At 43.7% G+C, this 71705-nt stretch overlaps 6 protein-coding genes across 7 annotated transcripts in view; all 6 read left to right on the plus strand.

Annotated features, from left to right (window-relative positions):
* Positions 1 to 1297, plus strand: part of LOC140065345 (N-formyl peptide receptor 3-like) — a 1391-nt gene extending 94 nt beyond the window's left edge. The window contains exon 1 of the mRNA XM_072112935.1: positions 1 to 1297. This exon is cut by the window's left edge and continues 94 nt beyond it. Coding sequence (XP_071969036.1) covers positions 1 to 979 — 979 coding nt within the window. The 3' untranslated portion in view covers positions 980 to 1297.
* A 10770-nt stretch (positions 1298 to 12067) lies between these two features.
* On the plus strand, positions 12068 to 18954 carry LOC140065346 (C3a anaphylatoxin chemotactic receptor-like). Of its 2 annotated transcripts, none has more exons than XM_072112936.1 (3): positions 12068 to 12176; positions 12629 to 12697; positions 17048 to 18954. In XM_072112936.1, exons 2-3 carry the CDS (start codon positions 12642 to 12644, stop codon positions 18045 to 18047), a joined length of 1056 nt encoding a protein of 351 aa, XP_071969037.1. In that variant the 5' UTR covers positions 12068 to 12176; positions 12629 to 12641; the 3' UTR covers positions 18048 to 18954. The 2 variants fall into 2 exon arrangements, with proteins under 2 accessions (XP_071969037.1, XP_071969038.1); XM_072112937.1 differs by lacking the exon at positions 12068 to 12176 and adding an exon at positions 12197 to 12267.
* Positions 18955 to 20659: 1705 nt separating this feature from the next.
* Positions 20660 to 27546, plus strand: LOC140065275 (chemerin-like receptor 1). The gene is made up of 4 exons (XM_072112872.1): positions 20660 to 20774; positions 21496 to 21629; positions 25136 to 25218; positions 26583 to 27546. The coding sequence occupies exons 1-4, from the start codon at positions 20660 to 20662 to the stop codon at positions 27523 to 27525; spliced, it is 1275 nt and encodes a 424-aa protein (XP_071968973.1). The 3' UTR covers positions 27526 to 27546.
* Positions 27547 to 32346: 4800 nt separating this feature from the next.
* On the plus strand, positions 32347 to 53005 carry LOC140065276 (formyl peptide receptor 2-like). The gene is made up of 5 exons (XM_072112873.1): positions 32347 to 32422; positions 39031 to 39102; positions 45621 to 46672; positions 48060 to 48128; positions 52965 to 53005. The coding sequence occupies exons 2-5, from the start codon at positions 39044 to 39046 to the stop codon at positions 53003 to 53005; spliced, it is 1221 nt and encodes a 406-aa protein (XP_071968974.1). The 5' UTR covers positions 32347 to 32422; positions 39031 to 39043.
* Positions 52739 to 57402, plus strand: LOC140065347 (C5a anaphylatoxin chemotactic receptor 1-like). The gene is made up of 3 exons (XM_072112938.1): positions 52739 to 52875; positions 54229 to 54306; positions 55411 to 57402. Exons 2-3 carry the CDS (start codon positions 54242 to 54244, stop codon positions 56384 to 56386), a joined length of 1041 nt encoding a protein of 346 aa, XP_071969039.1. The 5' UTR covers positions 52739 to 52875; positions 54229 to 54241; the 3' UTR covers positions 56387 to 57402.
* Positions 57403 to 67065: 9663 nt separating this feature from the next.
* On the plus strand, positions 67066 to 67947 carry LOC140065277 (C3a anaphylatoxin chemotactic receptor-like). The gene has a single exon (XM_072112874.1). The coding sequence runs from the start codon at positions 67066 to 67068 to the stop codon at positions 67945 to 67947; it is 882 nt and encodes a 293-aa protein (XP_071968975.1).
* Positions 67948 to 71705: the final 3758 nt, after the last annotated feature.

Raw genomic sequence — 71705 nt, forward strand, 5'->3', positions numbered from 1 at the left:
TCACATTGGGTCAACCTCCTTCTCCACCATCTATTCTTCCATAAAGATTTTCTCCATTGCCTGCAACAGTATCACCATTCTCTTAGGATTAGCCGGCAATGGTCTCGTCATCTGGATTTCTGGATTTAAGATGAAGAGCATCAGTGCTGTTTGGTTCCTCAACCTGGCCATTGCTGATTTTATCACTTCGGTATTTCTTATTTTCCGCATCATGCAAATGTTTTTAGCCTTCCCTTCGAAATATTATTCCAACCTTTGTAATATCAGTATAACATCACTTTTTACAAACATGGTGACAAGCGTCCACTTCCTGATCCTCATAAGTCTTGACCGTTGTGTATCGATCATGTGGCCATTCTGGTCCAAGATACACAGAACCAAAAAATTGGCCTGGACCCTCTCAGCAGTCATGTGGACGGTGAATATCATCTTCTTCTGCTTCCAGTTTGCTATTGCAGATTTAGATTTTTTAACCTTTTCTGAATGTTCTTTGATTCATTACACACCGTACAGAATAATCCGGTACAAAGCATCGGAAAACGTAATGCTCATCATGCTGAACATCTGCTTATTCACCGTCCCATTCCTCACTATTTTCATTTCCTATGGATTTATCCTACTAAAGCTGAGGACCCTTAGGAGACGTCGGTCAGCTCGACCTTTCGTGACCATAGCGGCCATATTGACAAGTTTCTTTGTTTGCTGGTTTCCATATCAAACTTGGTCACTGGTCTCCCTGAGATACAATGAATGGAGAATTGACCTTATCATAAATGAAATCGCCACCATTTTGGCGTATTTCAACTGTGCCATCAACCCCATACTCTACGTCCTCCTGAGCAGAGGTTTCAAAAATAACTTTGTTAAATCCATTCCGCAGAAGGTAGAGATTATCCTTAGTGATCCTGATGACTTGGATGATAGGAACGATGAAAACAACATAAATCAAAGAACTAATGCCTTGGATACAGAGGTCTAGAACGCACAACCCAATAAAACTTCTGAACATCTCCGATGCGGGAGACATTTCCTTACACTTTTGACCCCTCTTTAATTATTGGTTCTTGCCAAACAACTATTCTGTGCTACCTTTGAATCCAATGTATGAATATGTCTTCATCTCGACTCGGCCACACATTGACTGTTTCCTGGGATGTAGGAAGTTCTCATACATGCAATGTACATTTTTGGAAAATAAAATACAAAAATTGACCATTTAAAGACAAGAGACCCTGAGCTAAATATACAATGGGAACAATGATCTCGTAAATCTATAAGAACTATAGGGATCATCTTGTAGGGTGTGTTTGACAAGATTTGGATTATTTTAATAAAAATATTGTTGATATCTTTAAAATGGTCATATGTTGGGTTATCTACATCTAAGCTGTTGGCAACGGAATTGAACAGTCAACTTTTAGAGTTGTCAAAATAATCAAACCCGGTTGTCATATGTTGTGTCTGTAACTCAAAATTACTTCTGTGGGAGTCACAAATCAGCTCAATTTTGTTAGTTTCTGGTACTCCCCCCAATTTTTAAAAAGATTGCATTTACACAACCTCCTTTGCAGTGCTACTGAGTCTTATGGGCTTTGCTTCCTCCACTAAAAATTCTTGGAAAGGGAATATGCAAATAGGTTTTCCTGGATGGGAAACTGTATCTCTGGTGCTACCTTTTTGATGGCAGTTACTTATGAGTCCATGCCAGAGTTTCCACGAGGCTTGTGACATGATTTTGGATTGAGTCAAACTAGTCCCATCTGCAGTAACTGTATTTGGGTTTTTGCTCCTCATCAGTGCAGAACAGGGAACTGGTTTGGCTAAGGTTAAAAGTCACCTTAAGGATATTGCTTTTTCCGGTCACCTTTGTAGGCATCTGGACTTCCAGACCACGTTTGTTCCGTCAGGTCCTGAATTTTTGCATCTGTCAAGTTGAGACTTGTCTGCCATTTAGAGATGCCGTCCAAATCTAAAATGTTACAACAAAGAATCTAGAGAATGAATCTTTTCATTTTTAAGATATTTTAGGATCTGGTTTTGTGTGTGTGTGTGTGTGGGGGGGTGTTGTGAACATTTTTCTTTAATAATTTATTAAAGGGAACCTGTCACCAGAGACCCTTTCTTAGCCTCCCCTGCAGACAATTAATAGCATATTCCTAAACTGTTATTGATCAAAATGCTGTCATTTGTGGATCAAATTATAACTTAAATTTACCTGGCTCCCTGCCAGATTTGTCTCCCGTGTCTCCTGGGTGTGTTCATCACAGAGCAGGACTCCCCAGCCACTCCTGTCTAAAATGTTCCTCTTCCTCCCAGTCACTGCTTGCCCCACCTCCCAGTCACTGATTGCCCCACCTCCCAGTCACTGGCTGCCCCACCTCCCAGTCACTGATTGCCCCACCTCCCAGTCACTGGCTGCCCCACCTCCCGATCTCTGCTTGCTCCACCTCCAAATCACTGCTTGCCCCAACTCCCAGTCACTGCTTGCCCCACCTCCCAGTCACTGATTGCCCCAACTCCCAGTCACTTCTTGCCCCACCTCCCAGTCACTGATTGCACCACCTCCCAGTCACTGGCTGCCCCACCTCCTGGTCTCTGCTTGCTCCACCTCCAAATCACTGCTTGCCCCACCTCCCAGCCATTGCTTTCCCAGCCATCTGCTTTATTTTCTGGCAATCTGCTGTGACTGGTAGGAGGTTTTTTTTCAAAGTAATGGAAGAGAAACAATTTACACAGTAGGGACTGGGAAGCCACTCTGTGATGGACATGCCCTGGGGACACAGCTTGCAGGAAGCCAGGTAAACTTTAATATACACTCACCGGCCACTTTATTAGGTACACCATGCTAGTAACGGGTTGGACCCCCTTTTGCCTTCAGAACTGCCTCAATTCTTCGTGGCATAGATTCAACAAGGTGCTGGAAGCTCCTCCGAGATTTTGGTCCATATTGACATGATGGCATCACACAGTTGCCGCAGATTTGTCAGCTGCACATCCATGATGCAAATCTCCCGTTCCACCACATCCCAAAGATGCTCTATTGGATTGAGATCTGGTGACTGTGGAGGCCATTTGTGTCCAGTGACCTCATTGTCATGTTCAAGAAACCAGTCTGAGATGATTCCAGCTTTATGACATGGCGCATTATCCTGTTGAAAGTAGCCATCAGATGTTGGGTACATTGTGGTCATAAAGGGATGGACATGGTCAGGAACAATACTCAGGTAGGCTGTGGCGTTGCAACGATGCTCAATTGGTACCAATGGGCCCAAAGAGTACCAAGAAAATATTCCCCACACCATGACACCACCACCACCAGCCTGAACCGTTGATACAAGGCAGGATGGATCCATGCTTTCATGTTGTTGACGCCAAATTCTGACCCTACCATCCGAATGTCGGAGCAGAAATTCGAGACTCATCAGACCAGGCAACGTTTTTCCAATCTTCTACTGTCCAATTTCGATGAGCTTGTGTAAATTGTAGCCTCAGTTTCCTGTTCTTAGCTGAAAGGAGTGGCACCCGGTGTGGTCTTCTGCTGCTGTAGCCCATCTGCCTCAAAGTTCGACGTACTGTGCGTTCAGAGATGCTCTTCTGCCTACCTTGGTTGTAACGGGTGGCGATTTGAGTCACTGTTGCCTTTCTATCAGCTTGAACCAGTCTGCCCATTCTCCTCTGACCTCTGGCATCAACAAGGCATTTCCGCCAACAGAACTGCCGCTCACTCTTTTTCGGACCATTCTCTGTAAACCCTAGAGATGGTTGTGCGTGAAAATCCCAGTAGATCAGCAGTTTCTGAAATACTCAGACCAGCCCTTCTGGCACCAACAACCATGCCACGTTCAAAGACATCAAATCACCTTTCTTCCCCATACTGATGCTCGGTTTGAACTGCAGGAGATTGTCTTGACCATGTCTACATGCCTAGTTGCCGCCATGTGATTGGCTGATTAGAAATTAAGTGTTAACGAGCAGTTGGACAGGTGTACCTAATAAAGTGGCCGGTGATTGTAAGTTATCATTTGATCCGGAAATGACAGCATTTTAATAAAAACTGTTCGGAAATATGCTATTATTTGTCTGTGGAGGGATGGGAAAGGCTAAATAGGGTCTCTGGTGACAGACTCCCTTTAAGAAATTCTGCTCAATTTGTAAAAAATTAGGTTACAAAGCTCCTGTCTTTAGAGATTTGCATTGCAGTCTGTATATTATGTGGCTATAGATCTATCTATAAGCTTACATCTGCTCTGTCAGTGTTTTATTACACAGCTCGGAGCAGTGAGAAGTAACCCCTTTCATTTTCAGCTCCATGTTTGAAAATATTGCTCATTGCAGAAAGCGCTAACACTCACTACTCAGAGCAGTGTAAACAAACAGGAGAGGAGAGCGAGTCATGTCTCCAATCTATGAAGAAGCATGCAGCTTGTAGGTAGTGTAGTAGGCAATGAGGTTAAAACGTCCGGTGGTGGCCACAGCATCTTCTGATGCCTAAGGACACGAGTGGGCAAGGAAATTCAATAAAAATGGTGTAAGGGTGAAATATACTGTATATATAAAAGCAGAACTTCTTAATGTTCACACCTTTCCTTCCTCGGTGCTGCCACAGCTTTGACTCTATTTAGGAGCTGCAGCTGTGACATCTTCCTTTTTGTGGTCATATTAAGCTTCCCTGCTAAACTTCCAGAGTAAGCTAAATCTGGATAAGTACAGCACAGTCAGCAAAACAGCACAGTCAGCAAGAGTCTAACTAGAAAGAATAAAATTGAAATGAAGTCACTTTCCAGGTTTCTTTATCATGAAGAGCATCTGAGGACATCACCAGACGGTTCATACAACGCTCCGGACCTCAGGCATACATTGGCCAAACCAATGGTGGGACCATAGAGCTAGGTATTTTTGCCCCTGTCCAGGTCTCTCCAGACGTTTTTCAGTTATTTATCACTGGTTTTCCTGAGTATTTTTTGGCATAAAAAAAAAATCTCAAATCTGGCGTTAACATAGAACTACTGCTAAAGCAACACTGTGCAAAGCCAGAGTCATGACTTGGGACTTTTGCAAAAAGTCCCATAAAAAATCTCATAGTTCCTCCAGTCCCTGCTGGTCTATGTGCTGGGACTTTTTAAGCATTTTGAAACTTTATAAGGACTTTGAAAAAAAGATCACACACAGCGATTAGAGCAAACAGACACTTACAAAGGGGGGTATTTATCAGGGCGTTGGTGCCAAACCAGTGGCATAAAAGCCCTGAAATAATCATAAATGATGGTTTATTGCTAGCACTTGCGATTATGTCCCCCCTTTCCGCCACCTCTATGCTAGGTACCAGAACCCAGATTAGTACATAGATTGCACCAGAACCAAGATTACTACATAGACAGTACTAGAGCCCAGATTACTACATAGATAGTACCAGAATCAAGATTACTACATAGATAGTACCAGAACCCAGATTACTACATAGATTGTACCAGAAACTATATTACTAAATAGATAGTACCAGAACCCAGATTACTACATATATAGTACCAGAATCAAGATTACTACATTGATAGTACCAGAGCCCAGATTACTACATTGATAGTACCAGAAACTATATTACTACATAGATAGTACCAGAAACTATATTACTACATATATAGTACCAGAATCAAGATTACTACATTGATAGTACCAGAAACTATATTACTACATAGATAGTACCAGAACCCAGATTACTACATAGATAGTACCAGAACCCAGATTACTACATAGATAGTACCAGAACCCAGATTACTACATAGATAGTACCAGAAACTATATTACTACATAGATAGTACCAGAACCCAGATTACTACATAGATAGTACCAGAACCCAGATTACTACATAGATAGTACCAGAAACTATATTACTACATAGATAGTACCAGAATCAAGATTACTACATAGATAGTACCAGAAACTATATTACTACATAGATAGTACCAGAATCAAGATTACTACATAGATAGTACCAGAACCCAAATTACTACATAGATAGTACTTGAACCCAGATTACTACATAGATAGTACCAGAACCCAGATTACTACATAGATAGTACTTGAACCCAGATTACTACATATATAGTACCAGAACACAGATTACTACATATATAGTAGCAGAACCCATATTACTACATAGATAGTACCATAGCCAAGATTACTACATAGATGGTACCAGAACCTAGATTACTACATAGATAGTACCAGAGCCCAGATTACTACATAGATAGTACCAGAACCCAGATTACTACATAGATAGTACCAGAACCCATATTACTACATAGATAGTAACAGAGCCAAAATTACTACATAGATGGTACCAGAACCAAGATTACTACATAGATAGTACCAGAGCCCAGATTACTACATAGATAGTACCAGAACCCATATTACTACATAGATAGTAACAGAGCCAAAATTACTACATAGATGGTACCAGAACCAAGATTACTACATAGATAGTACCAGGACACAGATTTCTACATATATAGTACCAGAACCAAGATTACTATATAGATAGTACCAGAACCAATATTACTACATAGATAGTACCAGGACACAGATTACTAATTATATAGTACCAGAACCAAGATTACTACATAGATAGTACCAGAACCAAGATTACTACATAGATAGTACCAGGACACAGATTTCTACATATATAGTACCAGAACCAAGATTACTATATAGATAGTACCAGAACCAATATTACTACATAGATAGTACCAGGACACAGATTACTACTTATATAGTGCCAGAACCAAGATTACTTCAGAGATACTGCAAGAACCCAGATTACTACATTGATAGTACCAGAACCAAGATTACTGCATAAATAGCACCAATACCCTGATTACTTTTTATATTTTTTTGTAAAATGATGAACATCAGCAGACAGAGTCAGAAGACAAAGGAACCCATGAGGCTCATTTGCATGTTTATTTGCAAAATTTGAAATCAAGCACACACCAGCGTGGGTTAAAACCACAACATCTAGGTGGTTGATCTCCTTTAACCAACTACAGGGCCTCATGAACCAGTGGTTTAAGATCAAACTTTTTTTTTTTAAATGTAATGAAATACTTACCTGGATGTGAGTCAGAGAACAATCTGGAGATTTGATGCTTGAATTGTTTTATAGAAAATTTAGTTTAGTTATTTGGTATCTTTTATGCCTCTTAGTCTCTTTAGGATCAACCAATTGTTGAATATCAGTCACGTATTCTGGGTCCTAAACCCCATAGATAAGGACCAAGGACTACTGCGCCAACCAAACCAGACCAGAAATATGAATCAAGGTACTTAATATAACATAACCTTTAAAGGATATCCATTAAAATATAGGTCAAACTCCAAATCAAGTAATCAATTAGTAATGCAAGGTCATAACAGCCATGCAATACGAGGGTAAACAACCATACAGACCATACGTATACAATTTGGTTCATTCTTACCCAGTAGAGTCATGGCAGCAAGGAAGGAGAGTATGGACAAACCGGAGCTATATCATAGCTGTCAGGGTTCGGGGTCAGTAAACCCCCTGCACCACCGCGGGAGATGGTACTGGCCGACACCTGGCACTTGGTCTTCAGCAGAGCCCGCCGCAAAGAGGGATGGTCTTGCTGCAGCCGGGTGCCATCAGGTCGCTACACAGGTGCAACTAGCCCACGGTGGCAGCCAAGGACGTCAAGAACAGGCACGGAGTCAGGGCAGGCGGCAGAGATGCAGAGGTCAGGTCCGAGGTCACAACAGAACAGGGAACAAGCGCAGGGAACAGAAAGCTTTATCTAAGGCAGGGAATCCTGGGAACAGCCAGCCTTTAAGGAAACCCAAGAGCACCAGCGCCATTCAGCGGTCCGCTGGTCCTTTAAATCCTCAAGTGCTGGAGCGCCCGCCCCTAGGGAGCGGAGACGCACGCGCGGACAAGGCCAACGGGAGCAGGAGCATGGAGAGGTGAGTTTGGTGCTGGGGCCGGGGGCTGCTGCCCAACGGAGAGGGACACGGGTCTGCCCACGATCCGAGCCATGGATTGCAGGGGCACCCTTGACATGTGATAGATGAATCCATTAAGACAATCAGGGTGGACTGTCCCTATTCAGCCCTAAAGTCCTAATGTGCTGGGCCTTGCAGTGTCATGTGTGTGCCGGTGATGGCCGGCAATGCCCCCAATGCTCCAGCCAGCGGAAACCATAACCAATCAAGGCTAGTTGATCCGACAGGTGAGTTGTTACACAATCCTTAGCGGGTTCCGTCTACCATGGACACCATCCTACAATACCGCACCTCGGGTCATATTTCTGCTCTTAGTCTCTTTACACAGTGATTGACATTTTCATAGAACTAATGAAAGTAGAAAACAGGCGCACAAGCTCCACCCCCTCCATCCGCCGGGTAGTTGGCATTAGAAAGTAAATCAGAATTTTCTCTAACATAAGGGATTATCAGGTTAGTGACCTACACGAGGCTTCTACAACGGTTTTGCTTGAGGGATGGTGCAGTAGACTTTATCTGTATACAGGCAGTCCCTGGGTTACGTACAAGATAGGTTTCATAGGTTTGTTCTTAAGTTGAATTTGTATGTAAGTCGAAACTGTATATTTTATAATTGTAGATCCAGACAAAAAAAAAATTTGCCCCAGTGACAATCCGAGTTTCACATTTTTTTGCTGTAATGGGACCAAGGATTATCAGTAAAGCTTCATTACAGACACCTTACAGCTGATCATTGCAGCTGGGGACTATAGTAACATTCAGAGAGGTCACCAGAGGTCACAGGGGGCAGAGGGGTCCGTCTTTAACTAGGGGTCGTCTGTAAGTCGAGTGTCCTTCAGTAGGGGACCGCCTGTACTATACATATTAACTAGTTTTGTTTTGTTTGATAGACAGAGAGATAAACCACTGTGTGTAGCAACGCCGATATCAACACCTAGAATAAGGAAATAACGGAAAGAAGAAGTGGACAGAGGTGATAAAGATCTGTACTAAAGATGTACAGATACAGAACATAGAAGAGTGGGCAGAACCGCCGGGTCACACCGGAGAATACGTCAAGGTGAAAAAATGCAAGTCAAAAAATATTAAACTAACTAGCGAAATACAATAGTGGGGAGAGGCAAACCACGCTAAGGGAGAACAGGAGACCAGGAATCCAGCGGCTGTGAGTTCGAGAAAGACCAACACTGGCACAGGTGGAGGTCCAGATCCAATTTATGCAGCCTGAGATCCGCCCCCAGAATCCCATAGGAGCAGGAACCCAGGCTGATTTAACAGACAGACAGCATTAAAGGACACCTACCACCCCGATTCTATCTATAAAGGTAGAAGGGGTGGTAGGTGGATGGATTGGACGTGAGGATAGCCCTTTTTTGGGCTAATCCTCACGTCCCGGGTGTCTTTTACAAAACTTTATTACATGTATATGCTAATTTTTTAATGCGGCTACTGGGGCGTGGAGTAGCCGAACATGAGGCTACTGGTCGTGGCTACTCCATGCCGCAGTAGCCGCGTTACTCCACCTACCAGGTAATCTTCGGCGCGCAGCTCCTGGTAGCTGTGCACCCTCGTCCGGGTCCCCTGCGTTTGGCTGCGCGGCCGCGGCACCGGGCCAGAATTACTGCGCATGCGCAGTAGCCGGGGGACTCGGACGAGGGCGCGCAGCTACCAGGAGCTGCGCGCCGAAGATTACCTGGTAGGCGGAGTAACGCGGCTACTGGGGCGTGGAGTAGCCACGACCAGTAGCCTCATGTCCTGCTACTCCACGCCCCAATTAAAAAATTAGCATATACATGTAATAAAGTTTTGTAAAAGACACCCGGGACGTGAGGATTAGCCCAAAAAAGGCTATCCTCACGTCCCATCCATCCACCTACCACCCCTTCTACCTTATAGGTAGAATCGGGGTGGTAGGTGCCCTTTAACTTCCCTAAAGAGCACGCGTCCTGGATGTCCTTTGTCCCGAGTGTGTAGTAGGGATAACTCGCTGCGGAGAGGAGGCGGAGCTCAAGCGGAGACGTGCAAAAACTCGAGGAAGATCGCTAGCATTGTCAGAATGGAGGGTGGAAGGACGAGCAGACAAAGTGTCCCTTCCAGCGGATCTGACATTACTACATAGATAGTACCAGAACCCAAATTACTACATAGATAGTACCAGAACCCAGATTAATAAATAGATAGTACCAGAACCCAAATTACTACATAGATAGTACCAGAACCCAGATTAATAAATAGATAGTACCAGAACCCAAATTACTACATAGATAGTACCAGAACCCAGATTAATACATAGATAGTACCAGAACCCAGATTAATAAATAGATAGTACCAGAACCCAGATTACTACATAGATAGTACCAGAACCCAGATTACTACATAGATAGTACCAGAACCCAAATTACTACATAGATAGTACCAGAACCCAGATTACTACATAGATAGTACCAGAACCCAGACTACTACATAGATAGTACCAGAATCCAGATTACTACATAGATTGTACCAGAACCCAGATTACTACATAGATAGTACCAGAACCCAGATTACTACATAGATAGTACCAGAACCCAGATTACTACATAGATAGCACCAGGACCCAGATTACTACACAGAAAGTGCCAGAACCCAGATTACTACATAGATAGTACCAGAACCAAGATTGCTACATATATAGTACCAGAACCAAGATTACAACATAGATAGTACCAGAACCCAAATTACTACATAGATAGTACCAGAACCCAGATTACTACATAGATAGTACCAGAACCCAGATTACTACATAGATAGTACCAGAACTAAGATTGCTACATAGATAGTAAAAGAACCCAGATTTGCATGTTTTTAAATTTTATTTTTCATAAAAAATAAGCCATTAAAATCTAAATTAGGATACGAGGGTAAACAACCATATAGACCATACGTATAAAAGTTGGTTCATCCTTACCCAGTAGCATCATGGCAGCAAGGAAGGAGAGTACGGACAAACCGGAGCCATATCATAGCTGTCAGGGTTTGGGGTCAGTGGACCCCCTGCACCACCGCGGGAGATGGTACTGGCCGACACCTGGGACCGGAGTCTAAGTGGCACCTGTTCTTCACCAGAGCAATCCGGGTTGGTCTTGCTGGGGCAAGACCGTCAGAGGTCAGGTCCTAGGTCACAACAGGAATTCAGGCAGTACAGAACCGGGAACAAGCGCAGGGAACAGAAATCTTTATCTAAGGCAATAGAGCTCTGGCAGGGAATCCTGGGAACAGCTGAGAGCGCCAGCACCATTCAGAGGTCCGCTGGTCCTTTAAATCCTTAGGTGCTGGAGCGCCTGCCCTAGGGAGCAGAGATGCACGCGCAGACCAGGCCGGACGGGAGCAGGAGCATGGAGAGGTGAGTTTAGTGCTGGTGCAGGCGGTGCGCCACGGAGAGGGGCACGGGTCTGCCCGCGATCTGAGCCATGGATCACAGGGGCACCCGTGACATGTGATAGATGAATCCATTAAGACAATCAGGGTGGACTGTCCCTATTCAGCCCTAAAGTCCTAATGTGCTGGGCCTTGCAGTGTCATGTATGTGCCGGTGATGGCCGGCAATGCCCCCAATGCTCCAGCCAGCGGAAACCATAACCAATCAAGGCTAGTTGATTCGGCAAGTGAGTTGTTACACAATCCATAGCGGGTTCCGTCTACCATGGCCACCATCCTACAATACCGCACCTCGGGTCATATTTCTGCTCTTAGTCTCTTTACACAGTGATTGACATTTTCATAGAACTGATGAAAGTAGAAAACAGGCACACGAGCTCCACCCCCTCCATCCCCCGGGCAGTTTGCATTAAAAAGTAAATCAGAATTTTCTCTAACATAAGGGATCATTGCAGCCTGGGTCTATAGTAACATCCAGAGAGGTCACCAGTGGTCACAGGGGGCAGAGGGGTCCGTCTGTAACTAGAGGTCGTCTGTAAGTCGCGTGTCCTTCAGTATGGGACCGCCTGTACTGCATATATTCACTGGTTTTGTTGTGTTTGATATACAGAGAGATATGATAAACCACTGTGTGTAGCAACGCCGATATCCACACCTAGAAGAAGGAAATAACGGAAAGGAGAAGTGGGCGGAGATGATAAAGATTTGGTCACTAGAATCAAGAACACAAAGGATTGTGTAGACGTTGGGTGAGTATCGTACAAGACGATGGGAGACACTTACTGTAGGATGCGAGGACTCCTCCACCTCCTACAGCGGCAGAATATTCCATATCGCAGAGTAATAGGGGGCGGTCATTGCTATAGCACTAAATAATAATGATAAAAAACAGTAACTAGATTTTTAAAGAACAGTAACATAATTATGATCATAATTCATAAAGATTAATAAGAATAATTAATGATAATAACAATAATAACTATAAAAATAATAATAATAACAATAATAATAATAATAATAATAATAATAATAATAATGACCTCCAATTGACAGGTTCCATTAAATATTTAGATAATTAGTTTTTTATAGATGTGGTTAATTGATACATAAACAAATAGATACAATGGATATAAATAAATGATAAGTATTTAATAAATACATAGATAAATCGATAGTTATGATTTATTTATTTTTCTTTCAGGTAAACATTCAGGATGGATGCAGCAGATTATCAGAATCCGAATGTTACCTCGCTGGAATATGACGACCCGTATGTTCTTATTTCTTATTCTGCTTAACACCTTAATGACACAACCTAAAATGACCTAAAATGACCTTCAGGACAGGGCACTTTTTTTTTTAGTTTTTCCTTGCTTAACTCCGAACAGATAGAACTTTTCGATTTTTTTTTTTTTTTTTGACATGGGCACCTGGGGTCTTGTATTATGTGGTAAAAGTTCTACTTTCCAGAAGGTGTACTATGAGTGTAAAAAAAAAGCATAATGACAAAAATGTATTAACTCTTCACTGTGTCGGAGGAGAAAAAAAAACAGGCATTCCACCGCTTGTACGTGTACAGGTTTCATTATTTTTGACTACTTTAGCAAAAAATACCCTTTTTTTTTTAAATTCCTTAATGAAACATAACCTTTTAGGGTTTTTTTGTGGGGTAAGATATTGGGGCAGATTTACTTACCCGGTGCATTCGCGATCCAGCGGCGCGTTCTCTGCGGTGGATTTGGGTCCGGCCGGGATTCACTAAGGCAGTTCCTCCACCGTCCACCAGGTGGCGCTGCTGCGCTGAAGAGCATCGGAACGCACTCAAGTTCACCGGCCTTTTCCTGGATGAAGGTAAGTGCAAGCTCCGCAACACATTTCTGTTTTTTAAATGCAGCGGTTTTTCCGAATCCGTCGGGTTTTCGTTCGGCCACGCACCCCGATTTCCGTGGCGTGCATGCCGGCGCCGATGCGGCACAATCCGAACGCGGGCGTCAAAATCCCGGGACAATACAGGGAAAATTGCCGCAAATTGGAAATATTCGGGTAACACGACGGAAAAACGCGAATCGGGCCCTTAGTAACTGACCCCCAATGGCTTTATCGGCACTATTTTGGTCAATTTTTATTAACACATTTTTTGATTGGTAGGAAGCATTAAAATTGTAATTTAAAATTAACAAAATACCTGTTAAGCAACGGAAGTGGGGCAGTTGTTTTAATTATTTTTTTTTTATCTCTATGTGGAAAAAGGCGATTTTTGGCATGTTTTTTGTTTTTTCTTGTTTTTTTTTTTCAAAAACTTTATTTTGATTTTTTTTAATTGTCCCACAAGGGGAGTTACACTGGTGATACCTTGATCCCTTATACAGTACATCGCAGGACTTCTGCACCATAGTGTATTGTATCTGTTAATGTTTGACTGACAGTTTACACATTAGACCCAGTCCTGGACTTGGCCTAATAGACCACCATACACTGCAGACACAGAGGTCTTGTTCAGACCTCCTGGAGCCCTGTAATAGATGTTTCTATCTTGCTATCCAAGCCCTATATTTAGACTAACTGATAGCTGTCTCACCCTGGATATTATTGTCTAGATCACCCTATATCGAGTTCACTGTATACGTAAGGACTGCTGTATAGTTCTAAGGCAAGATAGAATCAGAGTCTCATTTCTATAGCTGTTGCACCACCATAGTGTCCCCGTACTGGGGACCATGGTGGCAGCCTCCTATAGGGCAGATAAGCCCAGAGACCTTCCATAGCAATAACATCGGTGCTTGCACATCAATTTACGTGACTGGTTACTCCCAGTGAGGGTTATGGAATGTGACCTACATGCGATAAATATAATCGCTGATTGACATCTCTACTCCCTATATACTACAAATACTATATACATTTGTCCCCTGGCGATCTATTTCTAATCACCCTGAGCAATAGTGACTGTGACTACCAAAGTATATAAGCTAGCTGATTAGGTTCGGCAGTAATGTCACACACTGGGGGTCATTTACTAAGGGCCTGATTCGCGTTTTCCCGACGTGTTACCCGAATATTTCCGATTTACGCCGATTTCCCCTGAATTGCTCCGGGATTTTGGCGCACACGATTGGATTGTGGCGCATCGGCGCCGGCATGCGCGCGACAGAAATCGGGGGGCGTGGCCGAACGAAAACCCGACGTAATCGGAAAAACCGCCGCATTTAAAAACGGAAAATGTGTCGCGGAGCTTGCGCTTACCTTCACTCAGCCGACCTCGGTGTATTCCAGTGCGTTCCGATGCTCTTCAGCGCAGCAGCGCCACCTGGTGGACGGTGGAGGAACTGCCTTAGTGAATCCCGGCCAGACCCGAATCCACCGCAGAGAATAAGTAAGTAAATCTGCCCCACTGTGTTTTTAAGTCTATTTCCTTTCTGAGCACTTGATGGTGAAACCACCCTCTTTTAAGGATTTTTTGACAAATAAAAGTGAAGTTTTATAACATCATTTTGTCCGGATATGGGAAGTTTTTGTCTGCCTTTGGCAGTTTTGTAAATAAATTTAAGCATTCACAGTCCCAGCACGATCACCATGATGAGTATGTTTGTCCTGATGCACTATGCCTACGCTTATTAGGACGAGCATACTAGTCCTCCATCATTAAGCGGTTAATGGATTAAGATCAAAATAATGAATCAAAACATAACTGTAAATTGCCTCTTTATACAGAAGGACATAAGAGCTTTACCTTGTACAAATTCTCCACCTAATAATCATAGTATCATAGGTGGTGTTGAGCAGACCCGAACTGCAAAGGTCGGGTTCGTTCCAAACGTTGCGGGTTTCAGTCCCCTGGACCGGACACCTATCTTCATTAATGGAAATCTACCACTAGCTGGTAGACATATTAAACTACAAATACTTACCTACAACACTCCTCTTGATGTTGATCTTGGCGGTGTCCTTCTCAAAGCTTAACATGCCAGGATCACTTAGAGAATTAGCAGGCCAGAGCTCTGGGACGAGATATCCAATGCTTCGGGCTGCTAATTATGCATGCCCTTGCCATGCTGGGAGAGGGAGGTGACGTTCTGCCATAGCCTTGAATTCATGCCTCCTTCTCCCATGTTGGAGAGGGAGGTGGCGTCACACAGGAGGCTCTGGTCTGCTAATTATTAGTTTACTTTTTAGGTCATCCCGGCTTAGAAAAGGGCACCAGGATCAACATCAAGATTAAAGTAGGTTAGTATTTGTAGTTTAATATGTGTACCAGATTTCCTTTAATAGTTTGTGTCAGGTTTTGGCTTAACCTCACCGCCTCCCAATCTCTGCTGTTAAAGGCAGGTGTTTGCCGCCGGAAAATTGCCACCATTTTGGCGTCATCTGTAGTGTAAACATCTACTATCAGATATACTGATGGAAGACTTCTATAATGTACCCATTACGATGGCTTCTTTCTGATATGCTAATGAGTTGGAGGCGTTCAGGCTTACGACACCTGAGTGCCTCCTGGGCTGATAATTTATGCACGGCCCCAATATTGTCAATACAGCTGGGATCCACGTTTTGATCAATCAGACTGGTGGTGATGTCAGTCGGCGGTGTGAATTATCAGAAGGCGGGACCAGGCCATATTAACAATAATGAAGGTGTGCATAAATTATCAGCCCCTGAGGTGTTGTAAGCCTGAGCGCCTCCGAACTATCAGAAAGAAGCAATTGTTATGAGTAGGTACATTATAGAAGTCTACCATCAGGATATGGTCCACTCCATCACCAATCATTGCAGATAAGAACAAATTAAGACAAAAGTACATTAAAGGGAACCGGTCACCAGGTGTTACTCCATTAAAGTACTTACCCCATCAGGTAGGGGAATGTCCTTGAAAAGGATATGTCCTTTCTAAAATTCCCTTATTTATATTAAATCTCCCCATTTACCTATAGAAATCTCCTTCAAAAGTAACACAAATATGACTCTTCTCACCTAATTTGCATATTACATGGGTCACATATCAAATTGGTATCAATGAAAACATTGCAAAAAAAATTGACTTTAAAGAGCTCTATTCACTGGAGTATTAAAACCCTAAGTATCATAGCCCTAAAAACCAAGTCTGGAAAAAAAAGTTAGAATTTTTTTTCCAGCCGCCTAATGTGTAGCCCAAAATATTAAATGTTGCAAGTACAAAGTCAATTTTATTTAATAGAAAACAAACAAAAATATTAGGAAATTAAAAAATGTTGTGGTTTTTGGTGGAGTTAAACACCGAGACGCCAAAACCAACATGGGTCGTCTCATTAAAAAATGTATCTGTCCAAATCTTGCCAAAAATATACCATATTTATCTGGGATTTCCACACCACTCTTGGAACCCATCGCCCCATCATGATCGTGGTAGACCATGTGCCCAAACTAGTCATGAAAGGGGGATTGGGTGCCATATTGGGGGGAATTTATTATGCCCCATCTTTGCTAGTTTTCAGGATTTTCAGCATGGCACAGCGCTGTGGGCATTGGGCAGATGTTAATCTCATGAATAAAATCTGGACATGTCCAGTCAAGAGGAAAGGTAGGGGAAGATATATATGTAGGAAGTTCTTACGATCCTAACTTCTTCCCTGTCTCATTTTTGAAGATCCACTTATAACAGCTTATCTGGTGACTACGAGATGAACGATACAGATTATGGTCTTGACGATGGAGATATTTTACAGAGGATGTCAATTACATTATACAGCATCATCTTCATTCTCGGGATTATCGGGAATGGATTAGTCATCTGGATTGCCGGATTCAGGATGAAGAAGACAATCAGTGCCGTGTGGTTCCTCAACTTGGCCATCGCCGACTTCCTGTGCTGCACTTCTACTTCTCTGCAAATTGTACAGTGGGCGTTTTATTTTTCAAACTTAAGAGATATAATTTGCATATTAATTGTTATTCTGTTCCATCTAAACATGAGTGCCAGTGTCCTCCTCCTGACGGCCATGAGTGTTGATCGTTGGGTATCGGTCATGTGGCCATTTTGGGCAAAATTTCATAGAACACAGAAAGTAGTGAGAATCACTGCAGGAATTATCTGGGGGCTGAGTTTGCTTTTAACTTGTTTATTATACTCCTTACACGAATTCTATTCACTCCCAGTTGATGAATGGTGTTTATTCTATAGTAAAAATGTTTTATATTTTGTTGATACAAAACAGACCATTCATCTGATCAGGTTAGTTGTGATGTTTGTGATCCCTTTCCTCATCATCGTCACCAGTTATGTCTCCATTTTCCTCAAAATTAGAAAAAGTAAGAGACCCCAGAGATCTCAGAGATCCTACAGGATCATCACCGCTGTTATATTGTGTTTTGTTATCTGCTGGGCTCCATATTACATCTGCCCACTAACACCCATTTATGATTATAATGATGTCCTGGAATTCTATAAAGTTAATACTATTGTTATTATTCTGGCTTGCCTTAACAGTTGTGTCAACCCAATCATTTATGTTTTCATGGGTCAAGATTTTAAACACAGTTTCCTCAGATCCATCCCCTTTAGGCGTGAAGGAGCCTTTAGTGAACATCCTGATGACCCCTGCAAAAAACAGTATGATCATGAACCTGACCCTACTAAAAATGTTTAACCACTTCCTTACTGCTGCGCTACTATAGACATGATACAACGATACATGATACGAGTTGTGTGAGCGGAGACCTCTATATATACAGTGGATATAGAAAGTATTCAGACCCCTCTAAATTTTTCACTGTTTGTTTCATTGCAGCCAATTGGTCAGATCAGAAGAAATTCTTTTTTGCTCATTACTATGAACTCTGCCCCTATCTTGTTAGAAAAAAGATGTAGATATTTTTGCAAAAACAAGAAAAACTTAAGGTCATAAGTTTTCAGATCCTTCACTGTGACACTATATAAGAACTCACATCTCACAGTGCATGTCAGATCACTTGAGAATCATAAGGTCTAAGGAACTGCCCAAGGAGCTCAGAGACAAAATTGTGGCAAGGCTCAAATCTTGCCAAGGTTACAACATAATTATTGTCACAAGATGGAGGCAGAGTGGATAATAATGTGAAAAAACTTATTTTTCTGATCTTACTAATTGCTTGCAATTAAAGAGTGAAAAATTTAAAGGAATGTAAATACTTTTTGTGCCCACTGTAACCTGGTGGGGCAGTTCTACACCTAACATAGAATTGTGCTATAGTCTGTACATGAACAGTGGAGTAAATGGTGGTATATGAGGGGGTGTCCAGTGGGCCTCCACACTACCCAAAGCCTGCACAAGCCAGGCTGGCCCTGACATAGAACTACCTGCAGAACAGAGGCCAGAGCATCCAGTTAGATCCGGCAGGTGGTGGGGTCGGGGATTGGATTATACCCTGGTGCACTGTGTGCCTGCATATCATAAAATACTTATTATAAAGGTCCCCAGTTGACTTCAATGTAAAGAAAATTCAAAATCACTAATAATTTTTACAAAAGTTCAGTTTGATCTGATTTTGTCCATCACATATCTTATTATCATTAAAAAGGCTATTTTTCAGCACCGAGAGAGTGTATGTGTGTTTCCATCACTGCTACTGGGGGGCCTCTGGACTAACAGCCACTGGGGGGGGGGGGGGCTACTGTCTTCGGATAGGTCACACCCGCTACCCAGCTAAATACCAATAGAATGCCTTCAATGGCCCAAATTTATCAATACTGAAGCAAACTGCTCTCTGTGCATTTTACCTGACTAATGTGCAAAGTGTGCCAGATTATTAAAGACCCTTGCACAGTCTTAAGTAATCTCCATGCACCCAATATGCTTAATCTGGGTGCACACATTCAGTTTAAAGGGTTTACGCCATAATTATGTTGAGACTGCCGGCATAAATGTGGTGTCCAGTGCGAATCCATGCCAGATTGTACCATTCAGGCTCACAGTTTTGTGTCTCAGTGCATACAGTGCAGACTCTACACAAAACTGGTACAAAAACTTCATAAAAGTGCAAGCAGTTTGCACATGAATCTGTTTACAAACCATAGCAGAAAACTAGAGGAGCCAGTTTGATAAAGTGGGGCCAATGTCCTCTTTACTACCCGCCGTTGGCACAGCGCCATAAATTACTGCTAACCATTGGCAGCTGATATGTGATACCTGTCATATGCTGTACCCCTTTGAGGAGGCACCTTATTTTATGTCAATAGGATAACTGGGCAGCACGGTGGCTCGGTGTTTAGCACTACAGCCTGGCAGCACTGGAGTCCTGGGTTCAAATCCAGCCCAGGTCATCATCTGCAAATAGTTTGTATTGTGGTTAGAAACCCTCCATGTTCGGTGAGTTTCTTCCAGGTCCTTTGGTTTCCTTCCACACTCCAAAACATACTGGTAAGTTGATTAGATTGTGAGACCCACGGGGACTAGGACTAATTTGTCAATTTCTGTGGAGCGCTGCGTAATCTGTGTGCACTATATAAGCCGACACATGAAACGGGTTAGGACAGGTATTTCTCATAGAACAGCTTGTTACATCCACCCAAGTGGCTGAGGCGATGATGGATGAGAAGGTGCCTCTGTGCTTACTTGTACATGTCCGGTGCCAATTGGGCCTTGGTATTCTTATTTCTGTTGGTTAAAATCCCCAAAAGACATCAGATATTTCCTGGTGCCCAAGTGATGCTGCTTTATACACAGAATGACCATCTCTTTATACTTTACTTTGGGGAAGGCGTGTCACATTTCCCAGCAGAACAATCGATTTGCTGGTTATCGAGATTGTAGATGAAGATAAACTGGAAATCAGAAAATTACATTAAACATGAAATATAAAACAAACATAATAAGACCATAAAAGATGGTAAACATATCCGCAATCTCACGAGACATCATAATCCTTATCCCGCAACCAACTGCTAAGGCATAATGTTCCTTTCAGTGACCAAGGGAAGAAAACGGGCATTTGCAGCCTGGACGGCTGACCCTCTGGTTGGTTTACAGAGCTCCAGCAAGTCCAGGATAGAAGTCTTCTGGTGGAGGCTTGATGCAGGGAATGCAAGCGCAACTGGGCCCATAGGTGCCCACACCTGCAGCTGCTCACTGATGATCATCTTCATGGCAGCTTTGGATGCTGATTATCTTCATGGCGGCTTTGGATGCTGAACATCTTTATGGTGGCTTTGGATGCTGATCATCTTCATGGTGGCTTTGGGTGCTGATCATCTTCATGGTGGCTTTGGATGCTGAACATCAACATGGTGGCTTTGGATGCTGATCATCTTCATGGTGTCTTTGGATGTCGATCATCTTCATGGTGGCTTTGGATGCCGATCATCTTCATGGTGGCTTTGGATGCTGATCATCTTCATGGTGGCTTTGGATGCTGAACATCTTTATGGGGGCTTTGGATGCTGATCATCTTCATGGTGGCTTTGGATGCTAATCATCTTTATGGTGGCTTTGGATGCTGATCATCTTCATGTCGGCTTTGGATGCTGATCATCTTCATGGTGGCTTTGGATGCTGATCATCTTCATGTCGGCTTTGGATGCTGATCATCTTTATGGTGGGTTTGGATGCTGATCATCTTTATGGTGGGTTTGGATGCTGATCATCTTTATGGTGGGTTTGGATGCTGATCATCTTCATGTCGGCTTTGGATGCTGATCATCTTCATGGTGGCTTTGGTGGCTGATCATCTTCATGGTGGCTTTGGATGCTGGTTATCTTAATGGTGGCTTTGGATACTGATCATCTTCATGGTGTCTTTGGATGCTGATTATCTTCATGGTGGCTTTGGATGCTGATCATCTTCATGGTGGATTTTGGTACAGACCATTTATATAGTTATAAGGAGTAGATGGTTTTCTTATAACATTATTCAACATTGAACTCAGGAATTTCAGGTATCGACACCAGGAAAACTTTCCACATCCAGTAACATAAGACCTGGGCCTCAGAATCTGTCGTAGATCTCCTGCAGCGCCCATGTGGTCAATAAAATGCAGCATGCAGAGAAAAATATTTTAGCAATGCTGAATAAATTATAAATATAAACAATTATTCTGTTTTCATAATTATCTGCACTTAGTAGAGGCGCCGGCTGGAACGGATCAGAGAATCATACAGTATATAGAGAACAGCCAAGTCCTGGAGAATGATAACATATCTCCTGCGCTCATTGACCAAATGAAGGAGATCCCGGAGGAGAACAAAGGAAACAAGGTAAACGCATAAAGTAAGGACAATCATTGGTTTTATATAAATTAGAATTCTGTGTCTTTGAATACTGATCTTATATTCATGTATTCTTCTCTTTATAATATCTTATATATTGTATTTCTATCTATGCCTATCTTTCGGCATTTAGCGCTGTGGGAAGTTAGAGCGTTGCGTAAAAATAGAACATGTTTTATTCTGTTTTTCTTAGTAGATCAGGAATTTAACCCATTTTCAGGAAACTGAACTATCTATTGAAAATGAACGGGTCAGTGAAGAGAACGGAGCTCACTGGAAAAAATGTGTTTGGTTGTGTCCAAAAAAATAATTGAATATTAGACCTGTCATCAATATAACTGTACATCCAATTGATTGTGCACGTCACAAAAGACAGGGAACCCGATGTCACAAAGAGCAAAAAGAGTGGCAGATACTTAATGGAACAAAGTGGAACTAGTGGGCAGTTTCATATGACAGACTAGTTAGTTTTTTTTCTGTAAAATCTAGAGCTAAAAATAATAAAAAATAAAATGATAATAAAAATTTTTATAAAAAAGTGATAGCTTATTTAGGAAAATCTAGAGCTTAGGATAGGAAATGTAAAAATAATAAAAAATAAAAAGATAATTAAATATGTAATAAAAAAGTGATCATTTATTCAGTAAAATCTAGAACTTGTGATACAAAAATTAAAAATAATAAAAAATAAAATGATAAAATATATAATACAAAAGTGATAGTAAAAAATGTTTCATTAAATACTTTTTTACTTGTTTCATTTTAATATTATTCTATCTTTAGATTATTTTCCAGTGGGGCACATTATACATTATACAATGTACAGATAACATGGTAACTTTTGGATCCATATTCCAGGATTTCGAGCCTTATCTGGGGAGTAATTTCGCCCTGTAACATTAAATGCTTCATAAAGCCTCCTGCATATATAAATGCAGGAAACGCCACTCACCAAAAGATGCGTGCCATGGCTAGGCTTGAAGTCTTGGGCTTGAGAAAGCACTTGTTGCGTGAAACGACCCTTCGCCTAGCCGTGGCGCGCATCTTTCCTGCACTGTTGGCATTCTTTCAATAAAGCGCCGATTGACCTCTACGTCGATGAGTGTCGTTTTCTTCATTTGGATTACTGCATCCTCTACAGCTCTACGTGCGCCCAGACAGTTGACCTCTTGAACCTGTTACCTGCAGGGCGCCGTCGGGGAAATCGCGTGCCATTGGTTTCTCGGAAGGCTCCCTGCTGCCTGATTTCGGGGGAACTTGGAGCCACTGACTTTCTTCTTTTTCAGTTTACTCCAGAATATAAATCCTTGAAGATATTTTCCAATATACTCTTTCTAAAATTCTTGTTTTAATTCTGATTCTTCTTCATGCTGGGATATAGACACTAAAGAGAATTCAATAGTTGGTGAACCCATTATATTGTGACAATAAATCGTAGAAAGAATTCTGACATGTTAGCAGTGATGAGCGGAACTGAACCACAGGTTTGTACCAGTTTGGTTCCCAAGATTGAGACCCATAAATTCACAAACAGATCTGGGTTTCACCCACGGCGTAAAGTATTTAAATGTCGCTTGAAAAGTCACCAGTGGCATATAAAGTGAACCTGTCACCAGGAATGTGATTTTTAGCTGGTGACAGGTTCCAATAGCCTGTGCTGGTTTAAAAAATGTCTTCTTCATCATTCTGAATCATTTCAGTAGTTTATAAAAATTAATTCACATTACCTGGCTCCCGGGATGTGGTAAGTCCTGGAGGAGGAGCAGCTGCTGCCTGTGTGTGTCTGTGTCTCAGTCTCCTCCAAACTCATCCATTTTCCTCCCTCCTTCCCTCTTCCTACCATGTGCATTGAGTAGGAAGGAGAGGAAGTGGGATGGTGTGGATGAGAGGAAGAATGCTCGAGGAGACTGAGACACAAGATGCTCCTGCCTGGTGGCACAGATCTTGATAATGTTAATTAAGGCCTTTTTTTTTTTAAATTCAGCATAGTACAGGCTGTTGGAACCTGTCAACAGCTAAAATTTAAATTTTTGGTGACAGGTTCCCTTTAAATCGCTAAACCCCTCAATGTTGTTGGGCATGTTTGGCCAGGGTTTATGGCGAGAGTATTTTAAATGCTCCTGACGACTTTGCCTGTGGCATATAAACAGTTAACACCTGTGGGTGTCACTGGTGGGTGTCAGTATTTTGAAATTTGGTTTCAGCTGAACCCGAATTTTGACAGGTGCACTCATGATTACTTAGCAGATTTGGTTGGAATAATGCAGGTAATGCAGAAAATATTAGTATCTGTGGTGTTCTTAAAATGAATAGAGTAAAATTACATTACCACTATCGGGTCCACAAGCTAGAACTCCATAGTTCTCCATAGAACTCCATAGTTCTCCATAGAACTCCATAGTTCTCCATAGAACTCCATAGTTTCCTAGAGCCAACCATAAGTATGGACCTGCCAAAACCAATTGGCAGGTCTGTACTGGCAAAATATAATTAATGGTACATGCAACTTGAGGATCAATATCCAATTGATAAGGAGGGTAAAACACCATGGAGACCTCTAGATGCACAGTTGATGATGTCATCCTGGCACCTTAGTCCTCCAACAGATTTTATTTAATTAAAGGCCACATTCCAGGGAGCGCTGTATGGACATTTACTTCGGAAGGCTGTAAATATATTAATGAACTAGGGAGTTGTGTCATTAGAAGTTTCATTTTATTAAGGGTCTATACAGTAGTGGATTATAATATTGGAGGTTTGTGCTGCCACCCGAGGCCAACTGCTACTAAGGTGCTGTGTTTGTGAACTATTAGAGGAGCACAATGTGGTCGATGTGAGGGGTATATAATATTTAGGAGCACAGTTAGCACTATACTATAGATGACTGTGACATTTTTAGAAGTGCAGTGTGGAGAGCTGCAGGTTCTGTAGCAATCAGTCATAAGAACTTTTGATGAAATTCTTAATTTGAAAGAGCAGAATCATTGCTAAACTTTACCAAACTACAGATGTAGCAATGAAAGCTACAACATTGGTACCAAATAAAAAAAATAAATAAATAAAACTTGCTCATGTCATCATATTTAACTAAACCCTAACAATTTGCATGGTCTGCAGAGATTCTGTGTACAATATTGGGGGTCATTTACTAAGGGCCCGAATCGCGTTTTTACGTCAGGTTGGCCGAAAATTAAAATTTTTGCATCTGCGCCGGCATGCACGCACCGGAAATTGGGGGGCCTGGCCGTCGGAAAACCAGTCGGATTTGTAAAAACCGCCATATTTTTGAAAAAAAATTTGTCGCTTGACATGCACTTACCTGCACCCAGACTAGCTTGGTGAACTCCGGCGGACCTGGGCGGACTTCCGCGCAGCAGCGACACCTTGCCGGAAAACAAATCAGCATCAGAGAACCCGCCACTGGATCACGAATGGACAGGGTAAGTAAATCTGCCCCATTGTCTTTTTACTAATTTTTCCTTTTGATTTCACAGGCTAAAGAAAGGGCTCCGAGCGTTACTGGTGACCCACCACTTGTCTGTCTGCCCACAACAAAGGATAAAGAATCAGTGTGTCGGTGAATGCCACTTATGCTCTTTACCCTTTAGGGATCACATTCCTCCCATGACTTGATTACAGTACTTAAAGGAAACCTACCACCACGGATCCACCTATTAAGGTAGATTGTGTGGAAGGTGCCTCTCCTCATGTCCCTGCAATCTTTTTATAACTTTTAATTCCCTAATATGCTAATTTTCAAAATAGGCTACTAGGGCGTGAAGTAGCCAGAGCTGAGGCTACACGGCGTGGCTACTCCACGCCATAGTAGCCTCTTTGATCCTCCTACCCTGACATCTTTGGCGTGCAGCTAAAAGGTGCTGCACGCCCTCATCCGCGAAGCCGGAGTTCTGTGCATGCGCCTTGATAGGTAGATCAGTGGTGGTAGGTTTCCTCTAAAGATGATTTATATTATTTTGGGATTACTGCATTTTATTACTGTTTCCATAGGTGTAAAGTCACAATGGAACCCGCTTACAACCGGACCTCTCTCAATTCAACTTTGGATGGCAATAGACAGTATGTTAATATTCATTATTCTTTATTATAAAGTATTGAAGCCTCTATTTATAACTGAAGCCTCGATGTTTATAACTGAAATTATAAATCTAACCCTTATCTAATATTTAAGGGTTCAAATACTTGGCATCGTTTAATTCACACATCCAGGCATCGCGCACACGACCATTTTTTAAAGACGTAAAACGGCCATTGAAAGGTTTTTTTTTGTGGAAACACAGCTATGTATCTGGTCAGCATATTACTCACTGCAACGTGAACTGGTCTTCAGACCGCAACGTCAAACGTAGAACATGTCCTATTTTTTTTAATGTTTTGGGGGTCTCTCCATAGAAGCCTTTGGGATTTCAAAATAAACAGCCTATATATGGTGTCTAGCACATACGACCTGTTTTTGCACAGACCAGATCACGTTGGTCCCGTTGGTGCAAGCCCAGTGTCGGACTGGGTTTCCTTAGGCCCACCAGGGGAAATAAATTTGGGGGTCCCATCAGAGGATCGTCTGGTCCACCGTATTTTTTTGCGGATACATCCAGTTTACGGTGGCAAAAAACGAGACCCATAAATGCATACGGTTGTCTTCATTGGGCCTCAGAACTGTGACCAGTAGCTGATAGTGTGGCTCATGTTAAACTAACAATAAAAAAAACCTCATAATAATAATTAAATGACCTCTACTAAAATTGTAATTAAAAATCTTAGTGAAAAATAAATATTATAAAGGACCCAGTTACCCATGGAAGTTCTTGCTTTGGGAGTTTGTTTCAGTGACAGGAAGTAGGACCACAATCTGACCGCACTTTAGTGTACAATGTTGAGATGTGATATCGTTAGTCTAATTGTTACCCTATTATCTCTCCTAAGGTCCTATTTGAACATTTTTAAGACGTTGTCCATTACATTATACAGCATCATTTTTGTTATCGGAACTATCGGGAATGGATTAGTCATCTGGATTGCCGGATTCAGGATGAAGAAGACAATCATTTCCGTGTGGTTCCTCAACCTGGCCATCGCCGACTTCCTGTGTTGTTTATCTCTACCTCTGAACATTGCAGAGAGGGTTGTTTACAAGTCATCCTCATACATAGCAGATTTTGATATCTTTTGTATATTAATCATTTTTTTGTTCTATACAAACCTGAGCGCCAGTGTTCTTCTCCTGATGGCCATAAGTATTGACCGCTGGATATCGGTCACGTGGGCAATGTGGGCTAAAACCCATAGAACGTGTAGACTAGTGAGAATCACCGCAGCAATTATTTGGCTGTTGAGTTTTTTTTCATCTGGTTTGGTGTTTTATTCAAATCGATGGTGTCTAAGGTCTAGGAATGATGGTGACTATGTGTATATACGAAAGATAAAACACATCACTCGGCCGCTCCGATTTGTTGTAACGTTTGTGATCCCTTTCCTCATCATCTCCACCAGTTATTTCACCATTTTCCTCAAACTTAGAAAAAGAAGGAGATCCAAGAGATCTCAGAGACCCTACAGGATCCTCACCGCTGTTATATTGTGTTTCTTCATCTGCTGCTTTCCATATAACATCTGGCCACTAATACCCATGTATGGGGAAGATAACCTTCAATTCCACACTTTAAATACCATCATTAACACCTTGGTTTGCCTTAACAGTTGTATTAATCCAATCATCTACGTCTTCATGAGCCAAGATTTGAAACATGGTTTCTTAAAATCTATCCCGTCTAGGCTTGAAAAAGCCTTTGGTGAACCGACCACTGATTCATTCAGAAGAAGTTGTGAACGTTCTTACACTAGAAATCAATCATATGCTCTTCCATAACCTACAATATGTAAAAACTGCCTACATTTAAACTTCATCTCATTTTTTGTGGGGAAACTGTAGCACTTACATATTGTTAGACACAGTATTACTAATTTAAGAAAAATATTTAACTTTTTAAAAAATACTCTTCATGTACCAACCAGTTATCTTTGAGAAGCAGATAAAGCATGTGCCTAGTTATATAAATTTCCTCGTTCTTAGTGCCACATGCGCATATTAGCCATACATTTTTATAAAATAAAATGTGTGGTTGCCACAACATACATAGGATGACTCTAATGATAGTATTTTCCTTTCATAGCATCATAGTGTATAAGTTTGTAAAAAGACGCAGGTTTGTCTATTCAACCCAAAAGATTAAAAATGTTTTCAAATTATTTTGTCGTAAAGAAAGGCATCCAGGCCTCTCCACATACAAAGTATCCACCATAAAAACCTCCAGTGGTTGAGAGTTCCATAGTCTCGCTGCTCCTACAGTAAAGAATCCCTGTCTATGGTGATGGTAGAACCTCCTCTCCTCTAGGTGTAGAGGATGCCCCCTGTCTATGGTGGTGGTAGAACCTCCTCTCCTCTAGGTGTAGAGGATGTCCCCTGTCTATGGTGATGGTAGAACCTCCTCTCCTCTAGGTGTAGAGGATGCCCCCTGTCTATGTTGATGGTAGAACCTCCTCTCCTCTAGGCGTAGAGGATGCCCCCTGTCTATGGTGATGGTGGAACCTCCTCTCCTCTAGGTGTAGAGGATGTCCCCTGTCTATGGTGATGGTAGAACCTCCTTTCCTCTAGGTGTAGAGGATGCCCCCTGTCTATGGTGATTGTAGAACCTCCTCTCCTCTAGGTGTAGAGGAAGCCCCCTGTCTATGGTGATGGTAGAACCTCCTCTCCTCTAGCTGTAGAGGATGCCCCCTGTCTATAGTGATGGTAGATCCTCCTCTCCTCTAGGTGTAGAGGATGCCCCCTGTCTATGGTGATGGTAGATCCTCCTCTCTTTTAGCTGTAGAGGATGCCCCCTGTCTATGGTGATGGTATAACTGCCTCTCCTCCAGGTTTAGAGGATGCCCCCTGTCTATGGAGATGGTAGAACCTCCTCTCCTCTAGGTGTAGAGGATGCCCTCTGTCTATGGTGATGGTAGAACCTCCTCTCCTCTAGGTGTAGAGGATGCCCTCTGTCTATGGTGATGGTAGAACCTCCACTCCTCTAGGTGTAGAGGATGCCCCTGTCTATGATGATGGTAGAATCTCCTCTACTCTAGGTGTAGAGGATGCCCCCTGTCTATGGTGATGGTAGAACCACCTCTCCTCTAGGTGTAGAGGATGCCCCCTGTCTATGGTGATGGTAGAACCACCTCTCCTCTAGGTGTAGAGGATGCCCCCTGTCTATGGTGATGGTAGAACCACCTCTCCTCTAGGTGTAGAGGATGCCCCCTGTCTAAAGTGATGGTAGAACCCCATCTCCTTTAAGCTTAGAAGATGCCCCTTGCTTATGGTGATGGTAGAACCTCCTCTCCTCTAGGTGTAGAGGATGCCCCTGTCTATGGTGATGGTAGAACCTCCTCTCCTCTAGGTGTAGAGGATGCCCCCTGTCTATGGTGATGGTAGAACTGCCGGTCACACAGTTGCACAGTTAATTTGTATCACAGAGCTGTGTGTTATAACAAGCCGTGTACCTGTGGAACCATGGTCAGATTTTTGTCCAAAGGAAATAAATTATGAATCAGTCAAAACATTGTAAAAAGAAGTGAACAAAGAATAAAAGTAACATTGTAACAAATTTCATGTTTTTCTCTGTTTATCATTGCTATCAATATTTGCCACTTTATGTTTTTTTTGTTTGCACTAAAAATAATCAGATTTTTCATTTTATATTGTTTTTTATATTACTTGCAGAGGATGTTGCATTAATGACTAAATAAATACTAAATAGAAATGATTGTGTCCTGTGATAATTCTATGCACTTAGTATAACAACTACCAGGAATTCTTTCCTCAGTTCTTTAACCCTATCCTGGCCGCCCACTTTCTGCAGACAGCAGATGGTGCAGAGCCCGGGTGGGTCTTTTGATGTTCCTGTAGTTTCAGATCCATTAAAGCTCAGTCGCAGACATCTGCCTCGATCAGGGGTCACTGTCTCCTGTTTTGGGGACTCATAGACGCCATTGTTAGAGTGGAAAACTCAAGATGAGGCATATGATTCCCGGGTGGCAGAGATGATCTGTAGGTACATTCTATAGGTGTTGGATATAACTCAACTCCAATATCCTAGTGATGTAATTTGTGTCCCAGTGTTATATCCTATATCCTCATTGAACCATAATTTGCTTGGTAAGTAATACTACAAATTTCATCTATATACTTATAAAATACTCATCCGTTATCCTCATCAACTACTTCAGTAACAATACTTGTTACCGTATATCCTTATACGGTACTGCATTGCCTTCTATATCCTTATACGGTACTGCGTTGCCTTCTATATCCTTATACGGTACTGCATTGCCTTCTATATCCTTATACGGTACTGCATTGCCTTATATATCCTTATACGGTACTGCGTTGCCTTCTATATCCTTATACAGTACTGCGTTGCCTTCTATATCCTTATACGGTACTGCGTTGCCTTCTATATCCTTATACGGTACTGCGTTGACTTCTATATCCTTATACGGTACTGTGTTGCCTTCTATATCCTTAAACGGTACCGCATTGCCTTCTATATCGTTACACGGTACTGCGTTGCCTTCTATATCCTTATACTGTACTGCGTTGCCTTCTATATCCGTATACTGTACTGCGTTGCCTTCTATATGTTTAAACGGTACTACGTTGCCTTCTATATCCTTATACTGTACTGCGTTGCCTTCTATATATTTAAACGGTACTGCGTTGCCTTCTATATCCTTGTACGGTACTGCGTTGCCTTCTATATCCTTATACTGTACTGCGTTGCCTTCTATATATTTAAACGGTACTGCATTGCCTTCTATAGCCTTATACGGTACTGTGTTGCCTTCTATATCTTTAAACGGTACTGCAATGCCTTCTATATCCTTATACGGTACTGTGTTGCCTTCTCTATCCTTATACGGTACTGCGTTGCCTTCTATATCCTTATACGGTACCGCGTTGCCTTCTATATCCTTATACGGTACTGTGTTGCCTTCTATAGCCTTATACGGTACTGTGTTGCGGTGACGATCACTGTATACCCCTACTCTCCTCAGTTCAAAGTGCAGGTGTGTCATAATGAGGAAAGCAGGAAATATGGTGCAGGGATGTGGCCTTTGTGGTGCTGTTGATGGAGCTGGAGAGGATGTGTTACATCGGTGCTGTCTACAAGTTCCTTGTTGCTTACAGGAATGTGCTGCCAGGGTTTGCAGTGAATTGCTTTAGGCAACAATAGTATTGTCAGAATGGAAAGACCTTGGGAAGTTGACGCAAACAGTGTCTCGAGTGCAGTCAGAATGTCCCAAATCTGCTCCACCTCTGGTAATCAGGGCTGGCGCCAGAACCAGACAGACCCGGGCATGTGCTTGGGGAACAGTGGTTTGAGGGGCCACATCTCAGTCCCCCAGCAGCCTGGCAGCACCTGATGAGTTTGCTCTATATACTGAATCCATGTGGGCTGTATCATGAAGGGTCTGTATATAAAGTCTGAGGGGCTTTGTATAGAATAACCATGACAGCGCTGATTGGGAATGAGAAACTAGGGAAAATTTTAGTTAGTTTCTGAATTTTTAATGCTGTTACACAAGTTCACTACAAAGGGCCCTCTAAGGCTCTGCCGCCCAGTGGCCTACTGATACCTGGAGCCGACCCTGCTGGTGATCCAGCCCTCCATCATAGCCCTACATCTCACAACCCTTCAAGTCAGCAGGACCATCTCAGCCACCAGTCATGGAGCAGTCACTGAGCCGGGAACGTGACCACCCTGCATCTCCAAAGAATAGAAAGAACGGAAAGAAAAATTCCGCACTGGAACCTAATGCCATGTAAGCAGCTTCCAATCTGAAAACCTCTCCCAAACCTGGATAGGAAACGGTCCCAAGACTGAAACCAAAATCCATCTCTGAGGGATTTCCACCTCTTTCAATGTAAAAATGTCCCATCTCTTTCATACGTATATCTTACCTCACTCAACATCCATCCATTACATACTTATCTTATTACTATCTATTATTCATAATTGAAGCATTTTTTTTTTTTTATTTTTTTTAAAACAAAATTTTATTTGATTTTCAATACAAAACAAGTAAACATACAGGATAATAGGACATTGCGCTTTGTCCATGAACATATTGTAATATAAATAACATTCTATCGTTATATAACATTGGAAGTACATTGTGCAGTCAGTCTAAATCTCAATGTATGGCGTCATTTTTGCATTTTTGACATTCTCGTCGTACCTTGCAGTAACCAGGATTTAGGAAGGGTTTTTATTCCATTGTTTGTAGTCTTAAATTCCCCAACGTCCCCTTCAGTTCCTCCCTATTGTACCACTCTGTGTATCGGAATGGGGTCATCAGCTCCACAATTTCCGCTCTAGACATATGAGATGAAATAAACTTCCTCCATTTTTTGAAAAAATTTTTTGTCTGTTTTTCTTTGTGTCTTAACGTCTCTAGTCTATCTTGTATAATTGAAGCATTTTAAGTATTTGTAGAAGAGAAAAGAAGAAACTTTTAAAATATTCATAAAACATAATGATTCCGTTTTCCATAGAACTTGGAGAATGTCCTGTGATGTCATGTCCTGTGATGATTGGACGCACTTAGTAGAAGGATCGGAGAAGTATACAGTATATACAGTAAATAGGTAGCAGCAAGGGTCCGGGATAGGAAGATCTTCTACACTCACTGACAAAAGGGAGGAGATCCTGGAGAAGAACAAAGGAAAGGTAAGTAATAACTAAGAAAAACATGATAGAAAGATGATTTTGAGTAGAATTGAGAACATCATATGTATCTTATGTGTATCTATATTATATTTATTATCTCAAATCTATCTCTCTAGACAGGAGCAATAGTAGCTCTCCAGAAACTGCAGGTGTGGTGAAGGTTCTTTGTACCATCTGCTCCTTATAAAATGGAATAAAGGATCATAGAGTTTTTTTCCCACATCTGGTGACTGTAAACAGAGATAACGTAGTGATCTATTTTACTTAGCCTGTACCAATCATCTCCATTTCTTCATAGTTGTGATGCTTGGACTTCCTTAACTATCTATCTACCTCATATCTGTCTATCTACCTCATACCTATCTATCTATCTCCTATCTATCTATCTATCTATCTATCTATCTATCTATCTATCTCCTATCTATCTATATATCATCTATCTATCTATCTATCTATCTATCTATCTATCTATCTATCTATCTATCTATCTATCATCTATCTATCTATCTATCTATCTATCTCATATCTATCTATCTCATATCTATCTGTCTATCTACCTCATACCTATCTATCTATCTCCTATCTATCTCCTATCTATCTATCTATCTATCTATCTATCTATATATCATCTATCTATATACTAGATGTAGCTCCCAGCGTTGCCCGAGATAGTACAAAACTGCTCTTAGCTATAACAAAATAGAATGGGTTAGCAAAAATTCTTTTATATGCATCTATAGACTGTCTCTGACCGTCTCTACCACTGACAATCCCTTTGTTTATAAACTTTTTTGACCGTCTCTAACTTTGACCTTCTCTGTCTCTGACCGTCTCTTTTATGACTGTCTGTCTCTGGCAGTCTCTTTTATGACTGTCTGTCTCTGGCAGTCTCTTTTATAACTGTCTATCTCTGGCAGTCTCTTTTATGACTGTCTGTCTCTGGCAGTCTCTTTTAGTGACTTTCACATCTGTGGTTCAGTGATTGCCATTAGCCATTGCTCCAATGGGTATCACTTCCCCTGATGAACCAATCTATACGCAAAACATGTGTTGGGGAGCTGGTAACACATTATACACTGTGGGTAAGAACAAATTGAATTACTATGACTGTTTAGGACAAATATATTTTTAACTCCACTTAAAATTACAATTTATGTATTACAATAAATAATGAAAACCCTGGATATGATCATGGAATCTCCTGAGCTCTAACTTATGACCAGTCACTTTACTCTGTGTGAACTATGCCCTATTGTTTATGTAACCGTGCAATAGTCTGGAATCATGTTATCATTTTATCGTGCGTTTGTGTACTTAAAGGGGTTTTCCCAGGGGTTTTCTCCACTGGACAGGGCCTAACTTGCTGATCTGTGGGGGTCTCAGCGATGAGACTCCCACAGATCACGAAAACCAGGGGTCCGATGGGGTCCCATATATCTCCGTCGGACCCCTCGTTGCTCCTCACTGAGACCTCCACTGATCAGCAAGTTAGGACCTGTCCAGTGGAGAAAACCCCTTTGCCTCTATTTTTGGGAGAAATAAAAGTCACTTTAAAGGGCAGGACCTTGTGTGATATGGCCCAACATTTTTCACTGTACAGTAAGGACCATAGAATTCAGAAGATCCCATGACATTTTCAAATCATGTGATTGGCTGAGGTCATGCCTGGATTTTACATGATCTGTGCGGAGGAGGGCATGAAACCTAAGGCTGCATTCACACGTTGCGTTTTGTTTGCGTTTAAAGCATCCGTTTTTAAAAAGCTGAAGAGAAGATTTGCCTAATTACATTGTTGTCAACATTACGTTTACAAAACGTATACAATGTGTCTGTTAACGTATTGTTAATGTTATTAGGCAAATCGCCTCTTCAGCTGTTTGAAAACGCAAACAAAACGCAAAGTGTGACTGCACCCTAAGACTCCGTAATCAGTAATCAGCTTTGTCTCCATGCAGATGATTACTGCACCTCTCATTAGACATTCAGCACACTAAGGAATGCCCAAATATTTTAAACTATCGACACCAATGAGGTACATATACACACAGAGACACGGCTAATGGAACAAATATATTGAAAAGTGGCCAACCTCTTTACCTATAATTTAGGCACAAATTTGTTGCAATTCCAGGCATTGACAGGTAAGCCTCCTACATGCTCACACCTACACTCACAGCGGACCCCAGGTGTCTGACAAGCTGCACCCCAGTGATCTAGACAGGCTTAAAGAGTAACCGTCATTTCAAAAACTTTTGATGTGTTGTAGGGCAGGTAATTTTAAGCCCTTTTGTAATTGGATTAGTTACATGACTCTTGCTCCTTCCTCTTGTATTCTCTAGCCTTCCCCCTGTTGTCAGTGACTCCTCAGATAGCTGTTGCTAGGCACATTCCGTCTTCACGGAGCAGACTACGGAGGAGAATGCACATGTGACACACCCCTCTCTTTCTGCTTTCAGATGTTGTAACAATCTGGGTGTGGTTTTGGAGTCTGAGGCCCCTTTCACACTTGCGTTTTTCACGCGCGTTTTCTGTGCGTGCTTTTGACGCGCAGAACTTGCATTGCACTCTGACCCATTGTAACCAATGGGTCTTTTCAGACTTGTATTTTCTTTCACGCACACACGCGTTTAAATCTCGACATGCTCTACTTTTGCAAGTCACGCGCGTGAAAAACGCACCATACAAGTCTATGGAGACGCATCAAAAACGCATTGCACTCTGAGACAATTGCAAGTGCAATGCTTTTTTCATGCATCAATTACCATAGAAAAGTTAGAGCTCAGTCCTGAGTCCATTTCACGCGCATTTTCTGCGCGTGAAAAACGTATTGAAATTGCATTGAAAACGCATCAAAAACGCGCGTGAAAAACTGAGACACTGAACAAACTCTGACTGAAAACTGATTGCACTCTGATGCAAAATGTCAGTTTTTCACTGACCAAACCCTGATCGCACCCTGATCAAACTCTGACATGATCTGCAACGCAAGTGTGGAAAGGGCCTAAGTGTTGCAACTAACTTGGGTATTGCAGGAATCATAGTCGCTGAAGCCAGAGGTCAGCACACAGGAGAAGTTGGTGGTCGTTGAACAGGAGAGAAGGACAGGAGAGAAGGAGACAAGCTAGATCTGAAGATGTGAGTCCAATATGGTCCATAAAGGTGGATTCGGGTCCCTAAACCACTGGTCCATATGGAGCTAAAGTTGGCTACAGGTTTCAAATCGACCTGACAGGTTCTATGTAAGCCTGCAAGGGACATTTCTGTGCACTAGTATGCAGCCCCGCCCCCCTGCTTGTATCTCCATCTCCTAGTGCTCCTTATGATGAATATTTGCTCATAAATGCTATAATATACATGGGATGCACTGCAACAGCTCCCCTGCTATATACAGGGGATACACAGCTTCAGCTCTCCTGCTATATGCAGGGGATACACAGCTTCAGCTCTCCTGCTATAATGGGGGATGCACAGCCTCATCTCTCCTGCTATAATATACAGGGGATACACTGCCTCATCTCTCCTGCTATAATATACAGCGGTTGCACTACCTCAGCTCTCCTGCTACATACAGGGGATACACTGCCTCAGCTCTCTTGCTATAATATACAGCGAATGCATTACCTTAGCTCTCCTGCTATATACAGCGGATACACTACCTCAGCTCTCTTGCTATAATATACAGCGAATGCATTACCTTAGCTCTCCTGCTACATACAGGGGATACACTGCCTCAGCTCTCTTGCTATAATATACAGCGAATGCATTACCTTAGCTCTCCTGCTATATACAGCGGATACATGGCCTCAGCTCTCCTGCTATAATATACAGCGGATGCACTGCCTCAGCTCTCCCGCTATAATATACAGCGGATGCACTGCCCCAGCTCTCCTGCTATATACAGGGGATACACGGCCTCAGCTCTCCTGCTATATACAGGGGATACACGGTCTCAGCTCTCTTGCTATATACAGGGGATACACGGCCTTAGCTCTCCTGCTATATACAGCATATACATGGCCTCAGCTCTCCTGCTATAATATACAGCGGATACGCTGCCTCAGCTCTCCTGCTATAATATACAGCGGATGCATTACCTCAGCTCTCCTGCTATATAGAGGGGATACACAGCCTCAGATCTCCTGCTATTATATACAGGGGATACAATGCCTCAGCTCTCCTGCTATAATATACAGGGGATATACTGTCTCAGCTCTGTTGCTATATACAGGGATTACGCTACCTCAGCTATCCTGCTATAATATGTATGGGATACACGGCCTCAGCACTCCTGCTCTAATATACAGGAGATACACTGCCTCAGCTTTCCTGCTACATACAGGGGATGCCCTGCCTCAGTTCTCCTGCTACAATATACAGGGGATACACTGCCTCAGTTCTCCTGCTACAATATACTGGGGATACGCTACCTCAGCTTTCCTGCTACATACAGGGGATGCCCTGCCTCAGTTCTCCTGCTACAATATACAGGGGATACACTGCCTCAGTTCTCCTGCTACAATATACTGGGGATACGCTACCTCAGCTCTCCTGCTATAAAATACAGGGGATACACTGCCTTAGTTCTCCTGCTACAATATACTGGGGATACGCTACCTCAGCTCTCATGCTATAATATATAGGGGATACACTGCCTCAGCTCTCCTGCTATAAAATACAGGGGATACACTGCCTCAGTTCTCCTGCTACAATATACTGGGGATACGCTACCTCAGCTCTCATGCTATAATATATAGGGGATACACTGCCTCAGCTCTCCTGCTATAAAATACAGGGGATACACTGCCTCAGTTCTCCTGCTACAATATACTGGGGATACGCTACCTCAGCTCTCCTGCTATAAAATACAGGGGATACACTGCCTCAGTTTTCCTGCTATAAAATACAGGGGATACACTGCCTCAGTTCTCCTGCTACAATATACCGGGATATAGTGCATCAGCTCTCCTGATATAATATACAGGGGATATTGTGCCTCAGCTCTCCTGCTATAATATACAGGGGACATTGTGCCTCAGCTCTCCTGATATAATATACAGGGGATATACACTGCCTAAGCTCTCCTGCTATAATATACAGGGGATATTGTGCCTCAGCTCTCCTGATATAATATACAGGGGATATTTTGCCTCAGCTCTCCTGCTATAATATACAGGTGATACACTGTCTCAGCTCTCCTGCTATAATATACAGGGGATAGTGTGCCTCAACTCTCCTGCTATAATATACAGGGCATATACTGCCTCAGCTCTCCTGCTATAATATATAGGGAATGCACTGCCTCAGCTCTCCTGCTATAATATACAGGGAATGCACTGCCTCAGCTCTCCTGCTATAATATACAGGGGATATACACTGCCTCAGCTCTCCTGCTATAATATACATGGATACACTCCATCAACTCTCCTGTTAGAATATACAGGGATATACTGTCTTGACTCTCCTGCTATAATATACAGCGGGGTACACTGCCTCAGCTCTCCTGCTATAATATACATGGGATATAGTGCATTAGCTCTCCTGCTATAATATACAGGGGGTACACTGCCTCAGCTCTCCTGCTATAATATACAGCGGGGTACAATGCCTCAGGACTCCTGCTATATTATGATATACTATGACCAGCAGAGCCTATTATATTAGTCGCACGCTGCACAGGGGATAGGGGGTATCGTGAAATATGCCGGTTTTAATAAGTGCCCACCATTGAATGCTTTTTTACAATTTTTCTCTACTTGGATTAAGCAAACAAAAATAAACCAACAATATTAACTACTTATACTCAAGTCTAAAAAGTAAATAAACTCTGTACTCGCCGTTCCAACCCTACCTGCAGGTCCTCTTCTTTTTTCTGGTGCTCCAGCTCTATCTGGCTCTCCCTGTACTGCGGCTGACATCATAGTGTGTGCACTGACAGCAGGCAGGTAGCTGGAGCAGCGGGATAAAGGAGAGGACCGCTGAGGGCGTCCAAATGCCGAGTACACATTTTATTTTTACATAGGTTGTGCATACTCGGGGTAGGGGGCAGGCTATATTCTGGGGTAGGGACTCCTGACTATATACTAGAGGGCATACACAGGCTATATACTGGGGGGAATTGGCTGGCTATATACTAGAGGGCATGGGTTTGCTAACTATATACTAGAGGCTGTATGCTGCCTGGCTATATACTGGGGGGTATGGGCTGGTTAGCTATATACTGGAGGGGGTGGGCTGGCTGGCTATATACAAGAAGGCATGGGCTGGCTGGCTATATACTGGGTGGCATGGGCTGCCAAGCTCTATACTAGACGGCCTTTGCTAGCTGGCTATATACTGGTTGTATGGCTGGCTATATACTGGGTTTCTATATATATAGGCTTTCTAGCTATATACTAGAGGGCATTTGCTGGCTGGCTTTGTACTGGGGGTATGGGCTGGCTTGTTGGATATATTCTAGGGGGCAAGGGGCCGGGTGGCTATATACTCAGCGGAAAGAGGCTCTATAGCTTTATACTGGGTGGAGGCTGAGACATATATATATATATATATATATATATATATATATATATACACATTATATAATAATCTATTTTGCAATTGTCTTTTAGGTACCAAGATAGAATGGATCTCGCTGATTATAATCTGACTTCACCTAATACAACTCTGGTTGACCACAACCGGTATGTTCCATTATCTTATTTAGGAAAAATTCTGATCATAAGCAAATAGAGGAACATTTTTAAGTGTTTATTTCTTTTAATGTTGGCTCCCTGTGGCTCCTTCTCTTTCCCCTGTTACAGGGCTGTCAGGTTTGGGGGATTGTTTACTGATGAAGATGATTGCCTCATGGTCGGCACTATGGCAGCTCCGGTCTCTCCGTGCTAGGGGAGGGCAGGATGGGGGCACTTCAGGAGCTAGGGACCCTGTATAAGTGTGTGGAGGTGCAGGGAATATCTGGGGATGGAGCTATTAAACACTGGTAAATGTACAGTACATCTTGTCTGTAGTACATTTCTACATTTCTATAGGCTCACTGGCCTATGAGGCGCACCTTTGATTTCTGAGAAAATGAATAAATAAAGGATTTTTGGTGCGCCTTATAGGCCGAAAAATACGGTATTATTATTAATCTTGATCCCACACCACTAGAGATGAGCGAACATACTCGTCCGAGCTTGATGCTCGTTCGAGCATTAGCGTACTCGAAACTGCTCGTTGCTCGGACGAATACTTCTCCAGCTTGAGAAAATGGCATCTCCCGCCGTTATGATTTTTGGCGGCCAGAAACAGAGCCAATCACAAGCCAGGAGACTCTGCACTCCACCCAGCATGACGTGGTACCCTTACACGTCGATAGCAGTGGTTGGCTGGCCAGATCAGGTGACCCTGGAATAGACTAGCCCCTGCCTGCGCTGCTCGGATCATTCTGTGTCTGGATGCCGCTAGGGAGAGAGCTGCTGCTGGTCAGGGAAAGCGTTAGGCTGTTCTATTAGAAAAGTGTTAGGCAGGAGTGATTCTACAAGAACCCAACAGCCCTTCTTAGGGCTACAATAACGTTATACTTTTTTTTTTAATTTGCTTGTGGCTGGGCTTGCTGGCATTAGTAGTGCAGCTAGTACCATATTGTGAGGAATTTGCTGGGGGACTTGTGACCATTGTGTTTAGCTCTTAGTGACACGCATATCCACCTCAAACACCGAAGTGGGACAATTTATTCGGGGTTTGATTTGAATTAGGCAGAGTCTGCTGATTTATTTTTTTTTACCTTTATTTCGTTTTACAACTCAAAGTCGTCAGGCACAGCACAAAATCCAGTTGTGTGCTGTCAGTGTAGGTTAGAAACTAGCCATAGCAATAGGATAGCATAGTTTTGTTTAAAAAAAAAAAAATTTTAAGTTTACACTTTAATTTGGAAAATGTTTAACCCGAGGGCTAGGGGTAGAGGACGAGGGCGTGGACGTGGGCATCCAACTACTGCAGGGGTCAGAGGCCATGGTCCTGGGCGGGATGAGACACCACCTGCTGATGAGGGAGCAGGGGAACGCCGCAGAGCTACACTCCCTAGGTTCATCATGTCTCAAGTTACAGGGACTCGTGGTAGAGCACTGTTGAGGCCAGAACAGTGCGAAGAGGTGATGTCGTGGATTGCGGACAATGCTTCTAGCCATTTGTCCACCAGTCAGTCTTCCACACAGTCCACCCATGTCTCCGAAATCAGCACTCCTCCAGCTCCTCCACCTCAGCCTCCTTCCCCCCAGTCTGCCCCATCCCAGCAAAATTTGGCATTTGAACTGGCATACTCTGAGGAACTGTTTTCTGGACCCTTCCCACAGTCACAAAACACTTGTCCGGCTGCTGCTGAGTTATTTTCCGATTCCCAGGTTTTCCCCCGGTCGCAGTCTGTGGGTGACATTATTGACGTAGTGGAAAAAGTGTGTAAAGAGGTGTCGGACGATGAGAAGACACGATTGTCAGACATGTTGCCCGTAGTCAAGCTCCCGTGGCAAGGGCTAGATTTTCAGAAGTCTGGAGGTTCTTTAAAGAAACACCGGATGACCGACGGACTGTGGTGTGCAACCTGTGCCAAACCAGGATCAGCAGGAGTTCCACCACTACTAGCTTAACTACCACCAGTATGCGCAGGCATATGAATGCTAAACACCCCACTCAGTGGCACCAAGCCCGTTCACCTCCGGCCGTGCACACCACTGTTTCTTCCCCTGTGTCATCTTCTACTCAGCCCCCTGCCCAGGACCCCGGCCCAAACACCTCCCGTGCGAAAACCCCATGTTCGCCTCCACGATCCTCCACAGCATCCACCAGCGTTCAGCTCTCCATACCCCAGACACTGAAACGCAAAAGGAGGTAAGGTGCAACCCACCCACACGCCCAAGCCCTCAACGTCCACATCTACAAACTGCTTAGCCTGGAGATGCTGCCCTATAGGCTAGTAGAGACCGAGGGCTTTCGAAACCTCATGGCGGCGGCCGCCCCTCGGTATTGGTTCCCCAGCCGACACTACTTTTCCCGATGTGCCGTCCCAGCCCTGCACAAGCACGTGTCAGAGAACATCATCCGTGCCCTGACCAACGCCGTTTCTGGCAGGGCCACTATATATCGCTGACGGCACATTGGGTTAACTTGGTGGAGGCTGGGACCGAGTCTGACCCTGGGGCTGGTCATATACTGCCGACGCCGAGGATTGCGGGGCCTACCTCGGTCTAGGTCTCAAAGGCCTACTATGCCTCCTCCTCTTTCCACCCCTCCTTCAGCTCCTCCTCTGAATTACCATCCGTGGGCATGGCGCCATCAGTCGGTAGCTCTAGGCACAGCAGCAGTGCCATCGCTAAGCGACAGCAGGCGGTGCTCAAACTGCTGAGCCTAGGCGATAAAAGGCACACCACCCAAGAGTTATTACAGGGCATCACGGCGCAGACTGATCTGTGGCTGGCACCGCTGAACCTGAAGCCAGGCATGGTTGTGTGTCACAATGGCCGTAACCTGGTGGTGGCTCTGCAACTCGGCAGACTGACACATGTGCCATGCCTGGCCCATGTGTTAAATCTCATAGTTCAGCGTTTCCTCAAGACATACCCCAATCTGTCTGATTTGCTCACGAAGGTGCGCCGCATCTGTGTGCATTTCAGGAAGTCCAGCACAGATGCTGCCACTCTCAGGGCAGCGCAGTGCAGCCTCCAACTGCCCGCTCACCGACTGTTGTGCGACGTGCCCACGAGGTGGAATTCAACATTAACCATGTTATCCAGAGTTTACCAGCAGCGCAGAGCGATTGTAGACTGCCAGATGTCAACTTCCACCAGAACTGGTAGTCAGGTCAGTCAGCTTCCTCAAGTCTACAATGAGGAGTGGACGTGGATGTCTGATATCTGTCAGGTGCTGAGTAACTTCGAGGAGTCAACACAGATGGTCAGTGGCGATGCCGCCATCATCAGCCTCACCATCCCGCTGCTTGGCCTGTGTAAAAACTCTCTGGTCAGCATGAAGTCGGAAGCTTTGCGCTCGTCACAAGAAACGGGGGAAGAAGATTCCCTTGTTGATAGCCAAAGCACCCTTAGGTCTGTTTCTCAGCGCATATTGGAGGAGGAGGATGAGGAGGAAGAGGAGGAGAATGTTGGCGAGACAGAAGAGGGGACTATTGTTCAGTCCTTCACTGTTCAGCGTGTATGGGCAGAAGAAGAGGAGTTGGAGGAGTTGGAGGAGGAGGAAATGGACAGTCAGGCCAGTGAGGGGAGTGAATTCTTGCGCGTTGGGACTCTGGCGCATATGGCAGATTTCATGCTAAGCTGCCTATCACGTGACCCTCGCATTCAAAGAATTTATTCCAGCACCAATTACTCGGTATTCACTCTCCTGGACCCAAGTTACAAGCAAAATCTTTCCACTCTCATTCCTGGAGAGGAAAGGAGTGTGAGAATGCATGAATACCAGCAGGCCCTGGTGCACAAGCTGAAACAGTATTTCCCTTCTGACAGCGCTAGCAGCAGAGGGCATACTTGTGTGGGACAAGTACCGAGGGAGAGTAGGCGAGCAGGCAGCTTGTCCAGCACTGGCAGGGGTACGCTTTACAAGGCCTTTGCCAGTTTTATGTCACCCCAGCAAGACACTGTCACCTGTCCCCAGTCTCGGCAGAGTAGGGCTGATCTTTACAGAAAGATGGTGAGGGATAACGTAGCTGACCATACCATCGTCCTAAATGATCCCTACAACTACTGGGTTTCAAAGCTGGACATGTGGCACGAACTGGCGCTGTACGCCTTGGAGGTTCTTGCCTGCCCTGCCGCTAGTGTGTTGTCCGAGCAGGTTTTCAGTGCAGCTGGTGGCATCATCACCGATAAGCGTACACGCCTGTCGACTGACAGCGCTGACAGGCTGACGCTTATCAAGATGAATAAAGCCTGGATTTCTCCGCATTTTCATTCTCCATCAGGTGAAAGAAGCTCAACCTGAATAGTGTATGCACTCCTCCTCCTCATTGTCCTCCTTCTCCTCCTCTTTGTACACTAAAGCAGAGGAAACTGGCTATGGCTATAGTACTCTATGTATTTAATTTTTCTGGAGGGCCACCTACGCGGTCCTCTGTTTTAAACAATTTTTGGGAGTGCCACATACAGGCACTCAATCTATTTAATTTTTCTGGAGGACCAGCTACCTGCTCCTCTGGTTTAAAAACTTTTTTGGACTGCCACATACAGGCACTCAATCTATTTAATTTTTCTGGAGGACCACCTACCTGCTCCTCTGGTTTGAAAACTTTTTTGGACTGCCACATACAGGCACTATCCAAATTAAATTGTCTCCCTAGCAGCCTCCAAAAGTCGTCCATATAGCTGCCTCCATACATGGTCCCCTTATCAAACGAACTGTGTCAGGCAGAATTTTGGGTTGTTTTCCTGGCTTCCACATTAAACTTCTTAACTTTGTTGCCACCCTGCTGTGTAATCCACAAAGTATACTGGCAAACTTTTATCATTTACCGATATTATTTCAGCGCTTCTTGCGCATCTGTTTACATTCCCCTCACCCGCCATAACCCAAACTTATAAGAACGCTACTACACTTGATCTTATACAAAAGGTTCTTAGAAGTGCTGTTTGGGGAGTAGCCTAGAGACAGGGGCTTGGATTGGCGAAAGCTCGCCTGGCAGCGGAGCTCCAGCTCCATCCCAAGATCCAACTAACATAGTTTTAACTGCAGCACCTTTAATCTACTACTAGTTCACTGCCTCCATACATCGTTCCCTTATCAAACGAGCTGTGTCAGGCAGAATTTTCAGGTGTTTCACCAGATACATAGTGAAACTCGGCCCATCTGTCGCCGCCATGCTGGAGACCTGAAGTTGCAATCATAGCAGCGCAATATGGATGCCCCATACTGTCGCTCTTAATCATGGAAGTCGTCTCCATGGCTTCCTCCACATGTCGTCCCCTTATCAAAAGAGCTCTGTCAGGCTCATTTTTCAGGTGTTTCACCAGATACGTTATGGAGCTTGGTTACTATGTCGCCACCATGCTGTGTTATCGACTAAATATACCGTCAACCTTTTGTTCACATAGGAAATCTTTTCAGCGCTTCTTGCTCACCTCCTTTGGTTCCTCTCTGCCACCCATTGGTTTGAAGCCTGAGTCCATTTAGGGTATGTCGCCATGACACTCTCTAGCCTGCCACTGCTGCCGCTGCCTCTGCATGCCGTCCCCTATAGTGTCAGGGTCAATTATTGGATGTTTTAGATGCTATCTAGCTTCATTCTGTCACTCTGTCATGGCCATGCTGTTGCCCATAATTTTGGCATAATGGTGCGATTAAGCAGCCTCAGAGGCATCCATGCATGCTGCCCCTGCTGTTTCCTGTCCATTTCCGTGGTGTTTCCATCCTTTTCTGAGGTTCCCAGGTGTTTGGCCAAGCTTCCCTGTGCAGAGCCTTGGTCCCCTTGAAAAATGCTCGAGTCTTCCATTGACTTCAATGGGGCTCGTTATTCGAGACGAGCACTCGAGCATCGGGAAAAGTTCGTCTCGAATAACGAGTACCCGAGCATTTTAGTGCTCGCTCATCTCTACATACCACATCAGCATAACCTATTAAAAAAAAGTTATAATTAGCAGCACAGAGCATGGGGACAAGATATCCGGCACTCCGGGCTGCTAATTATGTAATAGTGTAATAGTCAGTGTATAGTTGTATATGTGTATAGTTCACTGTAAATCTAATACATGTTAGTATGTATTTAAAGTAATAAAAATTTGATATTGTACAACGGTGTCGCCAGAGATTATGGACCTCCAAATATATAATTCGCAACAAGCAAATAGAATTTAAGAGAGGAATACACGAATGACCAAAAATGACATTTCAAAACATAATAATATTTTTTCATACATTAAAAAACCTTTTTTAATTTTAAAAGAAGAAGATATAACAGGACTACCAAGAAAAGGGGATAATTCATTATTGCTCCTAAGCCTGAAAATTATGTTCTGTGCCAAAAATTTGTCTATAATGCTTTCTGACACATTTGTGAAGGCTACCAGACCATCTTTTGGCCCTTAAACCATCAAATTGATAAAAATGCTTAAAAATGCTCAATAAATAAGAGCTTAAAGTTTATTGAGTGCGGCAGGTGGTCTGACCAAACAATGACCTACCCCTCATCTCCAGTGTCTCTCCTATCATATCTTCTCAGATCATCGAATGAAGACGAAGCAAGGACCGAGGTTGTCGATAGTTATTATAGCAACATTTTCCAGAAGACAAAAATTACATTATACAGCATCATTTTCATCCTTGGGATTATCGGGAATGGATTGGTCATCTGGATTGCCGGATTCAGGATGAAGAAGATAATCAGTGCCGTGTGGTTCCTGCACTTGGCCATCGCCGACTTCCTGTGTTGCGCTTATCTTCCCTTTAAAATTGCAGATGAAGCAAAGATTTCCCCACCTTTACCGGTCACGTTGTCTTGCATATTAGCTATTATTCTGTTCAATGTAAACATGAGCGCCAGTGTCCTTCTCCTGACGGCCATGAGTGTTGATCGCTGGGTATCGGTCATGTGCCCAATTTGGGCTAAAGTCCATAGGACACAGAAACTCGTGAGAACCACTGCAGGAAGTATCTGGGCGATGAGTTTGCTGATGACAAGTTTAGTGTTTTACTCTAGAGGTTGGTGCGTGTACAAACCCATTGACTATAAACATATAATGATCATTAGAATATGGATCGAGTTATTTAGTTTGTTTCTGATCCCTTTCCTCATCATCTCCACCAGTTATGTCACCATTTACCTAAAACTTAGAAAGAGTAAGAGACCCCAGAGATATCAGAGACCCTACAGGATCATCACCGCTGTTATATTGTGTTTCTTCATCTGCTGGGCTCCGTATAACATCTACCCACTAATACCTCTCCAGCTTGAAGGTTACGTCCCAAACATGATACGTTATATTATTGTCAGCAACCTGACCTACCTCAACAGTTGCATCAACCCAATCATTTATGTTTTCATGGGACAAGATTTCAGACATGGCTTCCTGAGATCCATCCCCTTCAGGCTTCAAACAGCCATAAGTGACCCCAGCAGAGAACGAGAGGATTGTGAAATAAGGAACCATAAAATGCATTTCTTTTACCCCTTTAAAAACCGAAACCACAGGGGCAGATTGGAACAGAATTTCCAGAGTCATCTCATACGTTCAGTTTCCTATCAGTGTTCTATGAATATGAAAGATAGCCGAGGTATCTAATTTTACCACAGAAAACTGTGGTATAGTATATAGCCTGCCAGCCCCTCTAGTATTTAGCCTGCCAGCCACTCTAGTATATAGCCTGCCAGCCACTCTAGTATATAGCCTGCCAGCCTCCATAGTATATAGCCTGCCATCCCCTCTAGTATATAGCCTGCCAGCCCCTTGAAGGATAACGCCTGCCAACCCCTGTAGTATACAGCCAGTCATCTCCCAGTAGTATATAGCCTGCCAGCCCCTTGAAGAATATAGCCAGTCAGCTCCCAATAGTATATAGCCTGCCAGCCCCTTGAAGAATATAGCCTGCCAGCCCCTGCAGTATATAGCTTGCCAGCCCTTTGTAGTATATAGCCTGCCAGCCCTTGAAGAATATAGCCTGCCAGCCCCTTGAAGAATATAGCCTGCCAGCCCCTGTAGTATATAGCCTGCCAGCCCCTTGAAGAATATCGCCTGCCAGGTCCTGCAGTATATAGCCTGCCAGCCTCCGTAGTATATAGCCGGCCAGCCCCTCTAGTATATAGCCGGCCAGTCCCTGTAGTATATAGCCTGCCAGTCCCCTGTAGTATACAGCCAGTCAGCTCCCAGTAGTATATAGACTGCCAGCCCCTTGAAGAATATAGCCTGCCAGCCCCTGCAGTATATAGCTTGCCAGCCCTTTGTAGTATATAGCCTGCCAGCCCCTTGAAGAATATAGCCTGCCAGTCCCTTGAAGTATATAGCCTGCCAGCCCCTGTAGTATATAGCCTGCCAGCCCCTTAAAGAATATAGCCTGCCAGCCCCTTGAAGTATATAACCTGCCAGTCCCCTGTAGTATACAGCCAGTCAGCTCCCAGTAGTATATAGACTGCCAGCCCCTTGAAGAATATAGCCTGCCAGCCCCTGCAGTATATAGCTTGCCAGCGCCTTTGTAGTATATAGCCTGCCAGCCCCTTGAAGAATATAGCCTGCCAGTCCCTTGAAGAATATAGCCTGCCAGCCCCTGTAGTATATAGCCTGCCAGCCCCTTAAAGAATATAGCCTGCCAGCCCCTTGAAGTATATAACCTGCCAGCCCCTTGAAGTATATAGCCTGCCAGCCCCTTGAAGTACTGTATATAGCCAGCCCCCTGTAGCGTATAGCTTGCCCGTAAAAAAAATAAACTGAGTACTCACCATTCCGACAGCCCAGGCAGCTCCTCTTCTATCTCCATGTGCATGGCAGATCCATGACAGCTCCATGGGCAGCGCCTCTTCTTTCTTTATGCCAGCACCAGGTCTACGACAGCTCCGTGCACACTGCCCGGCCGGTGCACAACTGTGATCCCTGGATCTGGACTCTAGGGACGCAGGGATATCCAACATGTTTATAATTGTATTTGCTTCTTTTTGTATCTGTTCTAGGTAAAAGGGGGGTCATTTTTGTACCAGCTTTAAGCCAAAGGAAATTGAACAAGTATGACCAGTGTTGTGGTGAGATGTCATCTTAGTGGGGCGATGTGTAGTGATGGCAGTTACACACATCATTACTATGGTAACAGAGTAAAATTATCTGTCCGATCATCATTGTGAGTGGAGCATGAGAGAAAAGAGCTGTTCCTGAGAACTGAGGGCACATGGGAGTTGTAGTATCCTGTGGAGCCCATAAACATTTTGTGAATCAAAAGCAAATGATTTAATCTCAATTTCTTGATTATTAACATTGAGTTTTGGTGTATTCATTTATTTATAGCATTATGGGCGTTTGTATCAGAAAATTATGATCCCTTCATAACCCTTTACAGCTCAGGGTATAATTGCCATAGAACTTTATGCCACACCATACTTGTATAAATAGACATGTGCACTGGATATTTACGCCTCTGCTGCGCCATTTTGGAAAACCTCTCATTGCATCTCACCAGAGCCCATCTGCACGTGTCCATCAGTTTCCAGCAATGTTGCTGGTGTGCGCCCCCTCTGGCAGGATCTGCTCTTATCTTAACATTTGAAGGCTTTTAAAACATTCAGCCCCCCCCCTAATGTTGCTTAAATGTATATGTGAGTATTTATGGAATAAAGCTTGAAGATTTGAAGAAGAGTGGGGAGTGCCATCACATAATTGTGAAAAAAAATAGCTGTCCATAAAACCTGCTGCTTTTGGCCAATCACCCGGCTCCCTAAAACAGCCCTACTTTCTGCAGTATTTCTCTTTATAGCACAAGGCCATGGTTTGCAGCAACCCTGTACATAAATTACACAGGACTGCTGAGCCCCAAAGTCCCATATTTTACATTGGCCTTCTGTAGCCTGACTACTGATGCTCCCTGTGTGCTATTACTAAAGGATACTTTAGTTTCTGCACTTTTATTATTGCCATGTGAGTTCACTGCAAAGTTGCACCCTGAGGCTCTGTTACCCAGGGGTCAACTTAAATCTGGAGCCGGCCTAGTGTTGGGGGTGTTGGGCTGTGAGCACTCTCTACACAACCTTAAAGACACCGAGATGTATAGATCTGTCACATGTTGTTAAGGTGTTACAGTAGTTTAGGGGTACTGCTCCCCTGTCTTATCGGCTCTAGACTTGATGTCCACATTCCAGTGTTGTATATCTGAGACTATGGGAAATATTTATCCGGGTAATGATGAGGCGCAGAGGTCCTGAAATAATCACAAATGATAGCTTATTGCGATTAGTTGCCCTAATCCACCACCTTCACACCAGTGGGGAATGAAGGGGCGTAATGGGAGGTTGCAGCCGGCCGAGAGGAGGGCGCAGACTTCTGTGAGTGGGCAGTTTACTGTCGACGCACTTGCCGCTGCCAGCGACTTTTCACCGGCTGTGCCTGGCGTAGAATGAACGCTGCGCAGCAGTCTACCCAATACATCAAGAGGGTGAAGCCTCTTTATGTATCGCACTGGGAAAATGTGGGAGCACGAGTGGCGGTATATGATAAATATTCCCCTATGTCTCTTATTGTTGGTTCAGTAGAGGCTCATTATTCTAAGAATTAGCAGATATTTCCTCGTCCCTTCTGCCCAGGGATGATCTCGCTTTAATGAAGTCCTGGGGCATCGGCATTGTTCTAAGAAAGACTTTATAAAGACATTCAAATGAGCCTCCTGCCAATATACCCACGCATCGTAACGACGTGACGTGTCTCCAATCAATGTGGTTTTTAGTTGTAGCATAAAAGATAATGTCAACATGTATCTATATAGCAACATTAATATCAGTGTGCCAAGTGATATGAGCTACAGAGAAAACATGAAAGAACCTTGATGTAGAAAACCTGAAATTTATTACCATTTTTGCCATCTTCTGTTTTTAAGTTATATCTGCAGGAGTTGGGACTTGCATTTATCGAGAGAACAAGGGCCCTTCCCAGGACTCGGCTGAAAGCAGAGTTTGCTGCGCATACATGACCTCTCTGAATTCAACACCATAGGGGCTCCGCAAATAGCCAAGCACATAGACATGACTGGAGAGTGGGTCATTAAATCAGTCTTCCTGCAGTGTTCCTGATGTTGTTCCCGTGCTGCCTGTCTCGACATCCTGCCTGTCCCCGACTACAACTTTGCCTGACAATTCTGTACTGCGCCTTGGCTGCCACCGCGGACAAAGTCACACCTGTGGAACGATCTGGTTCTACCACGCCGCAGCAAGGCCAACCCACTTTGCGGCGGGCTCTGGTGCAAAATTGGGTACCACTTAGACTCCAGTCCCAGGTGTCGGCTTTCATCATCGTCCGCGGTGGTCCAGTGGGTCCACTACCCCTGGAGCCTGCCTGGCACTTATCATGGCCTATAAGCCTAATTCTCTTTTTACTCCACTTGGGTGGGGAAGGGGTGCTGCACCAGGTTCAGTCGCAGGTTGTAGTGCATATCTACTCCAGGTAGGACTAGGCGTAGAAATGTGCCAGACACGCCCACCTACCCAATATACAGTTGAAACCAGATGTTACATATACTAGTGACATATTATTGGGTCACTAGAACATGGACCCTGTCTTAAGGCCCAACTATTTGCAGTCTAAAATGATTAATATCGGATGTGTCTAAGATTTTCAGAAATCTGAAAAGGTATGAAACCTGTTATGTTTCTTGATGACTCCAATATGAACGCCTTGGATTTCATCTCGTGTAGTAAACTCTCAGTTATTAATGATTTTAGATCTACATGAATTTCTTTCGTAACTTTTTTGTCACTTTTTCCACACAATTATGATGTACAACTACAAATATGATGGAATTTGTAAGTTTGTGATCTAAAATGTCACTATTTGTTATGCATGAGGTATTTCCACAATAACTTGTGACGTTTGAGATTTTTTTTACCTTAAAGGGAAATGGGTGGGGTTTAGTGAGTTGGGTGTGGCTTTTGGCAGTCCCAAAAATTTACTACACTAAATGAATTCAGTGGAATTTACTACAACTGTAACATCCATGTCAGGGTCGTCTGCTCTTTATTCTATCAGGCAGAGAAAATGCTGAATTTCATCCAGTTAACTTCATTCGGCAGTCTGAACAGTGCTCAAGTGGCTGGACTGCTGATTAAAACTACCAGCTCTCTGCAAAAAACCTTGTTCAACACCAGCAAGAGTTAACATGCTCATATATTTTTAGACCTCTGCTCTTTTGTACTTCTGGTTTCCTATATTTGGCTCTTGTTCTGTGACTATCCTTTTGTATATGCAATTCTGTACCTTATATGCTCTAATTTGTGACCCCAATAGTTTACTACCTTTATTCTGTTTGTTTGTCTTGTTTCATGTCACACTTTGGCCTAGGAAGGCAGTCTGGCACGGCTGCTGGGGGCTGGAATTTTAGGGTTCACTATCCTGTCTTCTGTTCCTGAGTCCAGTGGCCCCATCATACCTATATACTGCAAGTCGTTTATAAAAAAAATATGCAAATGAGCCCATCAGGCTAATTTGCGTAATTTAAAAAAAAATCCTCATGAAAACAAGGGCTTAATAAGCTAAATGAAGAGGAGCTCCTTGCAAATGGAGCAGGCACCAACATGTAAGTGTCCCAAGTTGCCTGTTGTCCAAAGATACAGTACAAAGCAAAAGTTTGGACACACCTTCTCATTCAAAGAGTTTTCTGTATGTTCCTGACTATAAGAATTGTAGATTCATGCTGAAGGCATCAAAACTATGAATTAGCACATGTGGAATTATATAATTAACAAAAAAGTGTGAGACGCCTGATGATATGTCTTATATTCTAGGTTCATTTTGCTTTGATTACTGATTACTTTGATTTGTTGGACAATCATTTATTTTTCAACAGGACAATGATCCCAAACACACCTCCAGGCTGTGTAATGGCTATTTGACCAAAAAAGAGAGTGATGAAGTGCTACGCCAGGTGGCCTGGCCTCCACAGTCACCAGAACTAAACCCAATTGAGATGGTTTGGGTTGAGCTGGACCGCAGAGTGAAGGCAAAAGGGCCAATAAGTGCTAAGCATCTCTGGGAACTTCTTCAAGACTGGTGGAGGAACATTTCAGGTGACTACCTCTTGCATCTCTTCAAGAGATTCCAAGACTGTGCAGAGCAGTGATCACAGCAGAAGGATGTGGAATATAAGCCTTTTTTTTTTTCCCATTGTTTCACACTTTTTTTGTTAATTCCACATGTGATAGTTCATAGTTTTGATGCCTTCAGTGTGAATCTACAATTTCTATAGTCATGAAAATACAGAAAACTCTTTGAATGAGAAGGTGTCCAAACCGTTGCTCTGTACTGTATATGAGTTACAAAAAGTCACATCTTGAGCTCTATTTTACCTAGGAAAATACTTATCCCATTTAAGGTTATATTTTTTTCATATTTGTCTTGTCATCTTGGATTGATATATATATACAACTACTATTCATATATGTTGGCTTTAATATCTATTTATGGCAGTCCTATGGCTTTATCTATGGCTTTAAGTTCACAAAGATTACATTGTACTTTTAACTTATCTGACATCTTCTCAGCCAGTGAGTCATGAGCTCCTTGATAAATTATCATGAGAATACAGAATCGTGTGAGTGAGATAAGGGAACAGGCGATTCTCATCATTCTCTGTTATTTGGTAAAAGGAAGAAGGACTTTTATTCACACAAGAATAGAGAAAATTATTGTACATGTAGTGATGGGCTGAGCAGTAGCGCCTCTCTACAGTGCAGTGCGGTACTACAAATTGTCTCCTGTCCTCTACCTCTGCCGAGCAGGTTCACTGGTCACCAGGTAAGTTGATGGTAGAGTTGTGTGCTCTGTACAGGATCCTGGAGAGGTTCTCAGCATAGACGAATCTCTTATTTGACTGTTACTTGCAGGATTCTGCTTTATTTACATTGTTATATTTTCATGTTTTTAGAATTTGAGTTGACATTTTGGTTCCTGGGATCTCAAACCTGAAAGTTCTATTCATATTCACTCCTGCTCGTAACCTCTATGGGTGTTAACTCTTCAAACGGTGCTGGCAAAGAGTTAGAAGTAGCGATGGTGTTACCAGTGGCTGGGGAGGTTTAGCCTAACCCAAACGTTTTGCTGAAGTCCAGGTTTTGGGACCCAAATCCAAAATGTTCTGCATGAAGACGTACATTGTGGTTTGGGTCCACTCATCGCTTCTCATGATGCTCCTACCTGGCTCCCTTTACCTTCTTAGCGTAGTACCTACAGTAAGTACGGACCCTGATAGGAGGCGACTCAGCTCAGCTTCTTTCTGGATTGTTTTCTGAACATTTCCGTTTTTTCATAGTTCCACAGAATTGTATTTATTGAACACTGGATTTTCGCAGGATTACGTTAAAATGGGGACAGTTTGATTTCTTCTTCTGTTTACCGTCACTTCATCCACTTTCTATCTGTGTCACATCCACCTGTCATCCATCCACAATCCATTCCATCACAAGATCATCTCCTCCATCACTAGCGATAATCGTGTGGCTCCTCTTAGGTTATTTCTGCTGGCATGGATGACGGGCTGCATGACCCTCCAAATGTAGTATAATTCAGCCTTTGTGCTCAGTCCTGGAAATATAGGAGCATCACGAGCCACAATTAAGAGGAGGAGTAGTGACTTCTAAAGGTACAGCCAAATTTTGAGGCCTGGCTTGTATTCGGAATATTTAAAATGTGTATATGGTTCACTAAGAGAAGGAGCGAAACCTTGGAAACTTTATCTACAAATAGATAGATGAAGAATGAAAAAGTCTAGGCAGCACTGCAAAATATTACAATCTTTGGGTGCAAGCCAACAAAGTAGGGCTATACTCTACGCATATAAATTATGAAAAGGGCAGCACTCCGACCACAGGTCAAGTGAAAAACAAGTGGATCAATCCATGGATGCGTTTCGGCTTCTAAATACTGAACCCTTTAGAAGCCAAAACCTTTATGAAGCCTCAGTGTTTAGAAGCTGAAAGTAACCATGGACTGAACCACTTGTTTTTCACTTGACCTGTGGTCGGAGAGCTTCCGTTTTCTTATCTCTAGATAGATAAATTGATAGATAGTATATCTGTACATTAGAATAATTCTTCATTTAGTTTTTTCTGTTACTATATGAAATTATTCCAATTATTTTTTTCCAAAAAGGTGCACAGTAAGAATGGATCCTGCTGATTCTGAAATGTCGTCACCTACTACCCCGGGATATCTGGATTACTATGACCCGTATGTTTAAATTCTTCATTATTTCTGATTTAAGTGAGAATCTGGTTGTTTTTTTTTTTTTTCGAAACTCCACCGGTTGTTTTACCAAACATGATACTCAAAATAAAATAGAAAACATGAGTTCCTGTACAATGGTGGAAACATTCCATAAATTGCACTTGAATAAGCTTCTAGAAAGGTGACATGATGAAAATGGGGTTTACAATCTCATCATTCTCTGTTATTTGGTAAAAGGAGAAGAACCATTACAGGGATCATGAGATGCCAAGGATTTTCAGTTAGGAAGTCTTCAAGGCTAATCTCTATAGGAAGGTTTAACTCCAGGCATATGGGAAGGAATTGTGTATATTCCATCTCTTACACCAGACAGGAATGAAGGTGGAGCGAGCCCACTGGTGGAGTGGGCCAGCATGGGGCAGGATCAGACAACCTATATACTACCTATATATTCCTTACATGCCACAGGCAAAGCCGCCATATTACCTGGGATCTTGTCTTTCCATGTAGCATGCAAGGGGTAACATCCGTGATTGACTCCAGCAACTATGGGTTTTATCACTAAGCGTTCAGCCAAACACGGAAACGCTTTTCTTGCTGAAGTTTATATTCGTGTCGGGACTCAAACCCACAATATTTGGAATGGACCTGAATTTTGCGGTTCATGTAGGCTCATTAATATCTAGAGTCTATCCAAGAGAAAGGATGAGGAATGAATCATAAGTAGAGACCATAAAAGCATTACCACAAGGATGTGCCTTGAGATACAGGGGCACATTTACTAAGGGTTCGCGTTTCCGTCGGGTTTCCTGACTATTTCCATTTTGCGGTGCATTTAACAGGGGTTTTTGGCGCACGAGATCGGATTTTGGGGCAATTGCGCTGACTTTCATGCAACACAGAGCGGGGTGCAGCCTGACTGATTCGGACTACGCGGCAGACTTCATCCTCGTCAGACAACACACCTCGGGGATCGCGCAGGGACCTGGGAAGTAAATGTGCCCCACAGTGTCTTGTCCTTGGAATGGGAGAGCAACATGTGGTAACCTCTACTCATTAAAAATATATTATAATCCCATTTTTGACCCCCCTCTCCTCTCTTCCAAGGTTCTATTTTGAAGACTACAGAACAAAAGACAGAAGTTACACAAAAGCTGTTTTGGAAATGCCAATTACATTATACGGCATCATATTTTTTCTTGGGATTATCGGGAATGGATTAGTTATCTGGATTGCCGGATTCAGGATGAAGAAGACAATCAGTGCCGTGTGGTTCCTCAACCTGGCCATCGCCGACTTCCTGTGCTGTTTTTCTCTGTCTCTGAGGATTGCACCTTGGACTTACAATATTTCATTTCCATCAGTATCATCTTATATCTGTTTAGTGAATTTTATTCTATTCAATCTAAACATGAGCGCCAGTGTCCTCCTCCTGACGGCCATGAGTGTTGATCGCTGGGTATCGGTCATGTGGCCATTTTGGGCTAAGATTAATAGAACATGTAAATTAGTGAGAATCACTGTGACAATCATTTGGGTGTTGAGTCTATTGTGGACTGGATTATTGCTTTTCTTATATGGGGTCTGGGTTCTCGAGACAAGTGAGTGGTGTGCAGAAACAAGGCATTACGTTGTCTATAGACATAGCATAAAACAGACCATTCAGCTGATCAGATTATTTATAATGTTTGTGATCCCCTTCCTCATCATCTTCACCAGTTATGTCACCATTTTCCTCAAACTCAGAAAAAGTAATAGACCCCAGAGATCTCAGAGACCCTACAGGATCATCACCGCTGTTATATTATGTTTCTTCATCTGTTGGGCTCCGTATTACATCTGGCCACTCACTCCCATGTATGATGATGAAGATGACATTCGATTCTTTACAGTAAATACTATTATTATCATCCTGGCTTGTCTTAACAGTTGTATCAACCCAATCATTTATGTTTTTATGGGCCAACATTTTAGACACGGTTTCCTGAGATCCATCCCCTTCAGGCTTGAAAAAGCTATAAGTGACCCTCCAGATGAACCCTGCATCGAACAAGAGAATTGTGTCCTGACTACAGATGTTTAAATATATTATTGTTACTGAGGTGATAGAAGCTTCAAGATTGTTTGATAATTTGGGATGAGAAGGTAGTTTCAGGTTCTGTTCGGGAGTTCGGCCAAAACCAATCCTGTAAGGTTGGTTCGGTTACCAGAGCCAAAATGCCCACCCGATCCAGTATTGCTCGAAATCTGTGCCGTTACCCTGTAAATGCTGTCAGTAAAGGTGCAGGCACACTGACATTATATTTGGGTCTGTTACTCCTGTAATGTGTTCAGCATTTCAGCCTTTCCTTGTCAAAGACAAATCTCATACATCCTCACAGGAGGACCCTTCTACAGCCAAGGACAAATGAGATATGTCCTGGATTCAAAGAGCCTTAACTTTGGATACCCATCACCTAGAATCACACTAAAACTGTGTTTTAACGTGCTAGGAATCTGGAGATGTTTTAAAGAGACATTTCCAGGTGTCATTTTTATTTATAAAATGAACAATTAATATTTCCGGTATCCTGGAACCTAGAAACACAGTCTTTCATTTATACAAAAGAGGAGTTTCTTATTTTCTAGGTGCCAGGAATCCAAAGTTATAGCCCTTTGAAGCTTCCAGATTCTTAGCCAGCTGCAGGAAGAAGGTGGAGGAAGCACACTTGCTCTCTTATTGTCATATATTGATTGACAGGTTTTTTTTTACATAATAGAGAGACAGAATGGACATTAACACCACAACCCAGAACTTGTCCAAAAACTTGAATGTAACATGGAAAACACACACATTCCTGAATAAGGTTTTTTTTAGTAAAACCATCTCTCCATTAGTTAAAATTGCCATATCGCTTTCATACTCAAGTTCTTATGAACCATGGGAGGTTCCCTTATTGTGTTTATAATGCAATGGTGTACATACTAAACCCATCTAAAAGTAACCATTGTTCTCTCTTTAGCTTCGTTTTTAGACATAATGGGGCAGATTTATCAAGCTGTCTGAAAGTCAGAATATTTCTAGTTGCCCATGGCAACCAATCACAGCTCAGCTTTCATTTTACCAGTGCTCATGAATATTTTAAAGGGGAGCTGTGATTGGTTGCCATGGGCAACTAGAAACATTCTGACTTCAGACAGCTTGATAAATCTGCCCCATAGTTTTTTATTTGGGCTACTATTGAGTAAGGGAGTGTACAATAATATATCTATCTGAAGCTCCTTATTTCATCAAAAATTGTTTGGCACACCCAACTGCTTAAGTGCTCCATTTGCTGCATATTTTGGTCAATGTACACATGTGGGGTATGTATATTCTCCTCGCATGTTTCTATTTTTATGAAAGTACATATCTATATATATCTAAATTTGTACATATTTGAGTGAAAAATGTTAATTTTCATGTACAATTTGCATTAAATCACATTTTGCTGCAAAGTTGCATGAAGGTGGTTTTATTTATTAATTTATAAACTATTTGTGCATAGATGGCAGGCTGTGTTTTCTGGAAATAAATAATTTTGACCGGATAGAAGCTTTTTACTTTGGGCATTATATACTTTTAAATACAAGGATTGTGTATTGCAACCAAATATTGTAAGGCTTTGTTTTTCGCATTTTTAGGAACGTAAAATTCTTGCTGATGTTGAGCATTGTGGCCTATATAAATCTTCCCACTTACTATCCGTCTTATTTTTATATCCTTATTTGTAAACCTCTGCTTTCTTGTGTCTTTTGTAAAAATTAAAGGTTTCTAGCATTTTTTTAACATAATTTGAGTTCTGTTTTTTAACATAATTTGAGTTTGTCACAAAGTTGCATGATGAGATATCTATGAATTGTACACATTTGCATCTATTACATTTAGGAGATATGAAGCAAACTATTTTCTGTTTGGGGCACATTTTTTTGGCATCAAAATAAATTTTAATCATTAAAAATTGCTCTTGTCAGTCATCACTTGTGATCGGCGCCAACAGAGATCATGGGTGTTACCGGATGGGGGTTGGTCTCGAACTTCTTGCTGAAGTCTGGGCTTAGATCCTGGAATATGAACCAACAATGTTAAGCATGGAGCCAAGCATTGTGGGTTCTGGTCCACTTATCCTAATCGTAATAGTTAAAGAAAAGTAAACACACAGATACTTTGGTGAAGCTCATTCCCCGCTGGGGTTTTGATACTCCCTGAGCCACCGTGGAATGTGCAGAATATTCTTGTAGCGTTTTTCTTGTGTGTTAGTGCTTTGGATGGGTGGTTTTATTAGAAGTATTGGGGAGCTTGTACAGGCGGTCCCCTACTTAAGGACTCCCGACTTACAGACAACCCATAGTTACAGACAGACCCCTCTGACCTCTGGTGACCTCTCTGGATGTTACTATTGTCCCAGACTGCAATGATCAGCTGTAAGGTGTCTGTAATGAAACTTTATTGATAATCCTTGGTCCCATTACAGCAAAAAATGTTTAAACTCCAATTGTCACTGGGGCCAAAATTTTTTTTGTCTGGATCTACAATTATAAAATATACAGTTTCGACTTACATACAAATTCAACTTAAGAACAAACCTCCAGACCTTATCTTGTACGTAACCTGGGGACTGCCTGTACATAGACAATGGGGCAGATTTATCAAGCTGTCTGAGAGTCAGAATATTCCTAGTTCCCCATGGGAACCAATCACAGCTCAGCTTTCATTTTACCAGTGCTCATGAATATTTTGGTCTTGGGCAACTGAGGATATTCTGACTTTCAGACACTTGATAAATCTGCCCCAATGTCTGAACAAGAGTAGGGTAAAAAGGAGGGATTATGGGGGGAATTTATGGCGAATGGGGGACTGTGCACCACACTATCCTCCCAATACTCCCTTGTGAACACACTCTTATAAAACACTCTTATTAATTTAAACAACTGAAACTGTGCAAAGATTTATCCAATAACATTAAGCAATTACAATTATTATTAAAAGTCTGTTTATTAATGTTGGGGCTCAATTACTAAGGGTCACGCGCTGCACTTTAGTCGGACTGTGCACCTTTTTTTGGGGATTCCACGGCTTCCACAGGTATATAAGAAGTGTCTGCATTGCGATTGTGCCGCACGCGACCCATATGAGGCGCAGATGCGGTTGTTTCCATGCAACATAATTTAGGGGGGTGCCGTAGGTCAGTGTTACTGAGAGCTGTCTTTTAACTTTTAAATTGTGCCGCAACCCCTGTGTTAAAGATGCACCACAAAAAAAGATGGTGAACTCTGTCAGACCAGTGCGGGGAAGCAACACATACATGATTTCGGGTGCAGGGACAATGCACTTTCTGTGAAATCCAGTGACCGGGTAAGTAAATGTGCCCCTATTTTTAAAAAATAATGTGGCACAATTCTTTCTATCAAATCAGCAGACACCACAACAGAGCCCAGACAGACCCATTATATGTCCTTAGGGTTTGCTAGGTAGTGCTGGTGCTTTTTACGTGAGGGGTCCACACTGCTGCCATGGTGTTAGTAACCATGACAGGGGTGTAAGACTCCTATGTGCTTGCCTGGTCTGTATGCCGGGCAAGCACGCAGCGGGGTGCAGAAGATGGGAGGGGGGAGAACTCCACGCCCCATCCCCTGAATAGAAAGTCAATTGTCCACAATCCGGCAACGGTTAGGGCATGAACAATCTTTTGTGGCACAGTGCGGTGCAGTGTGACATTTACAGTACAGACAAAGTTTGGAGACACCTTCTCATTCAAAGAGTTTTCTGTATTTTCATGATTATAAAAATAGTAGATTCACACTGAAGGCATCAAAACTATAAATTATCACATGTGGAATTATATACATAGCAAAAAAATGTGGAACACCTGAAAATATGTCTTATATTCTAGGTCCTTTTGCTTTGATTACTGCTTTGCACACTCTTGGCTTTCTCTTGATGAGCTTCAAGAGGTAGTGACCTGAAATGGTCTTCCCACAGTCTTGAAGGAGTTCCCAGAGATGCTTAGCACGTGTTGGCCCTTTTGCCTTCACTCTGCCCCCACACCATCACATCCAACAGTGTCACCAGCAAAGCACCCCCCCACCATCACACCCAGCAGTGTCACCAGCAAAGCCCCCCACACCATCACACCCAACAGTGTCACCAGCAAAGCCCCCCACACCATCACACCCAACAGTGTCACCAGCAAAGTCCCCCCACACCATCACACCCAACAGTGTCACCAGCACAGCCCCCCCACACCATCACATCCAACAGTGTCACCAGCACAGCCCCCCCACACCATCACATCCAACAGTGTCACCAGCAAAGTCCCCCCACACCATCACACCCAACAGTGTCACCAGCAAAGTCCCCCCACACCATCACACCCAACAGTGTCACCAGCAAAGCCCCCCACACCATCACACCCAACAGTGTCAACAGAAAAGCCCTCCCACACCATCACACCCAACAGTGTCACCAGCACAGCCCCCCCACACCATCACACCCAACAGTGTCAACAGAAAAGCCCCCCACAACATCACACCCAACAGTGTCACCAGCAAAGTCCCCCCACACCATCACACCCAACAGTGTCACCAGCACAGCCCCCCACACCATCACACCCAGCAGTGTCACCAGCAAAGCCCCCCACACCATCACACCCAACAGTGTCACCAGCAAAGCCCCCCACACCATCACACCCAACAGTGTCAACAGAAAAGCCCCCCCACACCATCACACCCAACAGTGTCAAAAGAAAAGCCCTCCCACACCATCACACCCAACAGTGTCACCAGCACAGCCCCCCACACCATCACACCCAACAGTGTCAACAGAAAAGCCCCCCACAACATCACACCCAACAGTGTCACCAGCAAAGCCCCCCACACCATCACACCCAACAGTGTCACCAGAAAAGCCCTCCCACACCATCGCACTTCCTCCTCCAGGCTTCATGGTGGGAACCAGGCGTGTAGAGTTCATTCCTTCACCATTTTCTGCGTTGAAAAAACCAAAGATCTCTAATTTGGACTCATCAGACCAAAGCGCAGATTTCCCCTGGTGTAATGTCCATTCCTTGTGTCTCCTGTGCTTGTTGCCGGTCCTTAGCAGTGGTTTCCTAGAAGCTATTTTACCATGAAGGCTGCTGCCCACAGTCTCCTCTTGGTAATCCGTGATTTCTGAGGCTGGTTAATCAAATGAACTTCTCCTCTGCAGCAGAGGAGACTCTTATCCTGCGCAGTAGAGGTGACTGACTGACAAATTCTACCAGTCTATTCAGTAGGACGATGCACAACACAACTAATGCCCCAACCCCATTTGTAGGGCAAGAAATACCGATTATTACCCCTGACAGGGAACCTGTGATGTGCAAACCTTTTATGGTCACTACCTCTTGTATCTCATCAAGAGAAGCCAAGACCGTGCAAAGCAGTAATCTCAGGAAAAGGATCTTTGATGTCTTCAGTGTAAATCTACAATTTTTATAGTCTTGACAATAAACAAAACTCTATGAATGAGGAGGTGCGTCCAAACCTTGCACTGTGGCTACCTGGGGGTGAAGCACTGTGACTATTTGGGGGCAAGCAATGTGACTACTTGGGGGTAAGCACTGTGACTACTTGGGGGCAAGCACTGTGACTACTTGGAGGCAAGCACTGTGACTACTTGGAGGCAAGCACTGTGACTACTTGTGGTTAGAGCTGTGACTACTTGAGGGTAAGCACTGTGGCTACTAGGGGTCAAGCACTGTGACTACTTAGGGGTAAGCACTGTGAATACTTGGAATACTAGGGGTCAAGCACTTTGGCGACTGGGGGCATCGCTGTAAAAACTGGGCACAACCCTGTGACTTTGGTCTAATGGAGCATCATCGGCTTCTGGGGGATACATTCTGACTACCTGGGGGCAGCCATGTAATGACCATGTATAATGCCAAGCTCAATGCGTAATGTGTTTGTGTAGGCAGCCACCCTCACCCAGCTTTCCTAAGGCCCTGAATTCTATAATTATTTTTTCAGCAAAACCACTCAGCTCAAAACAAGGGATTAAACAAGATATGTTTCTGCATCAGTGTAGCTACAGCGGTCTCAAGTTATGTTTGCTTCATAATGCATCAGATTGAATGGAAGGTTTCCTTTAAGAAGGTCAAGGAGATTATGAGAAAATGAGGAACTTAACTTTATGTGTTTCTAAATCTTGAGAGCAGAGTTCTGGCTGCTAGAAGCCGATGTATCCTCCAGAGAGAAGGAGAGAGAAAACTCCTCCGGCCAGAGACGTTGTGTGTGAGTCCTGGATTTACAGTAAGTGCTGGTGTTACACATTATCTCACAATTATCCAGTCCATACACAACACTGAGCTTGGCTTTGGTTCTGTTTTCATGTATTTATACAAGTCTGTGTGTGACTCTGCCCGCAGCCTGTGTAAGCGTTATACCGACCACCTATATCATACACAAGGGCATCATACACAGCTGCAGGAGGTAATAACACAGGGGGTGGAGGGCTGATCACTACTGAGGGCTGTACAGACAGGTTCTACTTACCTTCCTCCTGCCTGCCTCTGCCTTCATCTGGAAGTTTTCCTCTGCTGCCCATGTGTTATTCTGTCCAGTGTCCTCAGACAACAGTGGGGTCATCCTGCTACACGGGGAGACTTCTCTCTTGTCCTGTCTGAGTAGCTGATTTAGCAGATTATTTGTTAATAGAAGCTCATAAACTGTATTAAGAGGCTGCAGGTAGTGTAAACACTGGCTGAGCTCTGCTGCTGTACTATACAGGGGACACGCTGCTCTGCTGCTGTACTATACAGGGGACACGCTTCTCTGCTGCTGTACTATACAGGGGACACGCTGCTCTTCTGCTGTACTATACAGGGGACACGCTTCTCTGCTGCTGTACTATACAGGGGACACGCTGCTCTGCTGCTGTACTATACAGGGGACACGCTGCTCTGCTGCTGTACTATACAGGGGACACGCTGCTCTGCTGCTGTACTATACAGGGGACACGCTGCTCTGCTGTTGTACTATACAGGGGATACACTGCTCTGCTGCTGTACTATACAGGGGACACGCCGCTCTGCTGCTGTACTATACAGGGGGCACGGCGCTCTGCTGCTGTACTATACAGGGAACACGCCGCTCTGCTGTACTATACAGGGGACACGCCGCTCTGCTGCTGTACTATACAGGGGACACGCCGCTCTGCTGCTGTACTATACAGGGGACACACTGCTCTGTTGCTGTACTATACAGGGGACACGCCGCTCTGCTGTACTATACAGGGGACACGCCGCTCTGCTGCTGTACTATACAGGGGACACGCCGCTCTGCTGCTGTACTATACAGGGGACACGCCGCTCTGCTGCTGTACTATACAGGGGACACGCCGCTCTGCTGCTGTACTATACAGGGGACACGCTGCTCTGCTGCTGTACTATACATGGGACACGCCGCTCTGCTGCTGTACTATACAGGGGACACACTGCTCTGCTGCTGTACTATACAGGGGACACGCCGCTCTGCTGTACTATACAGGGGACACGCCGCTCTGCTGCTGTACTATACAGGGGACACGCCGCTCTGCTGCTGTACTATACAGGGGACACGCCGCTCTGCTGCTGTACTATACAGGGGACACGCCGCTCTGCTGCTGTACTATACAGGGGACACGCCGCTCTGCTGCTGTACTATACATGGGACACGCCGCTCTGCTGCTGTACTATACATGGGACACGCCGCTCTGCTGCTGTACTATACAGGGGACACGCCGCTCTGCTGCTGTACTATACAGGGGACACGCTGCTCTGCTGCTGTACTATACATGGGACACGCCGCTCTGCTGCTGTACTATACAGGGGACACGCCGCTCTGCTGCTGTACTATACAGGGGACACGCTGCTCTGCTGCTGTACTATACAGGGGATACACTGCTGCTGTACTATACAGGGGACACGCTGCTCTGCTGCTGTACTATACAGGGGACACGCCGCTCTGCTGCTGTACTATACAGGGGACACGCCGCTCTGCACAAGAGCTCATTGTTTCTTCTCAGTCTCTGCCACCTTCGGGCTGGAATGTTTTTGTGCCTAGATCAAAAAGTTGCTAATGATGAATTATTAGTAGGTGCAGCAAAACATCTGGATTGAAAGAGATAAATTAGGAGAACATGGTTATTTTTCATGTGCCGCTAGATTGGTGTTCAGGCACAAAACTGGTACAAAATTACTTCAACAAAACAAAAAGTCACTAAAACAACAACAAAAATATATGGAAGTAGAAGGCTAAAAGGATCCAAGGTGGTTGATTATGATAAATGTATTATTATTATCGGCATAAAAGCTCTGGGCACAGGAACTGCACCTATTCCACCCCCACGCCGAGTGGGCATACAGGTGTGTCACGGGGCGCAGCCAGCAGCTCTGTGGGCCGGCATGGGGCATTTCTGGTGCAGGCTGAGGCATTTGTCAGCGATGGGATGTCAGTCAGGAGCCTGGCCTTTTCTGATAAATTTGGAGGTGGGCAGAAACTGCCTCATATGTCGGTGCACCATGTGCCAGCATGAGATAAATCCCTCCCATAACGTAGATGAATTATGTAAGTTGATTCACTTTCCCTTAGTTTTTTTTTTGCATCTTTTGGGAGTCTTTGTTTTGCATCTCAAATTTAACAAATAAGTGCACATTTTTCTGCAACTTCTACCATTGTTTTTTCTATGCATAGACGGGACTGGAGGGTTTTGGTGAAATTATTTTTAGGTGCAAATCAATGTTAGATCAGACATCTGGAAGCAGGAGGAATACAAAGACAAATGAGGTGCAAACCGGGAGACTGCTACACATCGAACTCCGGCTAACTGCTGGAAAAAAGTACAAAAAATTGTGCAAATACCCGAATGTGCCAAAAAACAAAAACAAACTAAAATATAACTAGATGGCCGCCTCATAATCTTCAGAGCTTATGCGCATGAGCCACATGTGTGTCGCAGCCCGGACACAAGATGGCGCTTCCGGATCTACATCCATTTGGGCGCACGCGCCTACTCTTTAGTAATCATGCTCCTCGCGATCACACTGACACGCGCAGTCGCGTTTTTCTGACGCGATTAGCGGACGTTGCTTTCGTTTGGTCAGGAGGGGCTCCACATTCTTATTCACACAGGTGAATGCATACATTAATTAGTCTGTTCATTCGTTCCTGCACATCTTATCACCATTTATGCCTTATAATATATGTATAATGTCACTATGTAATAATGTTGCTCTTGAGTACATTTCATACAGCGGATTTGTATATTTTTGTACTAATATGCTAATGGCGCACTGATGATGTCACTATGTTGTGCCTTTATATATTTGTCTGTAACATTGCACATGATGCTTGACAAAGGCTGAAACGTTGCATAGGATGGAATAAACACCCTTTTTTCACATGAATGGAGTGCTGCCCGTTTCTGTTTTCTACATTTGGACTCTGTCGGTGAGAGGATAAGGATAGCACTCGTAACTCTTTTTTCTTTTGGACAGACTGTGCTGCTGGTTTAGCGTTTTTCTTAAAATACAACTAGAAACCTGCAGGAGTCTAAGAGAAATCTGCTCCAATGGTGCAGGATGACGCGGAGTTGCAGATAATCAACAATTTACAAAAATATATGTTCTTTTTCTTAAGGTACAAAGTCCAAATGAATCCAGGGGATTTTTATTCTACGACTCTGCAGGACTATTCCAGGTAGGCTTATGTTTCCTATTCAGTATTATTTAAGAAGACCCAAATTGCCTCAAATTTAAAGGAATTCCGTCAGAGCAATTTGGGACAGTAAGCACCCACATGTCCTTATGGGCCGGTGGATTAGTGTCCCTAATCACTCTGTAGGAATTTTGAGCATTCTGAGCCCTTCAACAACAAGGTCAAAAGTCAGAATTTCAATTGGATAACTCTTGGAACCCATCAGTTCGCAGCACCCATTCCATAATTGCAAGTGAGATGCAATGATCTCGCATCACACTCGCAACGCGTGCTGCCCGGATTTCTTGTCCAAACGCTGCAAACCGGAACTGAACTGACATGCTGCAGTTCTGGTTTGCAGGGTTAGGGCCGGGAGATCCGGGCAGCACGCGTTGCGAGTGTGATGCGAGATCATCGCATCTCACTTGCGATTGTGGAACGCGCTTAAGGGTGCGCTCACATGCAGTGTTTACATTTCATTTACTAACACAATGCAAGTGCCCGGGGGCGAGGCTTGAGCCAATTACATATATACAGTAATAAGCCCCCGGTGTAAACATTGCAAAACACCGATGCTTGTTGGCAATCGGAAACACATCTGAAACACAATGAGAACATATATGAGATTTGGCCAAGTCCTGGGCCTGGTCATTTGCATTGTGTTCGTAAATGCAATGTAAAAATTCTGTGTGACCGCACCCTCTATTTTTTTGGATACGTTTAGAAGAATGTTCTACCCACACAAAGTGAGTGAGTAGTAAATGAGCCCTTTTGTATCAAAATTGGTTGGGGGTCCCAGTGCTGGCATGACTTGGGATGATTCCATCATGACCTCACTTTGGTGGGGATTTTTTGGGTGTTTTAAGTTTAATATTTTAGAAATATAGAAAAATATTTAGATTATTTTAAAAATTCTGCTTAAATGTTACTTATGGTCTATTGTGTCTTCTAAGGTCACCTGATGAAGACGTTGGGATGTCTACTCATATTTCCAGCATTCTAAAAATTGTGACAATTACATTATACAGCATGGTTTCCATTCTCGGGATTATCGGGAATGGATTAGTCATCTGGATTGCCGGATTCCGGATGAAGAAGACGATCAGTTCTGTGTGGTTCCTCCACTTGGCCATCGCTGATCTCTTGTGCTGCGCTTCTATCCCTCTCAGCATTGTAGATGTAGCTGACATCTCCTTACACATCTCACACATCTCAGCCAACGTGCACATTCCCTGTATAGTGATCACTATTATGTTTCCTTTAAACATGAGCGCCAGTGTCCTCCTCCTGACGGCCATGAGTATTGATCGCTGGGTATCGGTCATGTGGCCATTTTGGGCTAAAGTCCATAGGACACAGAAACGAGTGAGAATCACTGCAGGAATTATCTGGGCGATGAGTTTGCTCATGACTTGTTTGGCTCTTTACGGTACGGCTTGGTGCATGTACAACGTCAAAAATTTGGAATATTCAAATAACATCAGTTTATGGATGGAATTATTTATTCTCTTTGTGATCCCTTTCCTCATCATCTCCACCAGTTATGTCACCATTTTCCTCAAACTTAGAAAAAGTAAGAGACCCCAGAGATCTCAGAGACCCTACAGGATCATCACCGCTGTTATATTGTGTTTCTTCATCTGCTGGGCTCCGTATCACATTCGGCCACTAATTTTTGTGATGGGTAAAAACAATGAACTTCAAGTTGGCGTAGTGGATTCTATAAGTAAATTTTTGGCTTATCTTAATAGTTGTATCAACCCAATCATTTATGTTTTTATGGGTCAAGATTTCAGACACAGTTTCCTGAGATCCATCCCCTTCATAGTAGAAAGAGCCATACGTGACCCTCCTGATGACCCCTGCGGAGAACGAGAGGATTGTGAACCTGCAGTAAATACAGATCTATAAAATATATTTCTTTTTAGCCATGAAGAACCCAAAACTCACACATTCCATACAGAATTTTGGTACGTAGCTGAATAAGGGTCATAACTTCTTTTTGCTACACTAAAAGTTTTTGCAACATCTTTTATATGACACGTGAGGCTAGTTAAAGCTTAACAGAAGGAGATTTTTTCATTTTCTTTTTGGGGTTAAATTTACAAAAAGGTGAAAAAATTGTCTTTTTTGAGTGTATATATATAAATATATATATATATATATATATATATATATATATATATATATATTGTGGGGAATTGCTCTGGTAGATGCTTTGTAGCAGTGCAGGAAGCAGGGACACACGCAGGGTTAAAGTCCCATCGGGTTTGGGGATTAAAACAATTGGACTGGCCCACTCACTTTTGGACTCCTCAATAACCCCTAGCTTCAGCATCTTCTGAACCTCCTCTGAAATGGTCTGTCTAAGAGCCTCAGGGACTCGGTACGGCCTTGATCTTACCTTTTCCCCTGGCTCAGTGACAATATCATGTTTAATTACAGATGTGTAACCAGGCAACTCTGAGAACACATCTGTATTCCTTACTACAAACTCTCGAGCTTCTCGCTGTTGTCCTTTTTGTAAGGGTATCGGCTATTCGCACTTCTGCATCTGCTGCAGGCTTATCTGCAGCCTGTGAGGGTATCGCAGGAAGTGGACTAGCCAGAACCATCACTGTATGCAGACTCTCTCTGTCTTTCCAGGACTTTAACAGATTTACATGATAAGTCTGCTCAGGTTTTCTCCATACGGGCTGACGTATCCTGTAGTTTACCTCTCCTACCTTCTCTAGCACCTCATATGGTCCTTGCCACTTAGCGAGAAACTTACTTTGCACAGTGGGGACTAGCACAAGTACCCCATCACCGGGATTAAAGGTCCTTACTTTTGCTGACCTGTTATAAACCCGGGGGGTTCCTTGTGCCTCCTCCATATGCTCCTTGACTATGGGCATGACGGCCGCCACCCTGTCCTGCATATCTATTACACTTTTGTGGGGGGTGGGCTCTTGTTCCCATGTCTCCTTGGCTATGTCCAGGAGACCCCTGGGATGTCTGCCATACACTAACTCAAACGGTGAAAACCCAGTAGAGGCTTGTGGGACCTCTCGGATGGTGAACATTAAATATGGCAACAGTACATCCCAGTCCTTCCCATCCTTGTTCACAACCTTTTTTAACATACTCTTTAGAGTTTTGTTGAACCGTTCCACCAATCCATCCATCTGAGGATGGTACACAGAGGTGCGTAACTGTTTAATATTAAAGAGCCGACATAGCTCCTTGTTTACCTTTGACATAAAAGGGGTCCCCTGATTTGTGAGGATCTCCTTGGGCAGTCCCACCCGTCAAAACATGGCAAACAATTCCTTAGCAATTAGTTTCGCAGAAGTGTGCCGTAGTGGGATGGCCTCAAGATATCGAGTAGCATAGTCCATGACTACCAAGATATGCTGCTGCCCCCGAGCGGATTTAACCAGGAGACCCACCAAATCCATAGCGACCCTTTCAAAGGTTACCTCAATAATTGGCTTTGAAGGTGTACCATGGGAGCATGCAATTGACACTCAGGGAAAGTTTCACAATTCCTTTTTACCCTATCCTACACTCCGGGCCAATAAAAACGCTGGATGCAAGATGCGTTCCAGTGTTTTTGTGGTACCTAGGTGCCCTCCCATCACATCCTTATGGGCAAGGTCTAATACCATCTGACGATATGGCTGAGGAACCATTAACTGCTCCCGGGTTTCACTGTGCACCTTATCAATTCGGTACAACAAGTCTTGATTAACAATCATTCTAGGAAACAACTTTTCCGCACCTGGGTGTTGAGGTACTCCATTAATCTCCACTACGTTTTCTCTGGCGCGGATCAGAGTGGGGTCCTGGAGTTGTGCAGTACCAAAGTTGTCACGGGACTCCTCCAGATCTGACAACTGTGGCCCTGTCACTACCTCTTCAGTTTCGCCAATTGTGCGCCCTGTGTCTGTCTTGGGGTCTATGAGGGACCCATTAATCAAGGTCACCCAACTACCTCAGTCCAGCAGGGCCAACGCAGAGTCGGGGCTAGTAGCTTTGTAGACAGGGGCAGCATAGAGAGAAACCCTTCTGGCGAACTGCAGTCCATGGGCTCTGAGAAATTGGGTCAATGGGCTGCAATATGACCTGGCTCATGGCAAGTCCAACAGGTGGGAACCTCCCCCCTCCTCCTCCCCTGGGGTACATCCCGGACATGGGAAGTTGTCTTGACCCGAGGACTCATGGGTGCCTTAGAGCCCACCCTGGTATAAGGGGCTCCCTTTTTTAGGGACTGGGTAGCACAAAATCTCTCCACCAACCCCACCAGTGCCTCAGCATCAGATGGGTCCCCGGGTCCCACCCATTGCTGGATCTCACCCGGCAAGGCCCTCAGGAAACGGTCCAAAACAACTATCTCCACAATCTGGGCTGCGGTTGATGTGTCCGGCTGGAGCCACTTACGGACCAAGTCAATCAGTTGGTGCATCTGTCCCCTCGGTGGTAGCGCCTCCTGGTAACTCCAGCTGTGCACTCTTTGAGCGCGTAAATGCAGATCCACTCCTAGTCGGGCCAAAATCTCTGCCTTTACCTTGGGGTAGTCCTGGGCATCTTCCTCACTCAGATCATAGTATGCCTGCTGGGGATCAGCGACGAGGAAGGGGGCCAACACCTCTGCCCAGTATTGCTGTGGCAACCTCTCACGGGTGGCCACCCTCTCAAACCCTGTCAGATAAGCCTCCACATTGTCCTCGGCTGTCATCTTTGTCATGGCTTTACGGACCTCTTTACTGGGGTCCTTCACAGTCATCGCTGGGACAGTCCTTTGCTGAGCAGCTGCTAGGGCTGTCACCCGCTGCAGCAACAATCTGTTTGTTTCATGCTGCTGCAAGTTGGCTTCCTCATGCCTTTGTTGTTGCTGCATGTTGGCTTGCTGCTGAGCCGCTATGGCCTGTTGCTGCTCAGCAATTGTCCTCTCCTGCCTTTCCTGCTTCTGCAAGTTGGCCTGCTGCTGAGCCGCCATGGCCTGTTGCTGCGCAGCAATTGCCTCCTCATGCCTTTTCTGTTGCTGCATGTTGGCTTGTTGCTGAGCCGCTATGGCCTGTTGCTGCTGAACTGCCATGGCCTGTTGCTAAGCCGCCATAGCTTGTTGCTACTGCACATTGGACTGGACAAGCTGCTTTATTAACTCTTCCATGGCTGTGGCTTGCAGCTTCAGCGCTGTCGACATCCAGGACATGCAACTGTGTACTTCACTGCACTTTGCCTGCTCCAATCCACCATGTGTGGGGAATTGCTCCAGTAGATGCTTTGTAGCAGTGCAGGAAGCAGGGACACACGCAGGGTTAAAGTCCAAAAATCAAGTGTTTATTCACACTTCCTTGACAAAACACAAATTCAGCCTTGGCTTAGGCACATACAAAATACCAAAAATAAACCCTGCCCGGCTGGGCACTGCCTAATACAATTTCAGATCCTAGCTATACGGGTACCAGGCTGCCTGGCACACTCTTGGCCAGCAGTAGTACAGGAGGCACGCAGTTACCTTTGCTATGTGAACTCAGTCTTAGCCTTCAGCTCTCCAGGTAGTGCCTCTCCTACTGCTTCTGGCCTGCAGACTAAATCAGGATCTAACAAGGTTTGTGACCCGCACCTGTGGGCTATACAAAAGCCCAGGACCGTAGCCCGGGAGGAGTAGGAGTCCCACTACC

This window comes from Engystomops pustulosus, chromosome 6 (genome assembly GCF_040894005.1).
Source record: "Engystomops pustulosus chromosome 6, aEngPut4.maternal, whole genome shotgun sequence".
NCBI lineage: Eukaryota > Metazoa > Chordata > Amphibia > Anura > Leptodactylidae > Engystomops > Engystomops pustulosus.

What these genes read in the sequence shown, in the direction of transcription:
- LOC140065346 (XM_072112936.1), top strand. Translation starts at nt 12,642, where the DNA reads ATGGATGCAGCAGATTATCAGAATCCGAATGTTACCTCGCTGGAATAT. An exon ending in TCGCTGGAATATGACGACCC is followed by an intron (nt 12,698 to 17,047) that starts GTATGTTCTTAT and finishes TCATTTTTGAAG; the next exon opens with ATCCACTTATAACAGCTTAT.
- LOC140065277 (XM_072112874.1), top strand. Translation starts at nt 67,066, where the DNA reads ATGGTTTCCATTCTCGGGATTATCGGGAATGGATTAGTCATCTGGATT.
- LOC140065276 (XM_072112873.1), top strand. Translation starts at nt 39,044, where the DNA reads ATGGATCTCGCTGATTATAATCTGACTTCACCTAATACAACTCTGGTT. An exon ending in GAATATGAAAGATAGCCGAG is followed by an intron (nt 46,673 to 48,059) that starts GTATCTAATTTT and finishes TATCTGTTCTAG; the next exon opens with GTAAAAGGGGGGTCATTTTT. An exon ending in CAAGTATGACCAGTGTTGTG is followed by an intron (nt 48,129 to 52,964) that starts GTGAGATGTCAT and finishes TGTTACTTGCAG; the next exon opens with GATTCTGCTTTATTTACATT.
- LOC140065347 (XM_072112938.1), top strand. Translation starts at nt 54,242, where the DNA reads ATGGATCCTGCTGATTCTGAAATGTCGTCACCTACTACCCCGGGATAT. An exon ending in TATCTGGATTACTATGACCC is followed by an intron (nt 54,307 to 55,410) that starts GTATGTTTAAAT and finishes CTCTCTTCCAAG; the next exon opens with GTTCTATTTTGAAGACTACA.
- LOC140065275 (XM_072112872.1), top strand. Translation starts at nt 20,660, where the DNA reads ATGGTGGCTTTGGATGCTGATCATCTTCATGGTGTCTTTGGATGTCGA. An exon ending in AGGAGAACAAAGGAAACAAG is followed by an intron (nt 21,630 to 25,135) that starts GTAAACGCATAA and finishes TTGATTTCACAG; the next exon opens with GCTAAAGAAAGGGCTCCGAG. An exon ending in GATAAAGAATCAGTGTGTCG is followed by an intron (nt 25,219 to 26,582) that starts GTGAATGCCACT and finishes ATCTCTCCTAAG; the next exon opens with GTCCTATTTGAACATTTTTA.